General features: G+C 35.9%; 1 protein-coding gene across 1 annotated transcript; it reads left to right on the top strand.

The window, feature by feature from the left end:
• The first annotated feature begins 58,677 nt into the window (after positions 1–58,677).
• LOC141693144 (beta-hexosaminidase 2-like) lies at positions 58,678–60,763 on the top strand. The gene is made up of 2 exons (XM_074498159.1): positions 58,678–59,570; positions 59,772–60,763. The coding sequence occupies exons 1-2, from the start codon at positions 58,778–58,780 to the stop codon at positions 60,716–60,718; spliced, it is 1,740 nt and encodes a 579-aa protein (XP_074354260.1). The 5' UTR covers positions 58,678–58,777; the 3' UTR covers positions 60,719–60,763.
• Positions 60,764–69,160: the final 8,397 nt, after the last annotated feature.

The following is a 69,160-nucleotide window of genomic DNA, read 5'->3' as shown; positions in this document are numbered from 1 at the left end:
GTAAATCTTCAAATGTATAAAAGTTGTAATTTTGTCAATTTGTATGTTTTAATCTAAACTTCCATCAAAACTTGGGGCTAGTCTTGTTAACAGGCATGAATTTGTGTAAAGCAATCTTCTCATAAATTGGGGGAGATTGTTGTGCAAGACATGCCTGTACTTTAACAAGACTAAGTCAAATTGACAACCCTAAGTAAGTTATATTGCAATCTTAGTTTGCATTTTGTATTTGTAACATTAAAGTCTGTAAAAATATTAAAAAGCGGACTGGAGTCTTTTTCCTTTAAACAGTGTCAAGCCTAAGAATTCTATATTGAAGAAGATCAAGAAGATCATGTCTCAAAAGAATTATGAAGAAGCTTGGAGTTGAATAAATCTGTTTTGGGAAAAATGTTCTAAGTTAAGATCTCTACAAGTCATAGATTTAGTATTATAGAGAAGTCACTTGAGAACTCCAAATGACTTATCGAGTAGTCAGGAAAGCTATTAGAGAACTCATAGATATCGACAAACCAAATTGAAGACATAGAGATTGGAGGTATCGACAAGTCAATTTTTCACTAGAGAACTCAGAGTTATCGACAAGTCAACATTCATTAGAGAACTCTGAGTTATCGATAAGCCAAATTCCACTAGAGAACTTAGAGATATCGATAAGCCAAAATTCACTAGAGAACTCTGAGTTATCGACAAGTCAACATTCATTAGAGAACTCTAAGTTATTGATAAGCCAAATTCCACAAGAGAACGTAGGGATATTGATAAGCCAAAATTCACTAGAGAACTCTGAGTTATCGACAAGTCAAATTTGACTAGATAACTCTGAGTTATCGATAAGTCAATAAGCCTCTAGAGAACTCAGAGATATCGATAAGTCAAAGTGAAGATATGAAGACTAGAGATCTCGACAAGCCAAATTCTCTTATAGAGAACTCAGAGACTTCTACAAGTCAAATTTACAATGGAGTATTAGAGATCTCGATAAGCCAATATACTTATCGAGATGTCAAGTTCTCCATATACCAAAATGGAGATCTCGAAGTAAAATCTCAGAGTAAAAATTTGCAGACCAGTTCAATATCCAAGATTTACAATCAACAAACAATCCAACAACTGGATTGAAAAGTCTACAAAAAGCAGCTTGAAGAGTGTGTAAGATCAAGGGTGAAGATTAACTGACAAAGGAAGATCAAAGTTAACACAGTATGCAAAGATATGCTAAGTCAGAAATGGAAGATATACTTTTCCTTAAATGGAAATGACAAGTGACTGTTTACTAAAGCTAATAGCATGTATTATTATACACTGTGTAAACCAGCAGTTAACTAAATTATAAAGTTAACACTGGTCCTTTGTTAGTTGTAACAATTTAGATAAGGAACTCTTGTATTCTCTTAAGAGAGACGCTAAGCTCTTTATCAACAAAGAGCCTAGAAATTTTTGTAGCAAAACATTCTTAATTTTAATATAAAATTAAGTAAGTTTTGAAAGATCTGTGTTTTTATTATTGCATGTTTAATTTCTGCATGAACACATTTCACTACAACCATTGATTTACTTTGTTCACAACTAAAATAGTTCAAGAAAAGCATAAAAACACATGTTAGGAATATATGTGCATTAGTTTGATGATATGTTTAACAAAACACTTAAGTAGAAATTTAGTGTCTGTAGCCTCAACGGATAAGACCACTTTGGCTATCCGTTGATGGTGTAGCTTTACTTAGAAATAAGTCTAGTATTGTAGCATATTTCAGTCTCTGTATTTAAAATTGTAATTCTTAGAAGTTGAGAGAAACTATGAGTCATGTTGACTACTAGATGATATGCAGATAGGAAGGCCAATTGTAAATATTTCATGCCTTGTAATTTTGTATAAATGAAGTGGTATCAACGGATGACTTAAAAGACCTTCAACGGATGAGAAGCTAAGCTTCAACGGATGTCTCTAAAGCTTCAACGGATAACATCCTTCAACGGATGAGAGCATCAACGGATGAAAGCTTCAACGGATAACATCCTTCAACGGATGAAGTCATCAACGGATGAAAGCTTCAACGGATGTTCTGCTAATCAGCCGTTGATAAGTGGTAGTTGTACCTACAAGCAGAGGCACGTGGGTTGACAGAGAAAACTGAGATGTGGTAGCCGAATTTCAGGATCAACAGAAAAAGCAGCCGTTCTTCTTTTGTACAAAGTTGCAATAGTCAACAAAGTACTTGAGTGAACAGGAAAAGAAGCAAGTGAAGAACTTATTTTACTATTGTAATTTTATATTGTTTTTCACTTGTACACTTGGTAATATATATGAACCAAGAAGAAGCTAGTAATTAGAGAGATTTTTCCAGAGCTGTTAAGAAATATCTTGAGAGAAAATTCATCTAGTTTGTACTAGGATGCAGCTGTGATCAACATTGTTGAACACAGATTTTCTAATATACCATCTCTGGTGGAACAACAAATCCACCAGAAAAGTTTTTAAGGTCTGTTGTGTTCTTTACATTTGTGCTTGAATATATATCTGTCTGTATTAGCTTAAAGCAATTCACACACTTGTTCTTCTTGAACACACAACTTTATAAACTGCTCAAAACTTGAAAAAGTTTTGAGATTTACATTCAACCCCCCTTCTGTAAATCTCATTGTTAGTCTTCTAGGAATAACAATTGGTATCAGAGCAGGCTCTTGACACACAAAGAGTTTAAAGATCTTGGAATCTAACAAAGATGAGTAAGAAGGATATTGGAGTAAAGATCCCAGTTCTTGACAAAGACAGTTATCACCACTGGAAGGTGAAAATGCACCTTCATCTACTCTCCCAAGATGAAGGTTATGTAAACTGCATTGAGAATGGTCCTCACATTCCCCACAAAGTAGCCACAGTTGCTACGGCCACAATTGCTGTTGGTCAATCCATTCCAAAACCCAGAGCAGAATGGACAATGGAAGACACAGAAGAAGTCCACAAGGATAAGAAGGCTATGAACATTTTGTTTAATGGTCTTGACAAGGATATGTTTGATAATGTGATAAATTGTTCAACTGCCAAAGAGGTTTGGGACACAGTTCAGCTGCTGTGTGAAGGTACAGAACAAGTAAGAGAGAACAAAATGCAGCTTCTCATTCAACAGTATGAGCACTTTCATTTTGAAGAAAATGAATCTTTAAATGACACATTCAATAGATTCCAAAAACTGTTGAATGGACTGAAGCTGTATGGTAGAGTGTACCAGGTGAAGGATTCAAATCTTAAATTTTTGAGATCCTTACCAAAGGAATGGAAACCCATGACTGTTTCCTTAAGAAACTCTCAAGATTATAAGGACTTTACTCTTGAAAGATTATATGGAATCTTGAAGACTTATGAACTAGAGTTGGAACAGGATGAGGTATTGGAGAGGGGGAGAAAGAAAGGAGGTTCAGTTGCATTGGTAGCTGAAAATGAGAAAGAATGCAGAAAAGAAACTGTGAGATCTACATCAAGCTCCAAAGATGGTGTAAGAAATCCAGAATCAGACAAGGGTAAAGGGCAAGTTGCTGAAAATGAAGACAACTCCAGTCAAGATGACTCTGATGGTATTGATGAGCATCTTGCATTTCTGTCCAGGAGATTTGCAAAGATGAAGTTCAGGAAAAACACTAGAGCCACTAAACCCCATAAGAACATGGTGGACAAATCCAAGTTCAAGTGTTTTAATTGTGGTATGAGTGGACACTTTGCAAGTGAGTGCAGAAAGCCAACCTCTGAAAAGAAGAAATTTGAACAAGTAGATTACAAAAAGAAATATTTTGATCTGCTCAAACAGAAGGAAAGGGCTTTCATTACTCAAGAAAGAGACTGGGCAGCTGATGGAGAAGAAGAGGATGAAGACATGGAATATGTTAACTTGGCTCTCATGGCTGATTCTGAGGAGAATGAAGTTAGTTCATCAAGCAACCAGGTAATTACTACTGATATAACACAGCTTACTAAAGAAGAGTGCAATGATGCTTTTAATGACATGTCTACTGAACTGTATCATTTGCGTGTATCTCTTAAATCTCTTGCTAAAGAAAATAGTAGGATTAAAGAGAACAATCTGTTTTTAAGTAATAGAAATGCTGTGTTAGAAGATAAGTTAATTGACCTAGAAAAGACTAAGCTGCATTGTGTATCTGTTGAAAATGAACTAGCTGAATCTATTAAGAAAGTAGAAATACTTTCCAATCAATTAGAGAAAGAGCAAGAGGTGATTAAAGCCTGGAAAACATCTAGGGATGTAAGTGCTCAAATTGCCAAAGTCCAAGGAATTGAATCATTCTGTGAAACTGCCTGGGATAAAAATAAAAAGAAACTGGAATTAATTGATGGACTGTCAACGGATGTGGAATCAACGGATGATGAAAGTTATCCGTTGAAGGAAGAAAAGGAACATCCGTTGAAGGTTCCTCAATTAAAACAGGCAGATGTTTCTAAAAGAGAAAATCTAAAGAAACTCAACAAAAAGTTTGGTTCAACTTCAAAGAACTTTGTCAAAGAAGGAGCAAGCACATCCAAAGATGTCAGAAAGGTGAATGTAGGGCACATGACCTTAGAACAGTTAAACAATAGGCTCAAGATGGTTGAGGATAAAAAGGAATCCAAAAGGAAATCCAACAGAAATGGGAAGGTAGGAGTTAACAAACATAACAATTACACACCTGACAAGTATGCTCCTAGAAAAAGCTGTGTGCATTGTAGTAGTGTTAATCATCTATCTGCTAACTGTAAATCTATTAAGAAATCTCCCATAACTGTACCCTCTTCCATGCCTAACATGTCTGTATCACCTCTACATGCTCTGCCTGTTATGTCTCAACAAAATCCTTATGCACATTTTGCAAACATGCCATATTTTAACAATTCTTATCTTGCTGCATTCAGTATGCCTCAATTTCCATACAATATGCCAATGTGGAATAACATGTATGCACAATCCATGCCTAATAATACTATAAATGTGCTGGATAATGTTGTGACTAACCCTACACCTCAACCAACCACATCTAAGACCAAGGTTGACTCAAACTCACCTAAGTCTAAAGATGCAGGAGGAATGAAGTCTAGGAGAAAGGCTAACAAGAATGGACCCAAGGAAACTTGGGTACCAAAATCAAATTGATTGATTTTGTGGTGTGCAGGAAAATAGAAGAAATCTATGGTACTTGGACAGTGGCTGTTCAAGACACATGACTGGAGATTTCTCCCTGCTCACAGAGTTTAAAGAGAGAGCTGGCCCCAGCATAACCTTTGGAGATGACAGCAAAGGGTTTACTATGGGATATGGCTTGATTTCAACAAGGAATGTCATCATTGAAGAAGTTGCATTAGTTGATGGTCTCAAACACAACTTACTGAGTATCAGTCAACTATGTGATAGAGGGAATACAGTTTCCTTCAATTCTGAAGCCTGTGTTGTCACTAGTAAGAAAGACAACAAAGTGGTTCTAACTGGAGTTAGAAAAGGAAATGTGTACTTAGCTGACTTCAACTCTACAGATGCAGAATCTATTACTTGTCTTTTCAGCAAAGCAAGTTCAGTTGAGAGTTGGCTATGGCACAAGAAGCTATCCCATTTGAATTTCAAGACAATGAATGATCTAGTCAAAAAGGACTTAGTAAGAGGAATTCCTCTTGTTGAATTCTCAAGGGATGGTCTGTGTGATGCTTGTCAGAAAGGCAAACAAAGGAAAGCATCATTTCAGAAGAAGCTTGAAACAACAATTGATGAACCATTACAGCTGTTACATATGGATTTGTTTGGACCAGTCAATGTATTGTCAATAGCAAGAAAAAGATATTGTTTAGTGATTGTAGATGATTTCTCAAAGTTCACATGGGTCTATTTTCTTGGATCAAAGGATGAAGCAAGTGAAATCATTATCAATCACATCAGGCAAGTCAATAATCATCCTGACTTAAAAGTAAGAAACATCAGGAGTGACAATGGAACTGAATTCAAGAATTTGACATTAAGGCTGTTCTGTGAAGAAAATGGAATCATGCATGAGTTCTCAGCTCCAAGAACACCTCAGCAAAATGGGGTAGTTGAAAGAAAGAACAGATCTTTAATTGAGGCTGCCAGAACAATGCTTGAAGAATCAAAGTTACCAACATATTTTTGGGCTGAAGCTGTTAATTGTGCCTGTTTCACTCAAAATATTTCTCTGATCAATCAAGCTAAAGGCATGACTCCTTATCAGTTGTTCAAGAAAAGAAAACCAACTCTAAACTTTCTTCATGTCTTTGGATGTAAATGTTTTATACTAAGGAATCAATCTGACCATAAAGGGAAGTTTGATGCAAAGGCTGATGAAGGAATATTTGTTGGTTATTCAGCTGGAAAATCTTATAGGGTCTACAATCTAAGAACCAACATTGTTATGGAATCTGTGCATGTTGTGTTTGATGATAAAAAGATTGATGGACTAACAGATGAGGAACATTATGAGAGACTCAAATTTGACAATATTGAAATATATTGTGATGATAGTGAAGAAGAGATTGATGGAGACGACACTTCAAAAGGAATACAAAATTTGCTCCTGGATAATGCACAAAATTCAGCATCCGTTGAAAGACATTGTGCATCATCCGTTGAAGTACTTAATGAAACATCCGTTGATCATAGCTCATCAACTGATAATCAATTTACATCATTAATTGATGGAACTCCAAGTTCCCTGCAAAGGACCAACAACTCAGGGGGAGTTTCAACTAATCAAAACTCTATCTCACATCATGACAATACTGAGATCACCTCATCTAGAGCTCATCTTCCACCTCAAAGGAAATGGACCAAGAATCATCCCTTTGAACTGATCATTGGTGATGCATCATCTAAAGTGCAAACAAGAAGAGCTACTCAAGATGAATGTCTGTATAGTAGTTTTCTATCTCAGGAGGAACCTAAGAAAGTGGAAGAAGCCTTATTGGATCCAGATTGGATATTAGCTATGCAGGAAGAGCTAAACCAATTTGAGAGAAACCAAGTTTGGAAGCTGGTACCCAAACCAAAGAACAAGAGTCCTATTGATACAAAATGGGTATTCAGAAATAAGATGGATGAAAATGGCATTATCATAAGGAATAAAGCCAGATTGGTTGCTAAAGGCTATTCTCAGCAAGAGGGAATAGATTTTGATGAGACATATGCTCCTGTTGCAAGACTTGAAGCTATCAGAATCTTTCTAGCCTATGCAGCCCATGCCAATTTCAAAGTCTATCAAATGGATGTCAAGAGTGCATTTCTAAATGGGAAATTAGAGGAAGAAGTCTATGTAAGTCAACCTCCAGGATTTGAAGATCCAAATTTTCCAGACTATGTGTATTATCTGTTGAAAGCACTCTATGGACTGAAGCAAGCACCTAGAGCCTGGTATGAAACATTATCAAAATTTCTTTTGGAGAATCACTTCACTAGAGGTACTGTTGATAAAACTCTCTTCTTTAGAAATGTTAATGGCTCTAGTATACTTGTTCAAATTTATGTAGATGACATAATATTTGGTTCTAAAGATAATAATCTTTGTAAGAAGTTTGCTAAGCTAATGCAAAGCAATTATGAAATGAGCCTAATGGGAGAACTAACCTATTTTCTTGGTTTACAAATTAAACAAGTTAGTAATGGAATTTTCATTAGTCAAACTAAATATATTCATGATCTTTTAAAGAAGTTTGACTTAATGGAATGTTCATCTGCAAAAACTCCCATGGCCACTGCCACCAAACTTGAATTAAATAAGACTGAAAGGTCTGTGGACATTACAAGTTATAGAGGCATGGTTGGTTCACTTTTATATTTAACTGCTAGCAGACCAGATATAATGTTTGCTACATGTCTGTGTGCGAGATTTCAAGCTGATCCTAGGGAGTCTCACTTAATTGCTATCAAGAGAATTTTCAGATATCTCAAGGGTACACCAAATTTAGGAATTTGGTATCCTAGAGAATCTGGCTTTGATCTAATTGGTTATTCAGATGCAGACTATGCAGGTTGCAAAATAGACAGGAAAAGTACAACAGGCTCCTGTCAATTCCTGGGAAACAAGCTTGTATCATGGTTTAGCAAAAAAGCAAAATTCAGTCTCTACTTCTACAGCTGAGGCTGAATACATTGCTGCTGGAAGTTGCTGTTCTCAAATGTTATGGATGAGGAATCAACTCCTTGATTATGGACTTCATGTTGATAGAGTACCTATCTTTTGTGACAACACAAGTGCCATAGCCATAACAGAGAATCCTGTGCAGCACTCAAGGACCAAGCACATTGATATTAAGTACCACTTCATCAGGGAGCATGTCATGAATGGTACAGTAGAACTACATTTTGTTCCAAGTGAACAACAAATTGCTGACATATTTACCAAGCCACTTGATGAATCAACATTCACAAGATTGGTAAGTGAGCTAGGTATGCTTAATTACTCTTAAAATTCATGTCTTCTTTGCAATTTGATGTGGAGCCTGAAATATATTAGTTGCTAGAACAAATTTGACTTTTAACAAAGTTTATTCCATCAACGGATGTTCCCTATCCGTTGAAAGTCAAAATTGCTCTATCAACGGATATTCATTATCCGTTGAAAGACAAGTATATCTCTGGAACTTTTATCCGTCAACGGATAAAGCTGAAGTACCTTTCAACGGATGACAATTTACATTATCCGTTGAAATGTCACATCAGACGTTTGAGGTGTTTCACAGCCGTTGATTCTATTTTCTTAACCGTTGATACCATACATACATCTGTATGTATTGGTTTTAAAGGTAGTTATTAGAATACTTACAGTTTATTCTTAAACGGCTGAAATTCACTAACACCTATTTATTGATTAATCCTTTATTTATTTTTTTTTTTTGAAAGCATATAAGCCCTTCTGATTGTTCATTATTACTTTACGCTTTCTTAGAATTTCAAGCATTTACCATTTTCTCTCTGCAAAACCCTCAAGTTATTCTCTGCAATTTCTACTCACAACAATGGCACCAGTCGTGAAGATTATGTCTCAATCTGGGTTCATCTACGAGAAGAATAATTTCATAGCTCTGGTAGAGAAGAATGAAGCCCACTCAGATTATCACAAAATGATGGACTTCATCAAAAACTGTAAACTTAGCTATGCAATGCTGGAAGCCCCAACGATTTTCTGTGAAGTAGTTGAGGAGATTTGGACAACTGCTGAGTTCAACTCCATGGATATGACTATCTCCTTCACTCTCAAAGGTAAAAATCACTGTATAAACTGTGATGACTTACAAGCATGTTTTAAATTACCTGAGAACAATGCCATGACACCACACACTGATAGTGATGTATCCAGCATGTTAGATTCCATAGGTTACTCTCTTAACTCTGCTAATTTAGGGGGTATTAGACGAAAAGGCCTTAGGAAAGAATGGAGTTTTCTTGGGGATGCCTTCATAAAGGTTTTCTCTGGGAAAATTAGTAATTTTGATGCCATAACTTCATCTCTTGTTAACATGTTCTATATGCTTGTTTCTGATAGGTACTTTAACTTTAGCAACTATGTGATGCTAGAATTAGGTACTAGATTAGGTAACAAAGCTAATAGACCTAATAACATCTATTATGCTAGATTCTTTATGTTATTGGCTAACCATGTTGCTGAAGGTTTAGTCATAATCAATGAGAATAATAAACTCAAGTGCTGGGCACAAGAGAAAAGAGTTCTTGCAGACTTGAAGAGAATGGATCTTAACAGCAGTGTGCAATTGGTATATTTACCAATCATGAATGCACCCCAGGTAGGTGAGGTAATTGCTTCTACAACTCCTACTTCTTCCAACCCCTCTATTTCTTTATCTTCTAGTGTGGCCATGAAATCTGTGTCAATGCCCCAACAGATTTCTACCAAAGTCACCAAATCCAAACTTTCAAAATCCAAGACAAAGAAAACCACCTCTGTTGTTTCTCAAAAGACAACAGTTGTAACAACAACCATTAACCCTGAGGGAAGTGATCAGGGTGTGAGTGGTGAGGGGAGGGGTGAACATCAAAGAAACCCCCAGGATAAGGAAGGAGAGTTGAGTGCTTCCCAAGCTAGCCAAGCCCCAGTTTCTCAAAAAGCTGTGGTGGTTGAAAAGGTCTCTAGCACATCCCTAGTAGCATCCTCCCAAAAGGATGTTACTATTGAAAAGAGTTCCCATCCAGGAACACAGAACAAAAGAGGGAGGGACACTAAAGCCAAACACTCACCTACAAAAGCCTTTATTAGAAGAAAGAAGGCTAGAACCCAATCTTCTACACAGGGTGCACACACTGCACAGAAACATCCATCTGTCTCTGTGCCTTCTCAAACTCAGTTTGATGTGACTCCAATAAATGTGGAGTCACAGCCCCATTCTCTCACAATAACTACACATCAATCACCAAATGCTTCTTCACCATCTCTGGATGTGGATATGCTATTCCCATCAATTCCTGATTCTCCCTCTTTACAACTCAGGGAGGAGCCCCACTCAAATACAGGTGATCATCATCTTTTAGATGATTTGTTGGATCACCCGCAAATTCTTTCAGATATAATTGAAGGATCTGTATCAACACATATCAAATCAATCTATACAGATTCAACAGTTATATCACTTTCAATTTCATCTTCTTTTCCTTCTTCAATGGATATCACTCATCCGTTGACAAGTGGTTGCTCTTCAACGGATAAGCTTAACAGCAGTTATCCGTTGATAACAACAGTTTCAACTTCAACGGATATTCCACATCCGTTGATAGTCTCTACACAAACAACTGAAATGATTCCAAGTGTAGAAGACATGAATACTGTGCAATCACTTTTAGGATTGAGGGCAGGGAGTGAAAATTTGAGTGAGAGGCTGGGTTGCTCCCAGGCAAAAGGAGAGATTGAGAGCACAAAAATGCATGCTATTTCTTCCAGCATGGCAAAAGTCAGTGAGTGGAGTACCACCTTAGAAGGTGAAGGTGAGGGAGTGAGATGTGTGAGCCAGGGGGAGCCCCTGATGCAAGAACATAGAGAAAAAGAGAGAAAAGCAGGTACAGTTGATACAAGGGTGGAACCAGCCATTGCTCATGAGTCAATGATTGTGGATGATGCTGAAAAGGAAAGACAATTTCAGCAACATTACAAAGCTGTAATTGATAACATTTCCTTGGATGCTGACACTTTTACTCATCCTGTGACAGCCTATCAACTGTTGGCTGCTCAGGGCAATGAGGAGGCAGAGAGGACACTACATCTAGTGCACTCAACAGAATCTCTTCAAAGGGATAAAGCTGCTATTAACAGGATGCCTTCTACAGCTGGTGAGCCATCTGAGGAATTTGGAGTAAATTCTGATGATGATGACTCTATTTCTTCTGATGGAAGCATGAACATAGGGGGAGATGAAGACCCTAGTTCCATTTCTAATCTACCTGAATGGGCCCTGACTAAGGAGCATAGAACAGGTGAATTCAATGTCCACCTGGTCAAACAAATCATCACTATTCAACAGGCCATTCAGAACACTTCAAATGCAAATATCAAGGCTATCCTCCAAGCTCACCTGGACTCACTGCATCTCATGAAGTTGCAGAAAGTAAAGCAAGATATGAGTCTAAATGATCTCAGGAAAGATATTGCTGACTTGAAATCCTTCACTTCAGAAAAATTGGATTCAGTCATGCCCTATGGTACTTTGCAGGACTTGGTTTCGAGATTGAAAAAGGAATCAGTTACTGAACAAAGGCTGGCCAAGTTGGAAGACAGAGTTCAAGGAATTGAAGATTCTGTGGCCACCCTTCTTCTCAACCAACAATCTCAAACCAATCTCCTAATGCAGCTGGCAAAAGCACAAGGCTTGACCCCTCTCCTTGATGATAACAAAAAGGGGGAGAATAACAGGGAAGGGGAAGGAGAGCCCTCTACAAAGATTCAGATATCTAAAGTGCTAGTTCCTGCCATCACTACCTCTCCAATCATTCAAATCAAGGGAAAATCTGATGGAATTGATTTGATTCAGCTAGCAGCAGCTGAAATACAAATGAAAGAACAATGGAGGAGAATTGATGAAAGGTTGCAATTGGTGTTTGGTTCTACACAAAACAAATCAACATCTGTGAAATTTAGCACAAAGATTGAACCAATCAACATGGAGCTCATGCCAGTAGGGAGTCTTAAGGATGGAGAAGCTTCTTCCAAAGAGCTACAAGCTATAATCCTCAAGCCCAATGAAAGATCCAATAAGGACTCAACAAAGAATCCTTTAAAAGAAGTGGACTTTCCTCCTTCAAAAGATGATGAGAACAAGATCTTAGGCAGGAGTATTGCCTATCTCAAAAAGTCCATGGATGAGGCTGTAAGGAGAAATAGAGCTATTATCATTAGAGAGGGAAAGAGCATATGTGTGATGCAAGGACATCCCAAATTCTCAATAGCTAAGAAAGAAGAAGCCAAGCAATTAAAGGCTGACAAAAGAGCACAAGCAAAGCTTGAAAAACAGCTAAAGTCAAGCCAAGTTGAAGAAATGAAAGGAATTGAAGTCAGGGGTGAAGAAAAGATTGCTAACTTAGATGAGGTTCTTGGGAGCATATTTGGTGAAAATATGGAGGAAAGAGAGGAATGGCAGAAGGGAAACAGAAGAAAGGCCAAGGCACACAGAAGGAGTGAAGATAACCCTGAAGATACCAAATCTACATCTAAACCACTACCTTCCATACCTGAACCTTTTGTTACTGATCCCTCTATAAATATCCATGGTGAACCAATCATTCCAAAAGAGGAACCTATTGATTGGGACAACATCACATTGCCTACCTTTCTAACCACTCTTCCACCACCAAAGAAACAGAAAAGAAAACCAAAATCTACACCTCCCACAACCTCTAAGAAATTCACTCAAAAACAAAAACCTAAACCTAAGTCACCCATTTCTAAAGATGATTATGTTCACATCTGTGACATAAAAGAAATTTCAGACATTGAACTCTATCTGGATGAGCTGGAGGATGTAAGGGGAATAGCTGCCTACAGACAGTTACCAGAAAGATTAGTGTTCAGATATAAAGGAGCTGGGGAAAGAACATGGCCTCTCCACAGGATTCTAAATGAAGGCTACTCTACCTTGATCAGAGTCTTTTCAGCCATCAAAAAGGATTCTGGCTTTACCAGAACAGCCAAGACTGAAATTCTCAACAAGATTGCCAACATAAGGAAGACTTGGAGGGAACCAAATGCTTTGCCCAGAACCTTACTCATACAAGAAAGGGGAACTAAAATTCACAAATCACCTCATTGGTTGATGGAATTTAGAGATGACAGAGGAGTCAGAAGATTTTTCAGACTTGAAGACCAACTCAAGATTGCCAGCAATGAAACTCTCAAGGAAATGCAATCTAAGTTGGATATCAGTGATGAAGATGAAGCTGAATTCTTCAGAAAACTCCAACTCCAAATTGAGGGAAATGACAAAGGGCTAGGAAAGAAAACCAGGGAACAAAGAAGAAAATGATGTTTTGCTCAGGCTAGAGGAGCACCCTTGGAAATACTGTAAATCTTCAATTACCTCCTAGTACATACACTTTTGCAGCACTTTTTATATTTCTACTTAGTTTCAATTCAAATATTTGTTAAGTGTTTTGTTATCATCAAGTTAACTCTGAATTTATGCCTACAGTTCTTATAGACATAAATAGGGGGAGATTGTTAGGAATATATGTGCATTAGTTTGATGATATGTTTAACAAAACACTTAAGTAGAAATTTAGTGTCTGTAGCCTCAACGGATAAGACCACTTTGGCTATCCGTTGATGGTGTAGCTTTACTTAGAAATAAGTCTAGTATTGTAGCATATTTCAGTCTCTGTATTTAAAATTGTAATTCTTAGAAGTTGAGAGAAACTATGAGTCATGTTGACTACTAGATGATATGCAGATAGGAAGGCCAATTGTAAATATTTCATGCCTTGTAATTTTGTATAAATGAAGTGGTATCAACGGATGACTTAAAAGACCTTCAACGGATGAGAAGCTAAGCTTCAACGGATGTCTCTAAAGCTTCAACGGATAACATCCTTCAACGGATGAGAGCATCAACGGATGAAAGCTTCAACGGATAACATCCTTCAACGGATGAAGTCATCAACGGATGAAAGCTTCAACGGATGTTCTGCTAATCAGCCGTTGATAAGTGGTAGTTGTACCTACAAGCAGAGGCACGTGGGTTGACAGAGAAAACTGAGATGTGGTAGCCGAATTTCAGGATCAACAGAAAAAGCAGCCGTTCTTCTTTTGTACAAAGTTGCAATAGTCAACAAAGTACTTGAGTGAACAGGAAAAGAAGCAAGTGAAGAACTTATTTTACTATTGTAATTTTATATTGTTTTTCACTTGTACACTTGGTAATATATATGAACCAAGAAGAAGCTAGTAATTAGAGAGATTTTTCCAGAGCTGTTAAGAAATATCTTGAGAGAAAATTCATCTAGTTTGTACTAGGATGCAGCTGTGATCAACATTGTTGAACACAGATTTTCTAATATACCATCTCTGGTGGAACAACAAATCCACCAGAAAAGTTTTTAAGGTCTGTTGTGTTCTTTACATTTGTGCTTGAATATATATCTGTCTGTATTAGCTTAAAGCAATTCACACACTTGTTCTTCTTGAACACACAACTTTATAAACTGCTCAAAACTTGAAAAAGTTTTGAGATTTACATTCAACCCCCCTTCTGTAAATCTCATTGTTAGTCTTCTAGGAATAACAACACAAAAACACAAAAACACATTCACCCCATGTGTGTAATTCATTACCTAACAAAAATGGAGGTTGAATCAAACTATACCATATTTCGGTTATTATAATTTAGTATAAAAGCAAACATAAATATTTAGTGTCTTCATAAGCAAGTACTATCGAATACGTTATTACGGGTGTCGCTTACTATGTCACCGGGCTCACTAACTATCACAGAGTATCGCTAACTATGTTTTCATGAGTGCCGCTGACTATATTATTGATATACTAATCACACTATTTAGAGTAAACTAAATAATCATCATTGACTATGTCCACGATTGTCGACTATGTCAATGATCGCCGATATTTAATTTTCAATCTTCAATATCTAATGTAGTTATTGACAAATATAATAAACAAGTCCCCGGTATTTATTATAATATTAATTTTAATAAATACTTAAGTTAAGAGATAACAATCATTAACTATTCAGAGTATAGTTGCAATGACTTCGGAAAAATGATTATTGATAATTTTCAATTCTCCCTTTTACAGTTGGCTGTTTTTTTCTTACACAAGATTGTTGATGGTAATGTTGTTGTCGTACTCCACTCTGAGAGTGGTGTAACTATTTAGACTACTAACACCCACCGGTGACCATCTATTAAGCATCCATATCGTTTTATGAAGTATCGACAATACTTAATTATTTAAAATCCAAGAGTTATACACTTAACATATTTGATATTTAAACCATACCTATTTTAAGTGATAAACCATCAAAAACAATCAGCATCTAAAAGTTATGAGGGTCAGTGACAATATTTTTAAAATCACACGCTATTAGTTCCAATTATATTCTATGTCTTTAACCTCATTCCAAATAAATTAAACAACATCATCGTTGATCTAATATTGTTACTGAGACCTACCTTGAAGATTTTGCATTTGACATCAAATGTATGTCCCCCAAAATTACTAGGCAGTAAGTGATTAGCGATCGTTAATTGCTTCCTCTTTAGAACTCTAAGCGTGGATCGGCACATACTAATATTCCCAGCATAATAAAAAGAAAGATATGTAACTAAAATCTTTGCTGAGTAATCGTAAGTATGGTCTTGATTCTTTTTATGTTAAGACCACAAGCACACAATCGATAATGTATTTGCTTTTTTATTTAAAAATTAAGTCGTGGTCCCTTTTCGAGTGACTCTCCACTGAATAACTTTGATGTTTAATTGTGTAAAAGGTATTTACCTCTTAAAACATAATTACTAAATCAAAACTACTTAATTATGCATGATTCATAACTAGTCATGCCAATATCATCAATTTTTGATTAACGATTAATGATTATTTCTCATATCAAAAATTTTAATCAAATAAATCTTGTTCTAATGATCATCAATGACTTTGATTTAGAATTTCAAATAGCTCATTTGGGACATCGACACTGGTTTTATGCATCATTAGAACATGGATCCTCGTGTGGAGAATTCAGACATTGCTTCTTTCTCTATATCAAGTCCCCATCTAATGATGATAATAAAGTAAAATGTCTGGTACAAGGTGTTAGGTAATGAATTACACATAGAGGGGGGGGGGGTGAATGTGTTTTTGTGTTTTTATGCTTTTCTTAAAGTGTTAATGGTTGTGAACAAAGTAAGTTAAATCTTGCAGAAGGATATGTTAAAACTGAAATTAAACAAGCAATAAGACTGAACACAAATCTTTCAAAACTCACTTAATTTTATATTAAAATTAAGAATGTTTTTCTACAAAACTTCTAGGCTCCTTGTTGATAAAGAGCTTAGCTTCTACCTTGAGAGAATACAAGATTTTTCATGTCTAAATTGTTACATCTAACAAAGGACCAGTGTTAACTTTATATAATAGTTAACTACTAGTTTACACAGTGTGTAATAAGAGATGCTATTCACTTTATTAAACTGTCAATATTCATTTCATTTTAGGAAAAGTATATCTTCCATTTCTGGCTTAGCATATCTTTGCATAATGTGTTAACTTTGATCTTCATTTGTCAGTTAATCTTCATCCTTAATCTTGCACACTCTTCAAGTTGCTTTTTGTAGACTTGTCAATCAAACTAGTTGGATTGTTTGTTGATTGTTAATCTTGGATATTGAACTGGTCTACAATTTGTACTTTGAGATTTTACCTCGAGATCTCCAGTTAGGTATATAGAGAACTTGACATCTTGATAAGTATATTGGCTTATCGAGATCTCTAATACTCCATAGTTGATTTGACTTGTAGAGGTCTCTGAGTTCTCTATAAGAGAATTTAGCTTGTCGAGATCTCTCCACTTCATGTCTTCACTTTGGCTTATCGATATCTCTGAGTTCTCTAGTAACTTGTTGACTTGTCAATAAATCAGAGTTCTCTAGTGATATTTGACTTGTCGATAACTCAGAGTTTTCTAGTGAATTTTGACTTGTTGATATCTCTGAGTTCTCTAGTGAATTTTAACTTGTCGATAACTCAGAGTTCTCTAGTGATATTTGACTTGTCGATAACTCTGAGTTCTCTAGTGAAGAAATGACTTGTCGATATCTCCAATCTTCATGTCTTAAGTTTGGCTTGTCGATATCTCTGAGTTCTCTAGTAGCTTTCCTGAGTTCTCTATAAGTCATTCTGAAGTTCTGGAATGACTTCTCTATAACACTAAGTTTGTGACTTGTAGAGATCTTGACTTAGAACATTGTTCTCAAAATAGATTTATTTAACTCCACGCTTCTTCATAATTCTTCTGACGCATGATCTTCTTGATCTTCTTCCAGATAGAATTCTTAGGCATGATACTGTTTAAAGAAAAAGGCTTTAGTATGCTCTTTGACATTTTTACAAACTTTAAATATTATAATATAAAATGCAAACTAAGATTACAATATAACTTACTTAGGGTTGTCAAATTGACTTAGTCTTGTTATTGTACAGGCATGTCTTGCACAACAATCTCCCCCAATTTGTGAGAAGTTTGCTTAAAATAAATTCATGCTTGTTAACAAGTCTAACCCCAAGTTATAATGGAAACTTAGATTAATACAAAAAAAAGTTAACACAATTACAACTTTTATACATTAGGAGATTTACAGAGTTTAAATAGTTACAAGCATCAGGTAAAGACTATTTTTTCTTCAGCTTCTTTTCTAATGAGATCCTTTAAGTAATCAAGAATTTCAAGTTCTTCTATAATAGGTGTCTCACTTAGAGCTTCTACAAGTTCGAGTCTTTCTTCCTTTGGATAACCACTGTCTAGTAAATCAATCCTAAATCTTGAGAATTTTCCAGCTTTAATAGTTAAAAACTTTCCATCCTTAGAGATTTTGCTCATTCCTTTTGCCTTGAGTTCTTCTGATCTTCTTATGAACATCTCAATCTCCTCATCATACTTCCTGATCCTCTCCTCATATTCAGCTTTATTCCTTGTTCTTATTTCCTCTCTTTCAATCAACCATTCAGCCAAAACAGATCTCCATGCTCTTGGAGCAGTATCCTTATCCTTTAACAAACTTATCAATCTCTTGATTTTTGTAGGAAAAAGAGAGTCAATTAAACTACAATCAAGAAAAGTGAAGGACCCATCTTCATAGTAAATTCTCACTTCCCTTAGAGTTACAACCCAGAATCTAACTATTTCCTCAGCTAGTTGTTGAAAATAATCTTCATATAAGATGCACCAATTTAAAGGTACAAAATCATTTTGCTTGAAACAATTTTGGATGGCCCTTTCAGTGACTTCTACTTTTTCTGTAGGCTTGGCTTTCTTAGGTTTCCTCCCAACAGATTCATAGTGAATTTTGAGTGAAGGCTTGTCTAAAGGTAAGTTTGTGATTTTCTTGAGAGATGTTTGGTTTGAGGTGATTGGTGTTTTTAGGAAGGTGTTTGCAGTTTGTTTGTATAGAAACTTTGGCTTAGAGGTTAGAGGTGGTTTGATGATTGAGGTTGTTGGCTTTGAAGGTTGAGCTAGATTTGTTTGGATTTTTAGGATTTGTTGTGGTTCTGAGCCATCATGTCTTTGTTTGCTCCTTCTTTCACCTCTCCTTTTACTTTCACCATCCTTCTTCTATCCTTGACTCTTATCCTTGCTGCCATTTGCTTTAGAAGCTTGACTTGGATTTGAGCCAGAAGTCTTTTGTTTGTCATCCTTCTGCTCATCATCATCCTTGTCTTTTCTTAGATTGTATTGAGTGTTTGGCAACATGGTGTCAGCATTTACAAGATATATGTTCAAGATCTTTATCATTTCAACATCCTCATGCTTCTTGTTCCTTTTGTACTTTAGATCAGACTGCAAGGTCATGATCAACCTCATGTTTGATCTGACATAATGTTTAGGAACAAGGAGATGTCTGGCTTGTTTGGTTGTTGGACAGACATAAATTACTCATTGGTTTGGATATAGATAGGCTTCTGGAAAAGCTGCTATTTGTGTCTTTTTGAGCTCTTGGAGAAGTTGAGTGTCTTCTGGAATAACTGGATTCACTTTGTCAATCATTACATCCAGTTCAGATGCTCTTAAAGTTTGAATTTTTGTGAGAGACACCTGAAGACACCTGTCCACACCACCATCATTGATGTTCATGATAATTCTTTCCTCCAAAAAATTATCAAGTTTCTGTGGCGCCCTCCAAACCCGGGTCAGAAGTTTTGGATCCACACTCACACCTTATTTATAACCTGCTTATAACAATAATAAAGATAATAATAATATATGCAGTGACCCTACTTACCAACCACCTCGGACCGCAACAGGTTAAAGTATGCACACAAGCCAAACACACTAATATATTACAAACCGTTCAAATACCAACTATTCCAAACTCAAACAGAGTATTAAACATTATTACAACCTTTTACAGACTTAAATTATTCCAAAAGAAGCCTACTAGCTCAGCTTCCTCAACCTGAATCCCTAACTCTCGCGCTGGACTGGGGATCCTCGGTACCAACCGGTTGCTTCTTAACTGGAAAAGAACAGAAACAATATCGCACAAATGAGCTAACTAGCTCAGCAAGTCACAATGATAAAACTGAGAATAATGATCATCAGGTGAACATGATTATGATTTAGAATTGGATATTATACTTTTAATTTAGGAACCAAGGTTAGGCTGCTGATCAGTCACGCACTAACCCCGAGCAAGGCACACAACATTGCTCTAACTACTGGATCCAAGGCACACATTGGCATAACTTGACCATTATATGGTCTGACCACGAATCTAGTCCACAATTTTATAAAAACAATCCAATTCTAACATAATAACAGAATAAGAAATAATAAACAATAACTAAAATCATTAAAAACAATAAGTGTTTAACAATGAAAGGGTTTCAATCCTTGTAAGGATCAATAAGGTAATTTAAAAGCTTGGATGCTGGGTAATGAAAGAATTGGATAACAAAGGAATCAATATTTCAGGGTTTCAAAGATTTGGGCTTTCAAAGCATATGATACAATGGTTGAGTATACAAGTAATTCAGTTCAGTGTTTGGGATTTTGTTTGCATATATTTGTAGAGTAGTATCGTATACTTGAGATTCGTGTTTGGGTACACAACAATCCATGGTCTAGAAAGAATAAGGTTCATGGCTCAAGAACAATAACTGGAATCGGGGTTTGGGTTTCAGTGCTTCAAAGCATTTGCAATATCAACAAGACTATCAAGTACTACAATATCTCGAGAAAGTTCAGAACACTTTCCTGGTATTAGCTTACTACACTGCACTCGCTTCCAATCACAACCGTCTCACTCCTCAACTATCTATTTCCCTTTCCTACGTCTTGCCTCTTCTACTCACATATCATAAGCATCTATCAATAATTGACTCTTAGAATTCTATTCAACACATACTTCTATCTACCCTTCGTTTTATCCAAATCCGATTAACGGATTAAAAGTTACGCAATAAACAGTAAACATCGAATATATAAACCGACAGTCAACCAACATATCACATATAACACCTAATACGTCACATAATCAATGACATATCATTTGTAAAGATATTTCGGGTCATAAATAGGCTTTCTGGTATTTAAAATGATTTTTAAAACATTTTTCGGAATTAAAACGGGTCGTTGGATCAATTTCGGATTAATAAACAGGGTTCGGTTGGCCAATTCTGGCTCCGAAATAATTTTAGAATAATTATCGAGCCTTGGAAATAATTTAGAATAATATTTTAAAGCTCGAAACTATTTTTCGGAATTTTTAAATCATTTTTAAATAATTAAATATAATTAAATAATTAACTAAAATCAATTAATAATTAATTAAATCAATTAATCAATTAATTTTCGAATTAATTGACCAATTAATCAATTAAAAATTAACTGAAATTAATTAACTAATTAATTCAGATTTATTTGTGAATTAAAAATAATTTTCGGAATTAAAATAATAATTTTTAGAATTTTCCGAAATTAAAAATGAATTTTTATAATAAAAATAAATAGGAAATATGATTTTTAAACATTTTATAAACAGGAATTCTATTTTTGAAAACTTTGCAAACTACAGGGACTAAACTTCACCATCTTCAAAAATATAGGGAATAAACTTCAATTTTGCAGTTCCAGTCGCCGGAAAATCGGGGGTGGCCAGAGAACTCACCTCCGGCATCCTCCCACCACTATCACCTCCAGAATTAAACTACACAACACCAGGAACCTATATCTGCAATCAAAATTCATCAATAACCCCAGACTTGGCCGAAATTTGATCAAGAAACTCGCCGGTTTCCGGCGGGTTCGACGTAAACTTCAAAACACAACTCCCTTCTCTACAGACCTCGTTGATTCATGAAACTTGTACGACTAGATTGCAAATTTCACAGAGAATACAATACACTATACCACAACATCAATCTAGTTCAGAATAAGAAACCCCTAAATTTCAATTAAGAACATTCATACGGGTTATAAACCCTAATTTTAAAATTCGAAAATCAAACTCAAATTTGAACATGTTATTGAACTACAAATCAGACGTATAATATATCAAAATCATCAGAAAAACAAGCTCTACAACATGCAATCATCAAATCATACAAACAATCATCCGAACAAAAATTCATATTTTTAATAAATTTAATTCGAAAATAAATAAATTTCCAGAAAATAAACCTTTGATTCTGCAGTAAAACAGGTTATGGAATCTGATAGAGCACTTCAAGACCTTCAAATCTAGTACTCGATCTTTTCAAACAAAGATCACTAACACCTTCAAAAGTTGGTTTGATTCTTGGAACAGTTTATGAATATATGATTTTTCTATGTAAAATTATATAATTATCTGTCTGCAAATGATTTTGATACAAAATAAAATACGGTAAAAGGCTATTTATATTTACGGAAAACTAGTATCCTGTTGGATCATTCCGGATATAAAACGGTACGTTTATTTATAAAAACTGATCCAAACGGTATCGGTTTTCGGGATAATTATCCAAATCAGTACAATTTGTACTGCGGTCTTGGTCTCAGCGCCTGGTTACACGTACTACGAAGTGATAATTGAGATAGTTTAATAAAAAGCTCCCGTTTATCGAAAATACGGGTTTTATTGATTTACCGAAATGAATATTGTATCGAAAATGTTGCACCGGGACCCGCGCAGAACAAACCGTACGCCGGATCGAAAAAGTCGAAACATGAAATATGCTCGGAATATTACAATTAGGTTAGGAAGGAGTTCTCGGAAGAGTTTCGGGTTCCAAAAACGTAACAACGGGTGACGTCGGTTGGTTCTCGTTTTTATAAAATAGATTTTAATTACCCGGAAAAAGATTTTAAAAATTTCATATGATTCTTATAAATCCATAAATCAACATAAAAATAATTAGGAAGATATGACAATTGTTTATATTTTAATTTGGACATATAAAAATTAAAATACTCAATTAATATTATTTTTGAATATCCAAGTACAGATAACACTTAACAATTAACTCACAGAATAGATACTGAACACACATAATAATTATTTAATATCTAAAATAATTACACGATATATCCCGGATATTACATCCTTCCCCCCTTAAAAGGATTCTGTCCTCAGAATCTTCTAAGAAAACAAATGAGGGTACTTTTCTCTCATATCACTTTCTAATTCCCAGGTTGAGTCTTCAACTTTTGGGTTTCTCCACAATAGTCTTACTAACTTTACCACTTTATTTCTTAATACTTTCTCTCTTTCCTCTAGAATCTCTATCGGACTCTCTACATATGATAAATCTGCCTGAAGCTCTATTGGCTCATATTCTATTACATGCCTGGAGTCTGGATTATATTTCTTGAGCATAGATACATGAAAAACATTATGAATGTGCTCCATGTGCGAAGGTAACGCCAATTCGTAAGCTACTTTGCCAACGCGCTTTAGGATTTCAAAAGGTCCTACATATCTTGGGCTTAGCTTCCCTTTCTTTCCAAACCTCGTTAGTCCTTTCCACGGTGATACTTTCAATAATACCAAACTTCCTTCTTCAAATTCCATGTCTTTCCTTGACTGGTCTGCATATTTCCTCTGACGATCTTGTGCGACTATTAATCTTTTCTGGATCAGTTCAACAACTTCCTTTGTCTGCTGTACCAGTTCAGGTCCAAGTATCTTGCATTCTCCTACTTCATCCCAATATACTGGAGATCTACATTTACGTCTATAAAGGGCTTCATAGGGTGGCATTCCAATGCTGGCATGATAACTGTTGTTGTAAGCAAACTCTACCAGAGGTAAATGTTCGTCCCAACTTCCTTTGAAATCAATAGCACAAACACGTAACATGTCCTCGATTGTCTGGATCGTTCTTTCACTTTGGCCATCCGTCTGGGGTGATAGGCCGTACTCATATTCAGTCTTGTTCCCAAACATTCTTGAAAACTCTTCCAAAATCTTGAATTAAACCTTGGATCTCGATCAGATACAATAGACACAGGAACTCCATGATGAACTACGATCTCTTTCAAGTACATATGGACTAACTTGTCGAGCAAAAATCTTTCATTTATAGGCAGAAAATGAGCTGACTTGGTAAGTCTATCCACTATAACCCAAATGGCATCATGATTAGCCCTTGTCCTTGGTAATCCAACTATGAAATCCATGGTAATATGTTCCCACTTCCACTCTGGAATCTCCAATGGCTGTAGCAATCCGCTTGGTCTCTGATGCTCTGCTTTAACTCTCTGACAGGTATAACATTTGCTAACCCATTCCGCAATTTCCCTCTTCATATCTGGCCACCAATAATTTTTCTTTAAATCTCTGTACATTTTGGTACTCCCTGGATGGATGGAATATCTTGAACTATGTGCTTCTTGTAAAATTTCATTCTTTAACTCCGTCACCGGTGGAATCCAGATTCTAGATGAAAATCTGAAAATGCCTTAATCATCCTTCTGCGTGTATAATTCTTCACCTACCAAACGATTTATATCTTGATCCATTACATCTTCCTGATATTTCTTTATTTTCTCCAACAACTCCGGCTGGAAAGTCATACTATACACTTTCGCTTCCTCAGGTTTGCAAACTCTAATTTCCAATTCCAATTTCTGAAATTCCTTATATATATCTTCAGGTATTGATAACTCATTTAACCTTTCCTTCCGACTTAACGCGTCTGCCACCACGTTCGCCTTACCGGGATGATAATTAATCGAGCAATCATAGTCTTTGATCAACTCTAACCATCTCCTTTGCCTCATATTAAGTTCCTTTTGTGTGAATATGTACCTTAAGCTTTTGTGATCCGTGAAAATCTCGCACTTTTCTCCATACAAATAATGTCTCCAAATCTTCAAAGCGAAAACTATGGCTGCTAGCTCCAAATCATGAGTAGGATACTTCTGTTCGTGTGGTTTCAATTGCCTTGACGCATACGCAATCACCTTTTCGTGCTGCATTAAAACACATCCTAGTCCTTTGTAAGAAGCATCGCTATAAATTACGAAATTCCCTTGATCGTCTGGAAGTGACTAAACAGGTGCTGTGATTAATCTCCGCTTCAACTCCTGAAAACTTTCTTCGCACTTGTCGTTCCATATAAACTTTTCATTCTTTCGTGTAAGCTTTGTCAATGGTGTTGCAATCCTTGAGAAATTCTGAACGAATCGTCGATAATATCCTGCCAATCCCAAAAAACTTCTTACCTCAGTGGGTGTTCTCGGTCTCTCCCAATTCATAATTGCCTCGATATTTGCCGGGTCCACTTTGATCCCTTCGTTATTGACTATGTGTCCTAAGAACTGAACTTCCTGTAGCCAAAACTCACACTTCGAGAATTTAGCATATAACTTCTTTTTCCTTAAAATCTCCAAAGTCGTTCTCACATGTTCCGCATGATCCTCTTCCGTCTTTGAATAGATTAAAATATCGTCTATAAACACAATAACAAACTTATCCAAATACTCCTTGAAAATTCTGTTCATCAGGTCTATAAACGCTGCCGGGGCATTGGTCAATCCAAAAGACATCACTAAAAACTCGTAATGTCCATACCTTGTTCTGAAAACTGTCTTTGGTATATCTTCTGGCTTGATCTTTAGTTGATGATATCCCGATTTTAAATCAAATTTGGAGAAGTACTTGGCTCCCCTCAACTGGTCAAACAGATCATCGATTCTGGGTAACGGATACTTGTTCTTGATTGTCAGCTTGTTGAGCTCCCTATAGTCGATGCACAGTCTCATGCTTCCATCTTTCTTCTTGAAAAATAATACCGGGGCTCCCCACGGGGATACGCTGGGTCTGATTACTCCTTTTTCTAACAATTCCTGCAATTGCTTGACTAGCTCTTTCATCTCAACAGGCGCCATTCTGTACGGGGCCTTAAATACTGGTTCTGTTCCCGGTGCTAAGTCGATCGCAAATTCAATTTCTCTATCTGGAGGAAGTCCTGGTAATTCGTCGGGAAATACGTCTGGAAATTCATTCACAACTGGAATATCTTCAAATTTTGCTGGCTCTTGACTTCTGTCGATCACATATGCTACGAAATGCTCGCATCCTTGCCGTAATAACTTCTTGGCTTGAATCATCGTTAAGAACTTCTTTAATTGTTTCTGACCTTTGAATGTTACTATTCTTTCATCTGGCATTTTCACCATTACTTTCTTATTTCGACAATCTATCTGAGCATCATGCTTAGATAACCAATCCATCCCTAATATAACATCAAATTCTCCTAACTTAAATGGTATCAAATCTACACAAAATTTACTACCAGAGATCTCAATCTCACAATTCCCACAAACTTGGTTAACAGTTACTCATTCTTGATTTGCTAATTCCACAGTCATTATTTCATTTAAACACTCAACTGGACAATTTAACTTACTAACAAAATCTTGTGAAACAAACGATCGAGTTGCTCCCGAATCTATTAACATTTTGGCACATAAAGAATTCATATTAAGCGTACCTGCCACGGCATCCGTATCCTGGATCGCATCCTTCACCGACATGTCAAAAACTCTAGCCCTTGGAGTCTCATTCACTGTTAGGGTAGATCCCATAATCCTCAATGCATTACTGACTGGGGCTGGTGTCTTGCAATCCCTGGCCATATGTCCTGGCTTCCCACATTTAAAGCATGTAAATCCAATGGCTGGAACCTTCACTGCTGGATTCCGGATAGGCTGATCCTTATTTGCTGGCTGATTTCGGCACTCCCTCGAATAGTGCCCTTTCTGGTTGCATTTAAAACATACCACATTCAACTTGTTACAAACTCCTCCATGCTTCTTTCCACATACTTGACAATCTAGAAAAGTTAGTCTCAACTGACTTGGCTGATTTGTATTAACTGGACGGTTGCTCTGGCCTCCGTCTCCTGCATTCTGTTTCCCGAAATTAAAATTTCTCCCTGACTGAAACTTGCCCTTCTTAAAATTTGGAAACTTCCCTGTTTGTGACTGACCCTCACTTCCCTCAACTTTCCTTTTCTTGCTTTCCTTTTCCTTCTGGAACATCTCACTCTCTGTCTCTGCGATCATAGCCTTCTGTACTACTCCTGCATGGGTATCCAATTCAAAAATGGCTACCTTCCCTCTGATCCATCGTTTCAAACCTTGCTGAAATCTTTTAGCTTTCTTCCTATCAGTATCCACATACGACGGTACATACCTTGACGATTCCTCAAACTTACCCTCATAATCTGTTACCGACATGTTCCCTTGCTTTAATTCTAAAAACTTCAGCACCATTTGATCCTGAACAAACTGAGGAAAATACTTTTCTAAAAACAATTCCTTAAACCTTTTCCAAGTAATAGCATATGTTCCTTCCAATGTCTTCACCATTTCCCACCAATAGGTGGCTTCATTCTTCAGATAGTAACTTGCAAACTCAACCTTCTGTTCTTCCTTTACTTTCACTAAGGCAAATGCCTTCTCTATTTCCTTTAACCAAACATTTGCTTCAATTGGCTCTAAGGAACCCTTGAATTCTGGTGGGTTTTCTGCCTGAAAAGTTTTAAAAGTTACCTGGGGGTTGGTCTGTCTTTGTTGTTGTTGTGCCAGGTGAACTGTTTGTTGGGCCAAGATTTAAAGAATCTGGGCTATTGCTGGGTCCATGGGTCCTGAGTTCACATTCGGGTTTGTATCATCTTGGTTGTTATTGTTGTTGGTTTCTTCATTCTGGGTGTTGGTGCGGGTATTTCTTCTGGGAGGCATTTTCTGTAAAGAATCAATCAACTTTTTTAGCTTTTGAATCAATCTTTTGCATAAAAGAATAGTTTTGCAAAACAGAAATATCTCTTTTTGAAAATAGTTGTAACTAAGTAAATTGCATGCTTCTTTACAGAATATAAACAGTTATGGGAAACAGGGTACATGGTATCACAGGGGTATAACTGGTGCAATAAATAAGGTAAGGTAAAACAGGTGCAATAAAGTAAATGACAGTAATGGAAAGGAAAAACGTACTGATATATATAGATCAAAAGTTTTAGGTAGTACAAGCGTAAAGACGCTTCAGAAGTAAAAGCAAAAAGGGTACAACAACCTACTCGCTAGTCAGCATAGCTAGTCTATAAATACAACTCAAAAGTCTACTAATACACACTACACACTACTGTACATACTACATAATCATAACAACACTGCTCAACATCTCCATCTCTGAATCTCTGACTTATGGCAAATCTGGACCTCCTATCTCCTCAAGCTCCTCTAGAACCCACTTAGCCCACTCCACTAGGAAATCAGGGGTGATGTCCTCATGTGTAGCCTCAGCAATCCTCACAGCAGTTGCTCTACGAAATGCCTGGAGCCTCTCTCTAAGTCGCCTCTCACCACCCCCACCTCTCTGGTACGCATAATATGTAGTAACTCCTGAATCTGACCCTGAAGGAATCGCTGCTCCATAAGGCAAGCCTCAAACTGATGATATGGGACAGGATAGGAAGAGAATTGGAAAGGTACTCCTGTGACTGAATGACCGGTAAAACCTGAATCAGTAGGTGGGGGTCTTCTGACAGGTGGCCTCATGCCTGGAGGTGGAATAGCCTGCAATGGTACGGGCTGCAACACAGGTGGAGGTAGTATAACCAACACTGGTGGAACAACAGGACGTGGATCCGAAGACGGCACTCCAACTGAAGGCTCTGAGTGATCAGCTGATACGGGAATAAAAGAGTCGGCCATCACTGCTATCTGAAATCATATCGCAATATAAGAATCTCGTACCATAACGCGAATTACCCTAATACCTGATATACCGAAGCACTCAACCTCTCAACGTTCTATCATTCTATTCCTTACTTCTAATCTTAACCCTCTACCCATTCCCGTTAACCTAGGCTTGTGTCAGTGACTTATAACCTGTAGCTCTGATACCAAACCTGTGGCGCCCTCCAAACCCGGGTCAGAAGTTTGGGGTCCACACTCAAACCTTATTTATAACCTGTTTATAATAATAATAAAGATAATAATAATATATGCAGTGACCCTACTTACCAACCACCTCGGACCGCAACAGGTTAAAGTATACACACAAGCCAAGCACACTAATATATTACAAACCGTTCAAATCCCAACTATTCCAAACTCAAACTGAGTATTAAATATTATTACAACCTTTTACAGACTTAAATTATTCCAAAAGAAGCCTACTAGCTCAGCTTCCTCAACCTAAACCCCTAGCTCTCGCGCTGGACTGGGGATCCTCGGTACCAACCGGTTCCTTCTTAACTGGAAAAGAATAGAAATAATATCGCACAAATGAGCTAACTAGCTCAGCAAGTCACAATGACAAAACTGAGAATAATGATCATCAGGTCAACATGATTATGATTTAGAATTGGATATTATACTTTTAATTTAAAAACCAAGGTTAGGCTGCTGATCAGTCACGCACTAACCCCGAGCAAGGTACACAGCATTGCTCTAACTACTGGATCCAAGGCACACATTGGCCTAACTTGACCATTATATGGTCTGACCACGAATCTAGTCTACAATTTTATAAAAACAATCCAATTCTAACATAATAACAGAATAAGAAATAATAAACAATAACCAGAATCATTAAAAACAATAAGTGTTTAACAATGAAAGGGTTTCAATCCTTGTAAGGATCAATAAGGTAATTTAAAAGCTTGGATGTTGGGTAATAAAAGAATTGGATAACAAAGGAATCAACATTTCAGGGTTTCAAAGATTTGGGCTTTCAAAGAATAGGATACAATGGTTGAGTATACAAGTAATTCAGTTCAGTGTTTGGGATTTTGTTTGCATGTATTTGTAGAGTAGTATCGTATACTTGAGATTCGTGTTTGGGTACACAACAATCCATGGTCTAGAAAGAATAAGGTTCATGGCTCAAGAACAATAACTGGAATCAGGGTTTGGGTTTCAGTGCTTCAAAGCACTTGCAATATCAACAAGACTATCAAGTACTACAATATCTCGAGAAAGTTCAGAACACTTGCCTGGTATTAGCTTACTACACTGCACTCGCTTCCAATCACAACCGTCTTACTCCTCAACTATCTGTTTCCCGTATTGCCTCTTCTGCTCACATATCATAAGCATCTATCAATAATCGACTCATAGAATTCTATTCAACACATACTTCTATCTACCCTTCGTTTTACCCAAATCCGATTAACGGATTAAAAGTTACGCAATAAACAGTAAACATCGAATATATAAACCGACAGTCAACCAACATATCACATATAACACCTAATACATCACATAATCAATGACATATCATTTATAAAGACATTCTGGGTCATAAATAGACTTTCTGGTATTTAAAATGATTTTTAAAACATTTTTCGGAATTAAAACGGGTCGTTGGATCAATTTCGGATTAATAAACAGGGTTCGGTTGGCCAATTCTGGCTCCGAAATAATTTTAGAATAATTATCGAGCCTTGAAAATAATTTAGAATAATATTTTAAAGCTCGAAACTATTTTTCAGAATTTTTAAATCATTTTTAAATAATTAAATCTAATTAAATAATTAACTAAAATCAATTAATAATTAATTAAATCAATTAATCAATTAATTTTCGAATTAATTGACCAATTAATCAATTAAAAATTAACTGAAATTAATTAACTAATTAATTCAGATTTATTTGTGAATTAAAAACAATTTTCGGAATTAAAATAATAATTTTTAGAATTTTCAGAAATTAAAAATGAATTTTTATAATAAAAATAAATAGGAAATATGATTTTTAAACATTTTATAAACAGTAATCCTATTTTTGAAAATTTTGCAAACTACAGGGACTAAACTTCACCATCTTCAAAAATATAGGGACTAAACTGCAATTTTGCAGTTCCAGTCGCGGGAAAATCGGGGGTGGCCGGAGAACTCACCTCCGGCATCCTCCCACCACCATTACCTCCAGAATTAAACTACACAACACCAGGAACCTATATCTAAAATCAAAATTCATCAATAACCCCAGACTTGGCCGAAATTTGATCAAGAAACTCGCTGGTTTCCGGCGGGTTCGACGTAAACTTCAAAACATAACTCCCTTCTCTACAGACCTCGTTGATTCATGAAACTTGTACGACTAGATTGCAAATTTCACAGAGAATACAATACACTATACCACAACATCAATCTATTTCAGAATAAGAAACCCCTAAATTTCAATTAAGAACATTCATACGGGTTATAAACCCTAATTTTAAAATTCGAAAATCAAACTCAAATTTGAACATGTTATTGAACTCCAAATCAGACGTATAATATATCAAAATCATCAGAAAAACAAGTTCTACAACATGCAATCATCAAATCATACAAACAATCATCCGAACAAAAATTCATATTTTTAATAAATTTAATTCGAAAATAAATAAATTTCCAGAAAATAAACCTTTTGATTCTGCAGTAAAACAGGTTATGGAATCTGATAGAGCTCTTCAAGACCTTCAAATCTAGTACTCGAGCTTTTCAAACAAAGATCACTAACACCTTCAAAAGTTGGTTTGATTCTTGGAACAATTTATGAATATATGATTTTTCTCTGTAAAATTATATAATTATCTGTCTGCAAATGATTTTGATACAAAATAAAATACGGTAAAAGGCTATTTATATTTACGGAAAATTAGTATCCCGTTGGATCATTCCGGATATAAAACGGTACGTTTATTTATAAAAACTGATCCAAACGGTATCGGTTTTCGGGATAATTATCCAAATCAGTATAATTTGTACTGCGGTCTTGGTCTCAGCGCCTGGTTACACGTACTACGAAGTGATAATTGAGATAGTTTAATAAAAAGCTCCCATTTATCGAAAATACGGGTTTTATTGATTTACCGAAACGAATATTGTATCGAAAATGTTGCGCCGGGACCCGCGCAGAACAAACCGTACGCTGGATCGAAAAAGTCGAAACATGAAATATGCTCGAAATATTACAATTAGGTTAGGAAGGAGTTCTCGGAAGAGTTTCGGGTTCCAAAAACGTAACAACGGGTGACGTCGGTTGGTTCCCGTTTTTATAAAATTGATTTTAATTACCCGGAAAAAGATTTTAGAAATTTCATATGATTCTTATAAATCCATAAATCAACATAAAAATAATTAGGAAGATATGACAATTATTTATATTTTATTTTGGACATATAAAAATTAAAATACTCAATTAATATTATTTTTGAATATCCAAGTACAGATAACACTTAACAATTAACTCACAGAATAGATACTGAACACACATAATAATTATTTAATATCAAAAATAATTACACGATATATCCTGGATATTACAGTTTCACCACCACTGCCCTTATGAAGTTGATGTTCTTGGCCAAAGCTTTCTTGCAGGTCACATAGTTATTTTGAAGAGACACTCCTAGTGATGCAAGAAGGTCATTGAATTCCTGATCTTGATTGGGTCCTTCTGCAGCCTTTTGAAGTCTTTCTTTTTCAACACCAATTTGAGAACTTGAGCTTTGACAAACCTGAATAGGCTCTTTAGATTTTGCATTAGCATCTCTAGATTGTTGAAGCCTAGCCTCAATCTCCCCCTTAGTCTTGGTGACAGGCATGAGTAGGGGAGTTGGAATTTCTGGCCTTATTTGTTCAGGTAGTGAGGGGAGTAGTATGTTGAGTTTCCCCATAATGGCTCCCAAAGCAATAAAATTTTGTATTTGGAGATGTTTGTGATAGTCCACTAGGGTTTTGATGTCTGATTGTTGACTCTTGACTAGAGAAGTCAAATCTTGAACTTGAGCATTGAGAGATGCATTGGAGGTCTGCAAGTCTGAGGCTTGTTGTTGAAGAGATTGGATTTGAAGATTTGTAGAGATTGAGCCAGGCTGATGAGAGCTTGTAGATGTTGAGGAGCCAAAAGTTGCTTCCACAGCCTGTTTGATGCCATCCATAAGCAATTCAGAAGGCTCATATCTGCTCTGGTGAACCTGTTCTAGTTTGAGCTTTGTGTCATTGGCATTGGTGATTTGCTGTTGGACTACTTCATGGAGAGCAATGAATGATTGTTTGAGATTTTTGACCTCCTTTTCAATAGTAGTCAAATTCATCCTTGCCATTTGATCAGCAAAATGTTAAAATTAGAAGTGATCTTGACCTGTGATGGTATGATCTCATTCATCTTTTCTTTCACTAGTTTCCTAATTTTGTCTTCATGGTCAACCATCTTGAGTTCTAGTGCTCTTCCAAAGAGATGGAAAGCTTTGAGTTGATCCTTGGAAACCTCATTAATGGCATCATAAACTTCACCAGGAGTTAGTGCTTTAGCATGACTTCCCAAAATTGTCAAGTAATCTTCCCTAAACTTGGCTAAAACACCTTCCATCTCCAGATTGTAGTCCTTGTTCAGCCAAGCGTCACAGTTGCCATCCTATTCAGATTCATTAACAATTTTGTCTTGTTGTGCTTGAACATCTGTTTGATAGGAGAGCATAATTTCTTGATAGTCCTAGTTAGACATATCAGATGTGAGCAACTATTGAGAAATTTGGGCAAGTCCTGCAAGCTGATCCACCCTGAACTCTTCAAGATTTGATTGAGGTGCAACTTCTGGGAGCTAGTTGGAGACAAGATGTGGTTGTTGATGTTGTAGTGAGGGATCAGAACCACCTGTGACAAAAGTCACAGTTTGACTCATAGTAGGTACTGTGGTTATGACAAGTTGTTGTTCCACACTAGTTATTGTTCCACTTGAATGTGCTATACGTGCCTCCTCCATGACAGGATCATTGGAAATTATACTCCTAGCATCAACTGCTAATGCAATTTATGCTAGGGTTTTGAGGGGAGTTGTTCCTACATGAGGAACCTCCAATTGAATTGGAGAGGATTTTGATAGCTCCCCATCAGGAGTACTACCCTCAAACCTAACAGCCTATGAAGGCTGATTTGCACATGAAGGTGCATTTGTGACATTCATAGGGTCTTCAGTAAAAACTGATGAATCCCCTATGTTTATATTGGTGTCAAGGTCTATCCCAGCATGTAGCCTCTCACCAACTAAATGTGGTTTCTGGGTGGTGAGCAAGGTTTCATGAACCAAGTCACTTGATTGAGCTTGCACCTGAAAAATGGATTGAAGTGCATTATGTGAGGAAGAAATTTGAGAGATTAAGATTGGTTGCTCAGAAGTGAGTGTTGGCAGCTCCCCCTGAATGGATGAGTGAGCTTCAATAGATGTGTTATCACTATGTGTGTCATCCTTATTTCTTCTACCATACACTTGAATTTGTTCAAGTGTTGGCTGTGCAGACTCTGTACAAGGTGCATTGGGGAGAATGCTCTTTTCAATAGACACACCCTATTGAGAGGATGTTTCTAGAGTCTGTTTAGTCCCTATTTTTACAACTACATCCTTTTGGGAGGATACATAGGTGGTTTGAGTGGTCAGCTCAGTTTTTTTAGCCTTCTTTGTCTTTCTAACCAAGGATGACTCGACTTGTGTTTGATCCTCACCACTCTCATCTATTACTGTGAGGGTTATCTCCTTTCTCTTCTTTTTACTCACTTCACCTTTTTGAGAGGATGAAGTGGTTGGTTTCCTAGCTGCTAGTTGGGAAGGTCCCTGTGGGTGTTCCTGTGTTTGTACTTCCACAGGTTTAGGAACCATATCTGTGCTAGACTATGCATTTGATCTCATATCAGGCATTGGGTAAGGGTAAGTCCTAAAACTCACCATCATGAATGGAGTGATTTTTAGACTCACATTTACCTTGTTCTTTGTAGTAAGTGAACAAAATATTATTTTGGACACTTACTTACAATTGCCTATTTTAGTGCTATCTACACCATTCAACAGATGTATGTCTGTTACTTTATGGTTTAAAGTAGACATAATGAATCTAGGAAAGAAAATTTCCATACCTCTAGCAGATTGGGACATGGTCAGCCTGGTTGTAAGTTCTTCCAGGATCAATAAACCAATATTCAAGTGTCTGTTGTGGGCTATTGAGTACACCAGCTTCTGCACCACACTTGAAATGTTGTCATATCCTGTCTTCCTGCAAGTGAAGGCCCTCACTACAGTGTCAAACACTAAGGACCATTCCTTCCTTAAGTTGGTTCTATTCAAGCTTGACAAGTTGATTTCCCCACCATAGTTGATGAAGTCCATAAACTCTGTCAGTTCATCCTGGGTTGGCACTTCCACTAAGTTTGCAGTTGGAAGCCCCAAAGCTATATTCACATCTTCCTCATTGAACTCTATCGGTTGGCCTCCAAGTGTGAAAGTTACCACCAGAGATACAGAGTTGTCATTCATAACAGTCCTTACCACAGCTGTTGTCCCAAACTCATGCAGAACATCCAAGTACAAGACTGGGTTAGCAGTTAAAGCTCCTGCAAGGTATGATTCAGACAAAAATTTCACAAACCCCTTGAAACTATCAGGGGCATGGTTAGCATCATTAAAAGCTAGGTAATTTGTTCCTTTCTCTGGGATAGTAGCTCTAACAATATTGAGTGCTATTGTTGTTTAGTGAGAGTGAATGGGTAAGAAAAATTAGTGAGAAATGAGTAAAAATGAGAGAGAAATCGGTTTTAGATTGAAAAGCTAGGTCACTTGAGTTCTCGAAAGATGTAAGTATGTATATGTATCGAGATGTATGGGTATTTATAGTAAAAGCAAATGACTTGTCGAGAAGTCAAAAATAGACGTTTGGAGTATACTTATCGAGAAGTCAATTTGAAAAAAATGAAAAATATATCGATAAGTCATTTTATTTATTCTTGTAGAGAACTAAAAAATAAACTTATCGAGATGTCAAATAAATATCCAGTTTGTCCAAAATGGATTGAATTTGATTCCAATTTTTTTTTGAATAAATCAAAATAAAATCAGAATAGTTTTGCCAAAAATTATTTTACCAAAATAATTTCTTGAATTAAATTATTTCAGTTCTGAGTTATTGATAAGTCTAAAAGTTATACATTTAGAGAACTCTGTGAGTTAACACTACTAGAGAACTCTACAATGACTTATCGATAAGTCATAATAAAGCTTATCGAGAAGTCACTCGAGAAGTCAGTAAACTGACTTATCAAGAACTCACTCGAGAAGTCTTAGAATGACTTGTCGATAAGTCAATTAGACTTATCGAGAACTCAGTTCTCTAAATACTTTCGATCATTTTGATTCTGCCTTGTGTTAATTTTACATATTGAAGATGTAAATTAACATTTAGATAGTTTACTTAAAATTTGAAAAATTCAAAGTTGAATTTGTTTTTGAAAAACAAATATGCAGAGATTTCTGAAATATTTATAATTCATATTTCAGTTAATTTCCAATTAAACCGAATTAATTTTGATTTACTAGAAATTAATCTGCTACAAAACATTAGCTGAGTTCTTGCCTTAGGATGAAGAATTAAGTATTCTAATTTCACCTACAAGTCTGGTGACAGATGCTTCATCCAAAGGTTTAGTAAAAATGTCAGCTAATTATTTTTCTGCTGGAACAAAAATGAGCTCATTGGTACAAATTGTAGCATGTTCTCTAATAAAATGATACCTTACATCAATGTGCTTTGTTCTAGAATGATTAAATGGATTAACCACTATAGATATAACACTAGTATTGTCACACATGATAGAAATTTTGTGTAACACTAGGTCATAATCCATTAGCTGATTTCTAATCCAAAGCACTTGAGCACAACGACTTTCTGCAGCTATGTATCAGCCTCTGTTGTGGAAGTTGATATAGATTGTTGTTTCTTGCTATACCAGGACACAAGTCTTTGTCCAAGAAATTGACAGCTTCCACTAGTACTCTTTCTGTCAACCCTGCATCCAGCAAAATCTGCATGTGTGTAACCAACAGCTTCAAAACTAGTTCCCTTAGGATACCGTAATCCCAAGTTTGGAGTCCCCTTCAAGTATCTGAAAATCCTATTTGCAGCCATCAAATGTGATTCTTTTGGATTGGCTTGAAATCTTGCACACAAATATGTAGCAAACATGATGTCTAGTCTACTTGCAGTTAAGTAAAGCAATGATCCAATCATCCCTCTATAGCTTGAAATATCTATATTTTTGCCCTTTTTATCTCCATCCAACTTTGTTGCTGTAGACATAGGTGTAGATTCAGGTGAAGAATCAACCATGCCAAACTTTTTTAATAAATCTTTAACATATCTGGCTTGGCTGATGAAGATTCCATCACTTCTTTGACTGACTTAAAGTCCAAGAAAGTAACTTAATTCCCCCATCATACTCATTTCATATTCACTCTACATAATCCTGGAGAATCTTTGGCAAAGCTTTTCATTTGTAGAATCAAAGATGATAATATCCACGTAAATCTGAACTAGGATCATATCATCACCATGTTTCTTGTAGAAGATAGTCTTGTCTATAGTACCTCTGGTAAAACCATGTTTAAGTAGGAATTCTGGAAATGTATCATACCAAGCTCTAGGTGCCTGCTTTAGTCCATATAGAGCCTTGAGTAACTTGTACACAAAATCTGGAAATTATGGATCTTCAAAGCCAGGTGGCTATTGCACATAAACCTCTTTTTCTAGCTCACCATTTAGGAAGGCACTCTTGACATCCATTTGATACACTTTAAAATTTGAATGTGCAGCAAATGCTAGAAAAATGCTTATTGCTTCAAGTCTTGTAACTGGAGCAAAAGTTTCATCATAATCAATTCCTTCCTCCTATGAGTATCCTTTTGCAACCAACCTTGCCTTGTTTTCGGTAACTATACCATTTTCATCCATCTTGTTGAATACCCATTTTGTTCCAATTATACTTCTGTTCTTTGGTGCAGGAACTAACTCCCAAACTTTGTTCCTTTCAAACTGATTCAGCTCCTCCTGCATGGAAGATATCCAATCAAGATCCATTAGAGCTTCTTCAGTTTTCTTATGTTCTACTTGAGACAGGAAGCATGCATGTAGGCACTCATTAGCAGTTGCACTTCTAGTTCACAGACCAGTAGTAGGATCACCAATAATTGCTTCTCTAATGTGACTTTTATCCCATTTCCTTGCGTGAGTTAGTTTACTTGTGCCTTCATCATTTTCTTCATTATTGGTATGACTGGTAGATCCTTCTTCTCTTTCTCCCCCTGAGTTTGTGCTATCAAATTTAGGTGTTTTAGATGAGCTTCCATTCCTATGATTTTATTGTTCATTAGTCTCTTCTTTCATTATCTGTTGTGCATTGACTTCATCATCTTCATCAAAATTACTATTAATGTTGAGGTTTTCAAATGCAAGGGCTTCATCTTCATTATCATCAAGACATTCCAAGCCTGGACACTTGTCATCATCAAAATTCACAGCTGTGATTTCCATAATCTTCTTTTGATCAATTATATAGGCCTTATAGGCAGTTCTCTCTAATGAATATCCCAGAAAAATTGCTTCAAAAACCTTTGAGTCAAATTTTCCCACATATTCAGAGTTGTCTTTTAAAATATAACACTTTCTTTCAAACACATGAAGATGCTTTACAGTAGGTTTTCTTTTAGACATGATTGAGTAAGGTGATTTTCCATGAGCCTTGTTAATGAGATATTTGTTTTGAGTGTAGCATGTAGTGTTAACAGCTTCTTCCCAAAAACTTGTTGGCAACTTAGCATCTTGCAGCATTGTTCTAACATCCTCTACCAATGTTCTATTCTTTCTTTCAACTACCCCATTTTGTTGAGGTGTTCTAGCAGAGAACTCTTGAACAATGCCTTTGTTTTTGCAGAATTCACTTAATGTTGCATTTATGAATTCTGTTCCATTATCACTTCTCAATCTCTTTACACAGTTTTGATCTTCAGCCTGTTTTTCTATCTTCTTTATGTACTCAATTATGATGTATGGAGTCTCATTTTTAGAGTGCATGAACTCTACCCAAGTGTATCTTGAGAAATCATCCACCATCACAAGTGCATATTTGTTCCTTGAAATTGATAAGACATATACTGGCCCAAACAAGTCCATGTGAATAAGTTGCAATGGTGCACTTATAGAATTCACAGTTTTTGACTTGTGACTTGATCTTTTCATTTTTCCTTTCTGACAAGCTTCACAAACTTCAACTTGAGCAAACTCCAGATTAGGCATATCTCTTACTAACTCCTTTTTGACCAAGGTGTTAATTTCCTTGAAATTCAAGTGAGACAACTTTTTATGCCATAGATTGCTTTATTATTCTGATGCCTTGGTGTAGAAGCAACAAATACCATCCTCATTTGTTGAGTCCAAGTCTGTAACAAACAAGCTTCCTTTCCTTTCTTCTTTCAGAGCAACTTCATTGGTTTTCTTGCTGATGAAAAGACATTCTTCTTTGTCAAATAGAACTTTAAAACCTTTGTCTGTAAATTGACTGACACTAAGAAGATTTACTTCAAGACCAGCTACCAATGCTACATCATCAATGACAATATTTCCAGAAACAATCTTGATATATCCCATTGTGAATCCTTTGTTGTTGTCTCCAAAGGTCACCAAAGGGTCAGCCTTCTCCTGAAACTGTGATAGGAGGGCCTTATCACCTGTCATGTGTCTGGAACATCAACTGTCTATGATCCATATGTCCTTCTTCATTTTACCCTGCACACAATGAGTTTTAAGTGTGTTTAGCAACCCAAGCAGTGTTGGGTACTTTCTTCTTATTAACTGATTTAGCAGAAGTAGAATGAGTTATTTCAGACAAAATAGAATTCATTGACTGTTGTGCATTTTCCATATCTGTTGAAGACCCTATTTTTGTTTCTTTGAGGTCTACTCTCAGCTTGTGGCAACTTTTCATCTTTTTCAAGTTGCAAGGGATGCAATCAAACTTGTCACAAAATGAGTATGAATCATTTACATCTGCTTCATTGTATTTACAGGCTCCTTCAACTGGCTTGCTAACAACCTTTTTGTAAAGGTGAGTTAGGTGATTCATGGAGCCACATTTCTCAAATTTCTTTCTTGGAGCATCTGCAACATAAACAAAATTGTTGCTTTTGTTTATCCTAATCTTCCCATTTCTATTTTCCTTCTTCTTTCTTGCATCTTCAGTTCTTGTTTCCTTAACATGTGTCTTGGAATTTTGGTTGTCCATGAGCTTCTATTCAGCTTTGAAAGATTGAGTTGCTTCTGCATTTTTCTTCTCATTATCTTCATTAGCAATTTCTTGCTTTATAATCAACTCTTCTTCATTGAAGTTAATTTCACATGCCTTGAACATAAGTGAAACAACCTTTTTCAGCATAGCTAGAACATTTTTATTTTCTGTTGCTTTTCCTTTGTCACCTATATCTTTTTTCTTGTTGTTTAAGGCATCATAATCAAGACCAATAGCAATATTTGCACATGGCTTATTCTTCTCATGATATTGTCCAACCAACTCAGATGCATTCTTGAAGGACTTTAACTTGACTTCATTCTTTTCCAGCTTCTCCCTTAAAACTGCTTCAATTTCATTTGCACACTTGAGCTTTTTTAACAGCTTCAAGCTCTACCAGCAACAACTCGGTTTCTTGTTTCTCATTTTTAAGCTTCTTATTTATCTTTTTCAGTCTGCTAACTTCTTCATTAGCAGCAACCATACTTGTATGAATGTGAAACATTTATGTGCTCATCTTCTCTACAGTTTCCTTATATTGACTCACATTTAAATCAATGGTGGTAAGAGTTGGTACGTGTGATTTTGATGAGGATGACTCTCCTTGCTCCAAGGCCATTAGTGCATAATTACCAACTTCTTCATCTTCATCATTATCTGAGTCATCCCAACTCTTTCCCTTTACAATATAAGCTTTGTTTTGCTATTTCTTCAGAAGAGCTTCATACTTTGCTTCCAGTTCAAGATAAACTTTATCTCTTTTGCTTTCTTGGATTTCCTGCATTCTGTAGAAAAATGGCCTAGTTCATCACAGTTATAGCAACTTATCTTTGATCTGTCAACAGATCCAGTTTTGTAATCATTTTTTCTATCAGATGTGTAATTCCATTTTCCTTTCCAGCTGTTGTCTTTGTTGAATGATTGTCCTTTACCCTTGAAGAACCTTGGCTTCTTTACTCTAATGTTAGAAATTTCTTTCCAGATAGGCCATTGACTGATCAAGCTCATCAAGTTCATCTAGGGTGTAGAACTCATCTTCTTCCAATTCCAGTATGACTTGCTCTTGTGAATCATTGTTCCTTTGCTCACTGACTGAGGCAGCTGGAGTCTGGGATCTTGGCTCATCATTAGAGATCTGGCTTTCATTACAATTAGAGTGCCTGAACCATCTACCACATGCATTTGACCAGCTTTTAATGATTTCCTTTGAATCATCTCTAATTCATATGTCTTTAAGATTCCATTTAGAACTTCCAGTGTTAATCTGCTCAAGTCTCTTCCTTCTCTAATTACTGAAATTTTCTGTTCCAAATGATCAGGGAGTGTAAGCAAAAACTTCAAGTTCACTTCTTCAGCTTCGTAGTATTTATCAAGCAGCTTCAAGTCATTTATCAGCTTATTAAACCATTCAAACACATGAGTGATACTTTCTTTTAGCTTTTCCATGAAACCCTCATACTGTGAAATCGGTATCCTTCTTTGATTAGATCTAACTTCCTCAGTTCCTTCACATAGTATTTCAATCTTTTCCCAGATCTGCTTAGCAGTGTCACAATTGACAATGTTATTATACATTACATTGTCAAGTGACTCTATCAATATTAGCTGGAAGCCACTATCTAGGGCAAGTTTTTCTTTCTGAGGCTCAGTGTACTCAAAAAGGTCTTTTGGAGCATAATGAACTGAAATGACCATATCACCTCTGTAGATTGTGACGGTCTCAACCCTGGGGTCAGGAGTTGACGTCAACCACAACAAGAAAAATAAACACAAAAAAAACCAAATTATTAATAATATATAACTACGACCCCTTCTCCAAGACCTTTTCCAGGTTTAAGTATGATTCAGGTTAAAGCTATTACAAACCAACCTACTACAAACAATATGAACCACACTATCTTAATACAATAACTCAACAGACCATCCTTGGTCCAACACAACTACCTCAGAGGAGCCTGACACGGAAGGCACTGGAACTCTGCCCTGACTACCGCGGAAGAATCTCCTAGGCATCTGCAATACATATATAAAACATTCTGCAAGGGTGAGCAATCAATTGCTCAGCAGTACCCCTATATGAATAGAAATTAAAGCAATTTATGATAGGACAGTGACAGGAACAGAGATTATAGCTCATTTGCAATATTTGGTAAACATTCATAAACTGAATATTTAAAACTAGCATGCTCCGTAAAACAATAACATCAGTTGTGTGTTGTGTGTAAATACCAGATTTTATCTTAGCATGTTATTTCATTTCCAAATTATTTATTTCAACAAGTTGATTTATTTCAAAACTGAATCAATCAAATATATTGGACGTTTAACGGGTGAAGATAGCTGATCAGTCTACCCTCACCGGACAGCGACTAACGGCCATCCAGAATAAAGAATGTGTTCCGGAACTTGGGAAGAGACTAGCTAGGTCTTTCCCCCAACGATGGACTAATCGGTTAAATAGAATGCCCAACCCAATTAGCCACTTATGTAACACCCCCAAATCCGGGGTCGGGGATCCGGGTTGTCACGAGTTCCATTTCCCTTAATAACACCCAATCTTAATAAACAATCAACTACTCTGTACTGTGACCCCACAATAAACACACACACCACAAGTTATAGTCTCAGAGATGAATACTCAAAAAATAACACAAGTCCTTATATTCCACAATTATAAACCGTTACACCTTAAAAGGGTTCTGAATAAATTTACATATTTCTTGCCATTATTACAATTCATATTATACATAAGTCTGGTTCATCAATAGTTGAAACCTAGCCTATTGGTAGCTCCTACCTCAGCTACGACGACATCAATGCTTCCAGAAGACTGCAGAACATTTTCTAACCGCTTGCGAATCGGGAGCTTGGTCCTGTTCATCTTTTCTATCTGTTGTTGTGTGATGAAAGAAGAAAGCAAGGGTGAGCAGCAAGCCCACCAAAATAATATGTATAATGATTAACAATATATGAGCCTTCTCATAGTACTCATGAAAGTCTTGGTCAAAAGAAATGAACCATGTTTGATATCTTAATGCGATGAAGTCGCAAAATATTCAGTATATATACATATATACTTTTCAAAATCTTGGAAGTCCTCTTCCATGCATAATATACACAGAGTTCCAGTTCATAACTGTATAAAACTATCATTGCAAGGTGATCTCATATATCTAACCTTGTCTCAACGTTTTTCTGAAAATTTTTGATATGCATAAGATAATCATTTCCTAGATATAAGTTTAAAAGATGAAGTTACAAGATACTCCAATATACTTATATCTTTTCCAAATACTACTTGAACTACCACCGTTCAAGTTATAATAGTTTCAAAAGTTCATCACATAGATGAGACTACAAGAGAAGATTTGAATAGATTCAATCTTTGAATATCTTTATAAATAATGAAGTTACGAGATACTTCATTAAGTCCCGATATATATATACACCTATATATATACATTTTATACACTCCTTGAAAACCTCTGTTATGAAAATTATAAACAGAGTTGCAATATCCAATGAATTTGGAAAGGAGAAACCTTGGCATAAACCTGATATCTTGCTGATCAGGCAAAGATACCAATAAGTAACCTTTTCTACTAGTAGATGGATGAATCCCCCACCGGTCATCACCCTGGCCACATAAGGACCTTGTACTGGACTGCCACCCGGCCTCTTACGCGTTGATGGACTGCCACCCAGCCACTTACACTTAGATAGACCGTAACCCGACCTGTCGCTTATGCCGACTCAATTAGATGGGCTTACTTCCCGAACGTTGGGTAAGTAATCAATTCATTTGTCAAAATAACAACCTCGTTGTGAATATAATATACACCACAGAGCCGGATCCCTCAGGTTTTGAGCGAGTATTTAAATCCCCTTTGAAAGGAGGATCTTAAATATAAAAGAATGAGTTTTGGGATCCGCCCTAACTTTTAGAAATCATTTTGAAGACTCGAAAACATTTTTAAGAATGTTTGGAGTACTGCTGATTTATTAAAATAAATCAGTCCCGATATATTAGAGATATCTGAATATTATTATTTAAATAATATTCTCATGAAGATAATCCTTATAAAAATATTCGAAGTACAAGTTTTAAAACTCATACTTGAAATGGATATTAAATAACCAAAGATATACTTATATGAAAGTACTATCTTTATTTGAATAATCGAAAAGAAGTTTGATTATCGAACATTATTCTTTAATAAAATAAAGAATATTATTAAATAATAAGCGGAGTCATAATACCTCGAATGAATATTATAAATAATATTCATTAAATAAATAAAGTGAGTCATACATCCTCAAATCAATATCCAATTAATAATCATTAAATATAATAAACAGAGTCATAAGTCCTCGAATGAATATTCAAATAATATTCATTAAATAATATAAAGTTATCGAATAAACCTTATTCGATTAGTAGTTTTGAAAACTATTCATATATATATATATATATATATATATATATATATATATATATATATATATTATACTCGGGAGCCTCGCCTCCCGGTTTTAGAAAAAGTTCACCTTTTGATCCCCTGTACTAAGGGTAAACTCAAATACCGCTTATCTCTAGCATAGGTATTATGCAACTATAAGCATTTGAACCAACAGATATATAAATCAAGAATATGAAACAGACATGCATATATACCATATCACATGCTACAATATATCGCAAGAATTTGCTAATTATCCAACATGCATTTATCACAAGATAATGCATATACATATATACATCACAACAACAGTATAGTGGGTAGAAAACTTGCCTGAGCGACTGGGGGTTATTAATGGCTTGGGACGAGTCTGGTAACCTATAAACAACATATAAGTTGGAATTAAACCAAAGTCACTTGTAAATCTATACTTTAACCAATTTAGACTCTAACGCTCGCTTTGCGCTTAATGATTCTCTTAAGTCGCTCGAGTACCCTCGGCTCCACCATTTTTAATAAATTGACCATTACGAGTTTTAAGGAGATTCTTTCGCGAGTGTCTTAACAACTGCCTAACACACTTAACATAATTGTTTCATACACTAATTAACCCTTTTAGATCTTTAACATAGGTTTCAAAGTAAGGCGAGGGGTAACAATTCGTTCACGAAACGTCGTTACTTAAAACGACCGTTTCTCCTAAACCATGCATCGGAATCAAACGAACCACATATCAAAATGAAGCTTGTAACATGAACTATCTAAACATGGCAATGGTCAAAACCTAGCAGGGAGTTCTCGGGTCCTAATTTTATGAACAAAAGCAGTCTAAAGTAAATCGGACATTACGACGGCTATGTTTACGCGATTTCCCAATTTTATACCATTCCAATTCAACCACCAATCAATCCCAATTCATTCATACAACCAACATCCATCCTCACTAAAACATAACAGCCCCAATCAACTCAACATTAACAATTTATACTTATTCTTAAACTTGAATTTAAACTATACTTAAGTCCTTTAACCAAACCATAAGATTTCAACATTCAATTCACTACCATTCCAATTCAAACTCTAAACAAACTAGCTTCATGCTTCACATATACTATATCAATCATAACCATTCCTAAATACTTAAAACTTAAAGCTAGGGTTTGGAGTTTATACCTTCTTGAAGCTTCTTAACACAACACAAGAGCTTTGAATGCCTAAAGAACCTTGATCCTTGCTTGTATAACCTTAAACTTTCATAAAATTCAAGAAAACTAAAGTTATTTTTTTGAAAGTTACTATTCACCATCTTCTTCCTTGAATTATTGGAAGAGATTGTGAAGTAATTTGAAGCTTAAACTCATGGAATAGCTATATCTATGCATAAGGAGTACTAGATAATTATCTTACCAATTAAGGAAGCTTGGAACTTGAATTTTGAAATTCTTCTTCTTGAAAATGGGGAAAAGCCGAGAGCAAGCTTCTTGGTGAAGAGAAATAAAATTTTTGTTTTGATGAAATGATTTGTTTTGGCTTGGTGGATGTAGTTTTGTTTGGATTTTTTGGTTAATTACCTTATTAACCTTGTCTTTATGTGGTTATAAACCAACCACACCTCCTCCCTCTCTATGTCATGCTTACATCACCTTATTGTGTCATCGTCCCTTACTTGTCCTCTCCTTATTGGTTGGATGACCTCATCATCCCTAACCTCCTTGATTAACTTCCTAATTGTTTGCCTAATGACCGCTGATCTGTTATACGGTTCGCTTAACTTTCGTTTTCGTTTATCGTTTGAGGGATCATACCCGGGATCTTATTACTTGGGTTTCCTTAACCTTTCTCAATACATTCTAATCCTTTTATGATCCTCTCTTATAATCCTTTTATTTAAATCCTTTTTATCATGTTACCTTATACTCAATTCTTTCCGTATCTAGTGGATTTCCGGGAAAAAACAAAGTGTTCGGAATTGGATTCTGACGATCTTTACATACACTTATATACCATATAGAGTACTAATAAAATCTCAGAATATCAATAACAGAACCCCTACATAGTGTGGCATGATAAGTTTTTCTTATTCAGCATAATCTGCAAAATCACTATTCATAAGGGTTTCAAAAATTTCCAAAAAATTGGGGTTATTACAACTTACGCCTTCTCAATTCCAATAGATCAACTGAATTCCCTTTTTCCACTTTCCAAAGTTCCACGACATAGGTGGATCAAAACATTCCACGACATAGGTGGATTAAAACATTCCACGACATAGGTGGATTAAAATAGTCTCTTTATCCAGTTTTCAAAATCACTGTCACCTATCCCTTTTTAAAACCATTCTGTCATAACACACTATTGAAAACTTCTTTTCATTTTAATCACGTTTAGAGATAGGTGCTTTCAGAAGTTACTTTTCCCTAAAACAGATTGAAAACAGTGATTTATAATTACAGGGGATACGTAACTTAAAACATTTCTGTTCCATTACGAGAATAAAACATTTAGGTATTCATACGTACTGAACTATAAAAGAATGGTCAGAGTACTTGCCTTGCAGAGTTTACGACTATCTCTGATTGACCTTGGGCTGACTTGGACGCTCGGCTTTATCGCCTTACTATCAGACTATTCTAGATCCGACTTTAATGTTCGGGTCCTTCGCTTGGAACCTCGCTACGCTTGACAAATGATCACTAGGTTATCTTTAGTTCAATATCACTTCTGGAGTCCTTCAACTAGAACCTACAAAGTCGAAATACCCTATGTTAGACGACCAGGTATGTTTGACATATCCTCAATACCAATTCTACCCAAAAGATAACAATCCCGACTCGTACTTATATACATTACTATAGTACACGTAACATACATGATTCATATACTCAAATCTCGATTCAATATTTGTTTTCGGAAAACACATATACTCATCGTTTTAGGAAACAAGTTTTCCATTATATTTTATAAAATATTTATTTATGACTATATAACTATTTACATTTGAGTGGTAGTTCCGATATTTCACAGGATACGCTCCCGAAAATCGGGCAGCGTCTCCTTTGTTTATCGGACTACCCGTCGAATACAATCGACGTCCACAATCACAATCCACAACAACAGATCATCATTCGCCATCTCAATTCAACAATTAATTCCACTAATATCACAACCGAAATCCATTTCCTAAATCCCAACCATCGATCCAAACTAAATTATTATTATTCACGTTTTTATATTTATTTATTTTAAAATATTAGGACTCAGATAAACATCATCATCGTCCACCGTCCGCTCGTCGAAATTCATCGCGGACGGCGGTAAAATCCGCGGGTACCCGATTAATTCGGGTCTCCGACACGAATTCTACCAATTATTTATTAATTTCTCGCACACATTTCAATTAATATCACCAAAATATTCTATAAAATTTCTGCAGAGAATTTTTAAAATCCAACACAATACACGCACAGCCAAAACCAGAAAAGTAATACAGTAATAGCTACACCACGGGAAAGCACGCATGTGGATCACACGCACGCCGGCCACCTCGCTGGAGAAAACATGGCGGCGACCAGGAATAATAATAATAAAAAAAGAACAGTAGCACAGTAGCACCAAGTAACTGCACACATATATCATACATATTCAACACATATACGCTTATGTATATATAGCAAATAAGCAAGAACACATCCGATAATCAATCGGAAAATGAATCGGGAAACAAAGCGGCAGCGGGGTAATTACCCGAAAGCAATCGAAGCACAGGGGACAACAGGAAGTCAGAGAAGGGAAAAGGGGGAATCGAGAGGAAGAATGAGACTGGAGAGATTGAACCCCCACCACAATTGATACCATCGAGAACATGAAGGCGGTGCTGTGGTGGTGGTTGTTCTGTTTTTTTATTCTATTTCATTTTACAAGTGAAACAATGACACGTGTCTCGGAATGCATAAAACCCAAACACGTGTCCTTACTACTGGCTGCTAGCATAAATTCATTTCGAAATTCCCAAGTTACGAATCGAGTTGCGAGTAAAATAAACTCGGAAAATTATGAAAATAGTTTTAAAAGATTACCAATATCCCGAAATTTATAAAAACATAAATTTTGTAATTTTAAAATAATTTATAATTGGCAATTTATACTCGCTTTTATCAATTAAACGAATCAACGCGCGAGTGAGATTAATCCCAAAAATTTCCGAAATAATTTTAAAATTCTCGGAATATTCCAAACTTAAATAAATATGGGTTTCATAATTTTTAAAGAATTCTGGAATTAAATACAGATTTGACAAATAAATGCAATCAGAAAATCATATAAGGTTAAATAATTAATGAAATATTGATTTCTAAATTTTGTAAAATCCCAAAAATATTTATTATAATTATAAAACCATAAAATAAATTTAAAGACATTCCAAACATTTATGCAAATAAATTTTCATTAAATTCACTTTTAAAAGTGAAACCATTCAATACAACTCCATAATTAATTATGTGGACAATACGGTACACCATAAATCACACATAGATAATAATCAAACAACACATAATGGTTAAAACCAATACACATATTTTATTTATTTAATAATTTCCATAATTACACATTTAAATAATACAAAAATACACGAGTCATTATATAGATTCCTCAACTCTAACCATAGGAGTGAAGGGCCCATTTTTGAAAATCTGAATAAAGAGTGGATTGGTCATCCTGATAAACAACAACATTTTCTTCTTCCATAGAATGTAGTTAGTTTTATCAAAAGTAGGGATTTTGATGCTATTCATTTTCTGTGTATTCATTCTTCCAAGTTCTTAAATCTGTTTACTTTTAGATTTTGCTCTGATACCACTTGTTAGGTAATGAATTACACATAGGGTGGGGGTGAATGTGTTTTTGTGTTTTTATGCTTTTCTTGAATTGTTAATGGTTGTGAACAAAGTAAGTTAAATCTTGCAGTAAGATGTGTTAAAACTGAAATTAAACAAGCAATAACGGTGAACACAAATCTTTCAAAACTCACTTAATTTTATATTAAAATTAAGAATGTTTTGCTACAAAATTTCTAGGCTCTTTGTTGATAGAGAGCTTAGCTTCTGCCTTGAGAGAATACAAGATTTTTCTTGTCTAAATTGTTACATCTAACAAAGGACCAGTGTTAACTTTATATGATAGTTAACTACTGGTTTACACAGTGTGTAATAAGAGATGCTATTCACTTTAGTAAACTATCACTAATCATTCCATTTTAGGAAATATATATCTTCCATTTTTAGCTTAGCATATCTTTGCATACTGTGTTAACTTTGATCTTCCTTTGTTAGTTAATCTTCACCCTTGATCTTGCACAATCTTCAAGCTGCTTTTTGTAGACTTGCCAATCCAACTGGTTGGATTGTTTATTGATTGTTAATCTTGGATATTAAACTGGTCTGCAATTTATACTTTGAGATTTTACCTCGAGATCTCCAGTTAGGCATATAGAGAACTTGACATCTCGATAAGTATATTGGCTTATCGAGATCTCTAATACTCAATAGTTGATTTGACTTGTAGAGGTCTCTGAGTTCTCTATAAGAGAATTTAGCTTGTCGAGATCTCTCCACTTCATGTCTTTACTTTGGCTTATTGACATTTCTGAGTTCTCTAGTGACTTGTTGACTTGTCGATAACTCAGAGTTCTCTAGTAATATTTAACTTGTCGATAACTCAGAGTTTTCTAGTGAATTTTGACTTATCGATATCTCTGAGTTCTCTAGTGAATTTTGACTTGTCGATAATTCAGAGTTCTCTAGTGATATTTGACATGTCGATAACTATGAGTTCTCTAGTGAAGAAATGACTTGTCGATATCTCCAATCTTTATGTCTTCAATTTAGCTTGTCGATATCTCTGAGTTCTCTAGTAGCTTTCCCGAGTTCTCTATAACACTAAATCTGTGACTTGTAGAGATCTTGACTTAGAACATTTTTCTCAAAACAGATTTATTCAACTCCAAGATTATTCATTATTCTTCTGAGGCATGATCTTCTTGATCTTCTTCTAGATAGAATTCTTAGGCTTGATATTGTTTAAAGAAAAAGACTCCAGTCTGCACTTTGACATTTTTACAGACTTTAAATATTACAATACAAAATGCAAACTAATATTACAATACAACTTACTTAGGGTTGTCAATTTGACTTAGTCTTGTTATTGTACAGGCATGTCTTGCACAACACAAGGAGATAATCGTCAAGAACAGTCATCAAGATTAGTTAGCTTAAAACTTATTTTTGTTGTATTTAATCACTATATCTTATTGAACCCTTTGACTATTATACGTTCAAACCTCTCCGACCATTAAGCTTTCTTTCAAGTTTATTGATATCTCCTCAATATTGTCCATGTTATAATGTACTTAATACAGGAAATCTCTCAAATTTAATATAAGTCGGAAACATAAATATTATAATATTAGTGTTATGTAGATTAAAATTTCAATAATCGTGGACTATGAATGAATTCTTGATCATAATATATGAAACAAGAAATGTTTTTGATTACTCTAAGATATAGACATATAAATGAGAGATTTCAAGAATTTTAATTACTCTAAATCATAAGAACTCATTAAAATTTTGCTTTTTAATTTAAAGAACATGAGTATGTGAAAGTAAATTATGTCCCGTAGTTTTTTGGCATGTAACCGTGATTAATACAAAGAGTAGTGTTCAGGATTGCTTATACTTCCAAATTAAAATAACTTTGTACTGTAATGAGGTTAAGCATATGCTTCCGGTCAAAAGTAACGTCGTAATTGTCTATGCCGTGCATTTAATCGATAACGTCATATTAACTCTGTAAGCTATAAAAATGTCTTAAGACCTTACCCTACATCTTTTTTAAGTCTACAAAGAAAAGAATGAAATTACCATTCCTTCGTATTAGTACATCGATATATGTCTTGCACCCTAATGCTCTATCTTTCTTTAAAAGAAATATTGATAACTTGTTCGAGACAAGTATGTTATAGATCTACATATCAATAGGTCTCTGGCTTAAAATTTAATATTATATACAATAATAATATGATATAACTTAATAAATGAAAGATTTACTCTATGATACACAATTTTCCATCAAAATTTATCAATCACCCACTAATAAGACTATTGTAGCATATAAAAACTTATTCACAGTGACGCCCTCCAAATCCGGGGTCTAGATTTGGGAGTCACTAGCCAATCAAAATCACAAACCAACCTGGATAATATATATATATAACATGCATCTGACCCCATCTAACTATTTGGATCAATCTCAGGTTATGATATGAAATAAGAATCCAAAACATAACTATCATTACAACCGAACTTAAATTCTCAACACAACACTGATGAAAAACACACTACAAACCAAAAATCTAGTTAAATTTTACAACTAGTTCAATTTTAATACACACATTACATAATTTACACCTAAGTGGGTAACTCAAAGCTCTCCTCCTGAATATGTACCAACAACGTGGGTGTTAGAAGGTCCCACTTTCTCACACGCTTCCTTGCCTTTCAGGTGGGGATAGGCTTCTTCTTCGAACTTAACTGAAAGATAAAGGGAGAAACAATAAGCATGAGCTATAGTTGCTCAACAAGTCCACAGTATGTACATATACAAGTATCAACAAACGTAAACAAGGTGAATCTGATAAAGAATCAATAAAGCAATCTCAACTGATAGTTGTTTACTTTAATAATTAAAAATAAATAACGATAATGACGACCAATAATAAATTAGATTGGACATATGTACTATAACCCGCTGCTCAGTCGGGATACAGTACGGATCTATACCCATCTGCATAGACCTGTTATCATATAGGGTACCCAGGCCCATTCTAGCTTAATAAAATATAGGGTCTAGTCCATCCCTGGCCCTTTCTTGTAACCATCTGATCCATAAGGTAAGCATCCGGAATAATCAGTATGATTAGATGTTATCCCAACATCATAATCTTTTTCCTAGTTACGAGAAATGCGTATGGAAAATAGCATATGAGAGGGTGCGTTCAATTTATCTAGAATATTAGGGAATCTTGTAAGAAATGCTATCAAAAGAAAGATAACTGAATTATAGTTAACCCCGAACAAAGGTCATATGCTCAAGATATCAATAAACTATCATAATGAAAGATCAAGGGATATGCATACTAGCATAATCAGGATTTGATGCAATAATAAGTAAAGTATTTTACTATTCTGAAATTAGAATAAGGGAGAAAACTTCCTAGGTATGTGAAAAGAACAAACTTTATTATTGCTAGTTAACCCTGACTCGTATCAACTCGTCCGACTCCTATTTATAATTAAATGATACTATTTAATCGTATTTAAAGAGTAGTGTTCAGGATTGGCTAAACTTTCAAATCAAAATAACTTTGTACTGTAATGAGGTTAAGCATATGCTTCCGGTCAAAAGTAACGTCGTACTTGTTTATGCCGTGCATTTAATCGATAATGTCACATTGACTCTGTAAGCTATAAAAATGTCTAAAGACCTTAGCATACATCTTTTTTAAGACTACAAAGAAAAGAAATAAATTGTCATTCCTTCTCATTAGTACGTCGATATATGTCTTGCTCTCTAGTGCACTATCTTTCTTTAAAAGAAATACTGATTACTTGTTCGAGATAAATATGTTGTAGATCTACATATCAATATGTCTCTAACTTATAATTCAATATCATATACACTAATAATATGATATAACTTAACAAACCAAAGATTTACTAAATGATAGACAATTTTCCATCAAAATTTATCAATCATCCATTAACAATACTATTTTAGCATATAAAAACTTATTCACGGCGACGCCCTCCAAATATCGGGTCTAGATTTGGGAGTCACTAAACAATCATAATCACAAACCAACATGATATATATATATATAAACATGCATTTGACCGCATCTAACTATTATGGATCGATATCAGGTTCTGGTAGAAACAAGAATCTAAAACATAACTATCATTACAACCCAACTTAATTTCTCAACACAACTCTGATGAAAAGCACACAACAAACCAAAAATCTAGTTTATAAAATTTTGGTTTTTCATATTTTTAATTACAGTTTCCGTTGCATTTTATACCTTGAAACCCTAAGTAAATACTGCATAAAGCAGTGTTTGGATAGGGTATGATGTACGCAACCTTACCCTCACTCAAAAGAATGAAGAGATTATTTCGACAAAGACCCCCGACTTTCGTGTGTAATTGAATGTACAATTTTATAAATGAAATACAATACACTATACCAATAGTGAATGTCGTAAGTCACTTCCATTCCTCATATTGCACTCCTTTTGATACTTCGAACTCAATCTTTTTCTTGAATGACTCGCTTAAAACTAGATATTTTGAATTCACCACATACCTGTCCAAAAAACTCAAACAAACACAACCTAACTATTATACAATAAAAATTGTTGTATGAATATAAAGAAGTGAAAATTTAGCACATAGATGAGCAAATAAAAGACTAACATTGAGGTTTGAAATAAACTACCTAAATTATTTACCATAAGTATTAAAAGAAATAAATAAAGAAAACTATTAAATTAGAAGTATAAAAATAAAAAAACTATAAACACAAATGGATATTACATTCTATTCACAATCTCAAACTACAAAAGTCAACGATCTCGAAAACTAAACCACCACTCTAATCCTACGACGCCAAGATCTCCTATTTGAGGTCATGTCATCTTTAAGGTTTAAGACCCTCAAATCCAGTGCGAGCAGGTCAACCTAAATCCTTCATTGACCTCCCTTTCCTTCTTGGTCTTGATATCACTAAATTCTCCACCCTACACATTGGAGCGGATACCCGTTTTCTCCTAACATGGCCAAACCAACGCAATCGACCTTCTATCACTATTTCAAAAATAGACGCTAACTCGTAATTTATTCCGGAAAAACCAGTTAACAATCTATCTAACATGGTACGTCCAAAAATCCACTTCAACATTTGCATTTTTGCTACCTCTAATCTATACGCTTGGTCCTTTTTCAATGCCCAGTACTCCGACCCGTATAACAAAACTGGTCTAATCAATACCCTATAAAATTTTCCTTTTAATTTTAAAGAAATTTCCTATCGCACTATAATCTTGTAGCTGCCCTTTACTTTAGCCATCGTGATCTGATACGATGATTGACATCCACATATATCCCACCTTCTTTGTGCATAACTGAACCCAAATACCTAAAATTAGATTGGGGAAGTAGTTACTGGTCACTAATTCGAATATTCATCCCCTCTTCATTGGATTCATTATTAAATTTACACCAAATATATTCAGTCTTAAAAAGACTAACACACAATTCATTCAACTCCAATGTACTTCTCCAATGCTCTAATGTCGTAGTGATTATAACCCTTATCTCATTAATTATGACTATATCATCTGCAAATAACATACAACATGGTACATTAATCTAAATAACATTTATCCCCTCCTCATGGGATTCATTACTAATCACAATATTCAGAGTAAACTAAATAACAATCATTCACTATGTTCACGGTCATCGAATATGTCAACGATCGCCGACATTTAATTTATAATATTCAACATTTGATGTAATTATCGACATGTATAATCAACACACGGGTTTTACGTTACTAATTCATGATTTTAAATTTTAATTTGTAACGTCCTTTAGTGTTTTATAGCTTTAATTTATATGATTTTATTTGTTTAGTCAGAGAATATTTATTTTATTCTTTATATAAATTTTATGTTTTTTCTATTTTCGAGTGTTTTGAAAATATTTGAAATGTTTTAATTTTTATATTTTGTGTTTTATGTAAATTCATAACATTTAATTGTTATCCTCAATATTTTAATTGTCTTTCATAAAATGTGAAAATAAGGTAGACTTGAGAATACACAGTTTTAAATATTACTATTCATGTTAGTACATTAAATTCATAAAAATTTTAAATATAGGTTTGTAAAAAAGAATGGAGTAGAGATGTATAGAAAACACCAAAATATTGCATAATACATAAAAAAAATAAAAATGAGAATTTTTAAGAATTTTTTTTTGTGTATAATCAAATGATATAGAAAAGTGGTAATCAAAAGTTAAATATATTACACAATTAGAGGTATGATTTTAAGCTAAAATATCTATTAGTCATGCTCCTCTCTCTTGTCACTTGCTTTTTCTTGTTTCTTGTTTGTTTTTGTACAAATCTATTAGAATTAATAAATCTTCTAGATCATTTTTTGTTATCACGTATGCTAGATTATAATAATCGAAATAAGGTATAATTTGATATGCATTTTTTTAGTTGGTTTGATAATCTTGATTGTCTGATCTTTTTAATAATATCAGATCCAAACACTAAAATACACTGCTCAAGTTGGTGGTTTCGAATCCCCCAATAACAAATATTTCTGTTGTTATTTATATAGTATCCAATTTCCTTGATTCGAATTACGCCAACAACCAACATTTATATTATTATTTATAAATATACTAATAGATTAATAATTTAAATAAGAGCTTTTAACACTTTGCACCCCTTACGTTTGAGTGTTTGTTCGTTTGGTCTCATACTTTAATTATTTACACTTTGCACCCAATAATTTTAAAATTTGTTGCAGTGTGCACCCTTCGAGGGGTGCAAAGTGTAAAAATTCTGGAAAAATATAATTTATTTATATAAAATAGTTTCAATTAAAAAAATAAAAGGTAAAATATTTCAGGTAAAATGATAATTAATTAATTATACTATTAAATATAATGTTATTGCTTATTATTTTTTAAATAGAATGACCAAAAATCATGTACGATGCACGGTTCACTTTCAATATTTGCTATTTTATAATTTATATTTTTGACAGTTTAATAATTTTATTGGTTAAAATAGTAAATAAGTAATAATTAGGGTATATATTTAAATTTTAAATAATTATATATATATATATATATTAACAGTAAACATGTTGAGCAAAGTTGAAGTTAACATGTGCAAAAAATACCTATAAACACATTTAATGTAATATTCAAAACACGGTCCAGTAAATAAAATTCGTCTGGCCCCAATGCAGCCAACTTGCGTAGTTCACAGACCCAAATAAACTCCTAAATCTGAATAGACATCTAAAATCTATTCGATGTGTGACTGAGCTGTTACAAACTCCCCACATAAACTTATAACGTCTTTTTCAGGCTGAACAGAGAGCCCGTAGGTCTGAATCGTATCGTTTTAATAACAGCTAACTTTGTGTCCCCACCTCTGAATCTCTGCCTATGAAAACATGGAGAATCAAGCTTTTAAGAGTCGACTTTAATAACATAAGTAACAACCCAATCAAATGCCGAATCTTTTCTGAAAATCGGGTCAAGTATCATTTTCGAGTTCAAAATAAGTCGAACAATACTAGTCTAGCATCCAACCCGGGTAGTTCACATCCACACCTTATGCCCAATCAAGGGCCTTGAGCCCAATATTAATTATGAAATTGTAAGTTTTTATCCTGCGAAATATACAACTATTTAAGCTACATCAATTAAAGAGTAGCCTTCGGGTAACCAAAACTTATAAGATATAAGATTGTTACATTATAGGGTTTTAAAGCCTAATTAAAGATCGACAATTGCGTACAAAATCTCCAAATTATAACACAAAACCTAGACTCTCAAAGTCTATATAAATGACATGACCCTTCGTTCTCATAATTCTATTTTTGAATTGACTCTCCAAACACTAGAGATACGTACGCATCTTATGAAGGTAGAGTTAAAAATCGAAAAACCGAACTGAACCGTGCTAATTCGATTCGGTTCGTTCCTGATTTTTCAGAAATTCGGTCTGGACCGAATAGACCGATAAAAAATTCGGTGCGGTCCAGTTCTTGTAAAAAATATTTCGATTCGGACCGAGCAGACCGAATTAATCAAATCATAAATACTATAATTTTACATATATTTTTAAAATTACAATCATAAATTTTAAAATATACAATCATAAATTTTAATTTATGCACTCTTAGAACTATACATATCACCTTACTTTAATTATATTTTAGATTTCATAATTTTGGTTTAAAATTTTAATACAATTTTAGTTTTATAAAAAAATCGGTCCGTTTGGTCCAAAACCGGACCGAACCGAACCGAATTATTTCGGTTTGGTCTGATCCATAGTATAATTTCTTCGATCCGGTATATAATACAATTTCGGTCCGGTTCGGTCCAAGAAAATATGAAATTTTGGTTTTTCGGTCTATTTGGTTCGACCCAGTTTTGAACCAACTGAATGAATGCTCGGCTGTAGAAATTTCCGTTATCTTAATACGTGAGGATGATAATTCAACAATAGAAAGAGAGTTGCGACTATTATTATAATCCACGAAAATATGTTTAGGAAAAATATTTTCAATTATCTGTTTAACATGAGATAATCAGAGGTGGACAATGAAAATATTTTTTATTATTAATTTATTTTATCCGAAGTTTCTTACCTCTTATTTTTTTTAAAATTAAAGCTATTTTGTATAAATATTTTTTTTTCGAATTTTTGGTCTTTGTAGTTTGCACCACTCTAGGGGTGCAAAGTAAAAAAACTTGATTTTAACGGTTTTCCAACCCTTTTAACAAATTTCCGTTAAACCGGTGCAAACTGCAACGACTTTTAAATTTATTGGGTGCAAAGTGTAAATAATTAAAGTATAAGACCAAAACGAAAAAAGACTCAAACGTAAGAGGTGTAAAGTGTTAAAAGCTCTTTAAATAAATATAAAATAAAAATATAAAATATATAAAAAAAAAACCAAAAAAAAATGAATGTGTCGCACTAGTTATAAAACTAGTTTAGATAAAAATCATTTATTGGTGTATTTTGGGCATTGTATTCTTAGAAACTACTAAACTATTGGAACAAGTATTTCTGCAATCTTGCATGTAAGAGAAAAAACGTGTCCACAATCTTCACATAAATCCCGCAATGTCAGTCCAGTTCTTGAAAAGGTCCATTAGCAAATCATATTGATATCCACACTTGTCAATTTATCAACCAGTTCGTGTCATTTCAAAAGAATTTATATTCGAATTGACAGATGTATACATTTTAACTGTATTGGTCACAATTATGTTCTTATAAATTGACAATTGGAAAGTCTGTAGATTATATTCGTTTAAGAGCATGCACGTTACCATTCTTTTACCAAAATTTAAAATTATCCTATTAATTCAAAGATAAATGGAGAAAGTATTAACAACTGAGTCCTGTCTGGTGTTTTCTAATTATTGTATTGATTTTATATATGCAGCCAACACATGGCATATGAAACATTCATAAAACTCCAATGAAATGAAAACAAACCTGCAAACAAAGATCTTTAAAAAATGCAAAGGCAGTAAGGCACATAGACCAGATCAATATCATTCTTGCATCTCCATTCATATAAATATCTCACTTCTTGATCAGCAAGAACTCAGAATTACCCCTACAACAAGATGGCTAGTTACATCAACTATCTCTCTTGTTCCCTTCTCATTTTTCAGATATTATGTCAGTTTATGCACTTGGCTTCATGTACTGATCATGACTATCCCGTTAACGTGTGGCCTAAGCCAAGAAAATTTTCTTGGCCTAGTCCTCAAGCAATACCTCTTTCTCCAATCTTTGCCATCACTTCTCCGTATCATCAGTACCTAACTCCGGCAGTTAAACGTTATCTTAACCAAGTCCTGACAGAGCATCATCGTCCTCTTGTCACTCCTGCCATCAATTTAACCTCAGCATTACCTCTGCTAACCTTAAGCATATCCGTAAATGACCTCGTTGCACCGTTACATCATGGTGTCAATGAGTCTTACGTTCTGAGCATTCCTGCATCTGGCCCTGTGGCCTACTTGTCTGCGGAGACTGCATGGGGTGCTATGAGAGGATTGGAGAGCTTCTCACAACTCGTGTGGGGATATCCGTCCAGAGTAGCATCGGATGTTTACATCTGGGATGAACCATTGTATCAACATAGGGGACTAATGTTGGATACATCAAGAAACTATTTTGGAGTTGATGATTTGTTGAGAACAATTGGTGCTATGAGTATGAATAAGTTAAATGTGTTTCATTGGCATATTACTGATTCACACTCTTTTCCATTGGTATTGCCTTCGTTGCCAAGTCTTTCGGAGAAGGGAGCTTATGGACCTGAAATGGTGTACACACCAGAGGATATTAAGATGGTGGTGCAGTTTGGAATGGAATATGGAGTTAGGGTCGTGCCAGAAGTCGACATGCCAGGTTAATCTTGCAACTCACAATAGATTTTTTCTTTTGTTTAACTATTAATTGATCATTACTTCGAACTTTAGTAAGATTTTTTTTTTAAAACATATTATGGCCTTTGATGACAACTCATATAGGCTAAAGATGATAAGTATCAGAGGTTACTTGTTATAGGTTGTGGATCAATAACACAATTTACATTTTTTATGTTTACAGCACATACAGCAACACTGGCCGACGTATACCCAGAGATCGTAACATGTGCAAACATGTTCTGGTTACCTGCAGGAGCCGACTGGCCTGATCGCTTGGCAGCAGAGCCAGGAACCGGTCATCTCAACCCCTTAATTCCCAAAACATATGAAGTTGTCGAAAGTCTTATTCAGGATGTTATATCAATGTTTCCAGAACCATTTTATCATGGAGGGGCTGATGAAGTGGTCCCAAATTGTTGGAAACAGGATGCGACAATTCAAGAGTTTTTAGCTAACAATGGTACACTTAGTCAAATACTCGAGATTTTCATCAACAAAACTTACCCTTACATTGCATCCGAGAATCGTACAGTAGTCTACTGGGAAGATGTTTTACTGGACGCGGAAATTCATGTGGATGCCTCATTTCTCCCTAAAGAAAATACCATTTTACAGATATGGACTAGTCCGGGTAACGTTAAACGGGTTGTAGCAGCTGGATACAGAGCAATTGTGTCGACAGCTGATTTATATTATTTGGATTGTGGACATGGTGATTTTGTTGGAAACAACAGTCTATATGACAAACCACCAGGTACTATCAAAGCCAATGAGTCCGGGTCGTGGTGTGGACCATTTAAAACATGGCAAACTATATATAATTACGATATAACTTATGGATTAACCGCGGAAGAAGCTAAGCTTGTTATAGGAGGAGAAGTGGCATTGTGGACAGAGCAAGCAGATCCAACAGTTTTGGATCCTCGGATTTGGCCAAGATCCTCAGCAATGGCCGAGTCCTTGTGGTCAGGAAATACGGATGATAATGGGATGAAGCGGTATGGATTCGCCACGGATAGGTTGAATGAATGGAGGTTCAGGATGGTGAACAGGGGTATTGGTGCTGAACCAATTCAGCCACTTTGGTGTGTTAGGCATCCAGGCATGTGTAATGCTCTTCAAGGTTGAGTGTAACTTGCTTTGTTTGTGAGTTTTGTTTGGGTTTTTATTTAAAGATACTAATTTATTTATTGTCTTACTACTTTGTCAACAAATTGTATCGACATTCTTCTTTTAAAATGCTGCCGTAAATCTATCAAGTACGTAGTTTTACTCACCGTTTTAAGAATTGATTATCGTGGAAATTTATTCTATCCGGCATATATAACCCGTAAAATATGTAGTAGACACTTAAGAACTCGCTTTTGGGGAAGATGAAAATATATATGAATGTAAGGTGGTTGTGTGTGTATACGAGCATGAGAGAGTGATTAACCCCAAAACCTTAGCTTCTTGGGCTATTTATAGCCCAAGGATAGGGTTTTGGGGTTGGTACCTTCCAATCATAGCCATTGGTTCTAGGAGCGGAGGATACCTGGTTGTGGTGGATGCTTTACACGTGTCAGTGCGGACTGGCTGAGGAATGTTCTGAGGAACCTCTGACACGCGCCCTGATTATTCCCATGATTGATGGGTGACAGCTATCTCTATCATGTGCTTAGGCAAGTGTCTCACGTGCTGGGATTTCCCAAGATTGGGCTTGCGGGACTGGGCCAGTTAGGACTAGTGGTATGCGGGACTGGATTGGGGTAGGAGTCCAAACCCTGGTCCTTGCAGGAGCTGCATGTACTATCATGTGCCCCTACTCCCTTATGTAGATTTTCTGGATGGGGGAGTAAGGTTGGTTTTGCTTGAAGAACATGAGCTTTTGGTTGCCCCTAGTCTGGATTGCGTCGAGTTCAGCCAATCAGGACCGATGTAGTTGTCCTTAGAAAAATTTGAGCTTTGGTTGCCCCCAGTCGGAATTGCGTCGAGTTCAGCCAATAAGGACTAAGGTAGTTGTCCTTAGAAGAATTTGAGTTTTGGTTGCCCCCAGTCCGAATTGGATTGAGTTAAGTCAATCAAGACTATGACGGTTGTCCTTAGAAGAATTTGAGCTTTGCTTGCCCCCAGTCCGGATTGTGTTGAGTTTAGCCAATCAGGACTAAGGTAGTTGTCCTTAGGAGAATTTGAACTTTGGTTGCCCACCGGTCCGGATTGGGTTGAGTTCATCCAACCAGGACTAAGGTAGTTGTCCTTAGAAGAATTTGCGCTTTGGTTTCCCCCCAGTCCGAATTGGATTGAGTTAAGCCAATCAGGACTAAGACAGTTTTCCTTAAAAGAATTTTAGATTTGCATGCCCCCCAGTCCGAATTGCGTTGAATTTAGCCAATTAGGACTAAGGTAGTTGTCCTTACAAGAATTTGATCTTTGGTCGCCCACCAGTCCGGATTGGTTTGAGTTCAGCCAATCAGGATTAATGTAGTTGTCCTTAGAAGATTTTGAGCTTTGGTTGCCCACCAGTCCGGATTGGGTTGAGTTCAACCAATCAGGACTAAGGTAGTTGTCCTAAGAAGAATTTGAACTTTGGTTGCCCCCCAGTCCGGATTGGATTGAGTTAAGCCAATCAGGACTAAGATAGTTGTCCTTAGAAGAATTTTAGTTTTGCTTGCACCGAGTCCGGATTGCGTTGAGTTTAGCCAATCAGGACTAAGGTAGTTGTCCCTAGAAGAATTTGATCTTTGGTTGCCCGCCAGTCCGGATTGGTTTGAGTTTAGCAAATCAGGACTAATATAGTTGTCCTTAGAAGATTTTGAGATTTGGTTGCCCACCAGTCCGGATTGGGTTGAGTTCAGCCAATCAGGACTAAGGTAATTTTCCTTAGAAGATTTTGAGCTTTGGTTGCCCCACAGTCCGGTTTGGGATGAGTTCGGGGGTCCGGACTTGGAAGGTGAAACGTTTTTGAGATATTCCCCCCCCAGTATTTGAATTTTTACATTTGTAGGTGTTATGAACAACCATGCCGTAATAATTTCCATCATTGATTGTTATTCTGATGTGCGGCTTGGATGGTGCCACGTGGCATGGCTGATGGGATTCACCGTGCCTATTAAAAGGCACTCCTCCCCCTCCTTTTCCTTTTTTTTACCTTTGTTCTAAATCTCTTTCATTTTCTTCTTTTTCTCTAAAGCTTTTCCGGCGTTTGTTGATAACTGGCATTTTATACCACTTAGAGCGTCTCATAACAGCTTGAATTGGTGTCTTGGACTCAAGTATTTTGTGTATTTGACACATTTTCTAGTGTTTTTACATTTCAGGATATAACTTGCTTAGATAGGTGGTTTTCATCAAATAAAGCTTAAGGAAGTGTTTGGAATCAGTCTAGGGGTGATGAGCGAAGAAATCAGCAAAAACAGGAGCAAAATAAGGAATTTTCCAGAAAGGTAGCACGCGACCGCGCGCCAGGAGCAGGCGACCGCGTGCGTGCGGAATTTCAGAATCTGGATTTTATTAATTCAAGTACAATTGGGCTTCTGTTGGCGTGGTGACTCCTGGACGCTTATATAAACCTTATGGGAAGACGTTTTCATCATCAAGAGCGAAGGCAAGAAGATTGAAAATACCGTTTTAGCACGCAACAACGAAGAAGAGGAAGCATTCGTTTATCTTGTGATTCTTTTAATTCGTTGTAACAGTGGATGCTAGTTTTCTTTATGCTTTGAACCTTAATACTCTTGTGACGTACTTTATTATTTATAAGTATTTTTATTAGCCTTATATCGTTGTGTTATTATCATGCTTTCATATGAACCCTTGGTGACGATGACTTCTATTATGGGCTAATCGTGATCATGGGATCCTAGCGGATTTACTATGGATTTTTTGGTTAATTGTTTAATACCTTTGTATGTGGTGATTGTATGATATCTAGTATAGGTTGTGCTTATTCGTCTTATATGCGTCACGAACATGTAAGATAGTATGTTAATCTCTTGTGAAGCGACAGTGGATCTTGAGATTTAGAACTTGCCATGCTAGCATAGGTTCATGTATTGTATGCATGATTAGTGGGTAACTCTAACCGTTTTACTTGCCTTGTGTAATCATCATGAATAACTTGCGCTTAAATCGTTATGTTGTCAAATTCTGTAGACATATAGGGTATCAACATAATTGATGCCTATGCAACTTCTATCTAATATGTGGATGCTTGGTAGAATGGTATTCGCACATAAAGTTGGCATTTATCAGTTTCGTGTTGTTCGATTAATATCATCACCATTACATGCTAAGGTTAATAACAATAACTATTGAATGAAGTAGTAATGAAGTTAGGATCTCATGTGTGTTTAATATTGTTAATTCAATTGTTTAATTCTCGTAGTTAATATTAGTTAACCAATCTTAATTGTTATTGTCTTGGCATTGAAGAATAATCATACATTGGTGAGTAATTGTTAATTAAATATAATTAATCAGAGTCTCTGTGGGAACGAACCAGAAATCATTCTATATTACTTGCGAACGCGTATACTTGCATGAAATATTTAGCGCATGCTTTGTGCCTAACATTTGTCCACGGGAGAATTCGAGGTTGTATAGTCGTTGCTCGGTCGTCCCCAAACTCTCCATATTCTTTATACTAGTAAGCTTCTCTATTCTTTTCGGCGCTTTTTCTTTTGTATTTGATTTTCGGCATGATTCTTATTGCTCTTGGTTATTTTGTTGTTTCTCTGTTTACTGGGTTGAATATGTGTGTATATATTATTGTGTATATGTGCTTTTGGTGTTTTTTGTTGTTTTGATTTTGGATAATCGTGTTTTTGGGATTACGTTTTTTAGGCTAGTCCTGACTGATATTGTTTTATCTGTGGCTTTATATCGTTGTTTTGGTGGGATCTGGTGTTTGGTTTTGTCATGCCATTAATCTGTGACTAGGGTTTTTAGGTTGCTCCGGACTTGAGGAGACCAGACTCGTGGGTTTGGGGTTTTCTGTTTGTGATTTGTGGGTTAGTATTGGTTCTTGTAGTCCGGATCTCCGGACTAATTGCTTGTAACTTTAATAAAACTGAAGATAGGGTAGTCCGGACCATAATAGGATGACAGATAAATATATTGTAGGGATATAAACTAACCTTTATAATTTGATTTAGGTCTATGGTCCGGAATAAAGTTCGGGCAAAGGCTTACATCTCTTGTTATCCGGGGTCGTCGAATTCGGAGTCATCTTCTGATTTTAAGCGCATTGAGATGGGGAAGAAGGCTAGCGCTTCGGACTCCGGAGCGGTCACCAAGCTGACTGTTAGTAGGATCTCCTCGTGGAAGGTGCCCTGCACACCGGAAGGGTTGTGAGTTGATATCCCTAATTATTTTATCACGAGGTGCGAGGATATATAAAATAAATGGTACTTTAGGAGTATTAGGTCTGGGTATGCGAGGCAGCCTAATGCTAGTCCGGGGCCTAATGACCGTGAAGAGTTTGGTAGGAGATTTGCCGATAGTATTGTGGCCAAGGAGCCTTATGAGCTGAAAGATGAGTACGCTGCATTGGATCATGCAGCGCAAGACCCATCAATCTGGGCTGCCTTCCAGTTGGATCCCCGGATTGAGTGGAGGTGGCCTGAGCCCGGAGAGGGGATCTACTATAGGCCGGCTGATGGCTTCGTTCCTGTGTGGTTGGAGCATCTGCGCTTCGGGTGGAATCCGCACTCGCACCTCTTTTTGAAGCATCTTTGTAAATATAAGTACCAGTTATCTCCGATGCAGATAACCCCAAATGGGATAAAGTGGATGGCTTGGTTCATTGCATGCTGCCACCAGTTCAAGGTTCAGCCAACTTTTAAGTTGTGGCATCACATTTTTAGTTTAGTCCGGTCTAGCAAAATGCCCTTGTATGAGATCTGATTCCAGGCTGCGCAGTGTGGCTACGGCTCTTGTTATAGGCCAGTAATTCAGCAGTCCTCCCTGAAGCACTGGAATGGGGAGTTGATAATGCTGAGGGGTCTGGATTTATAGTATCTCCCGCATATTGCTCATGAGGGAGTCCGAACCAAGTTCCCTCGAGAAACTCTTCGGGGAGATGCAATCCGGTTGGTTTTTACTATTTGTGAATGTTTGGGTATTTAGCTGACCCGAGATACCTTCATGATCCATAGGACTATGCATCACTTAAGATGTGAGTTTTTTTTTTTATTTTCATCCGGACTAATTGTTTTTACTTTCTTTTAGTTTTTTGTGGTCGTCTATATGTGCTTATAATTTTGTTTATTGCTTCTTTGGCAGGTTTGCCTTACTTCAACCCGGACATGTTAGCTTTTGCTTACATCGATGCATTGTAAGGGCTGGGAACTGCCTTCAAAGTTTCTAAGAAGCCTTTTGTTTCTAGTTCTGGATCTAATCCTCCCCCGGAGGAGGGGTCTTAGAGCAACGCTGTATCGATGCCGGAGTCTGTGGAGCGTGAAAGGGCTCCGGAGCGAAATGCTGAAGTTGATATTGGTGACGAATTTGTAAATTTGGAAGAGTTTGAGCCTCTTGGGGAGGTTCCTGAAGTAGATGTTGTCCGGAAGAGGAAGCGTCTTCGGAATGTTGGTGCAAAACCTCCCCGGGCTAAGAATGCTGCTTGTGGTGTTGGGTCCGGAGTGGACAAAGGTAAGAGTGTGGCCGACGAGCGTCCAGAAAGGAGTAGCCCGGAGCTAGAGGTTAAAATTGCTCATTTCATGGCTGGGATCCCAACTGAGGACGATTGGAAGAGAATGAATTACTCCAGTTTTGATGCCACTATGAAAGAGTGTGCCCGGCTCTGGGGTCAGGTATATTATGTTTTCGTTCTTGTTCTGCTTCTATTCTTTTGCCTTGGAATATTTTGTAAGACATATATTTATTTTTCTCCAGCTTGGTGGCTATATGGCCGGATCTGCTTCCCTTGCGTAAAATGAGTTGAAGGATGCCCGGACTTCTATTGCTGATAAGGATACTGAGATTGGGGAGCTGAGGGACCAGATCATCATTAAGGATACTTCTCTGTCCGGTCTGAACAAACATCTCAGCGAGGTTACAACCAGTGCTGAGAATGTTGAGAAGGAAGCTGAAGATATGAAGTCTGATTTAGCTGAGCTCTGGAAGCAGCTTTCTTTAGTGAGGCCGGAGGTTGAAGTTATTGCGGCCTACAAGAATTTTGAGGAGTATGACAGGGCTATTGTTAACGCCGGTGCTCCGGAGATTGGTCGCTGCTGGTTAATTGCTGAGAGGCATATAAAAATGAATCCGAAGGCGAACTGGGAAAGCTTTGTGGAAGAATTCATCAAGGTGATGCAGAATATCGAGGCTGAACTCGGGGATTCAGAGCCTTTCGATGGTCCATGCCCCAGTTTCCTTCCTCCAAATGCTCCAGACTCTTAACTTTTATTCTGCATTGTGAACTTGTTACGGTTTTAAGACTTTTTATTGATTTGTGTTTATAATATTTGTACTTAGCTCCGGGCTATTTTAGTCCGATTAACTTTTAATTGTTTGCTTTTGTTTGCTGTTATTCTGCTTTGCTGTTGTAGTTTATTATTGTCTTAGAAATTTTTCTAATTTTATGTGGTTTCTCTAGTCTAGATTAATATTTATCCCGGACTAGTAGATGCTCCCTTAGAAAATTGATTCTAAGTAGATTTGATTGCTCTAGTCCAGACTCTAAACTGGTCCGGACTTGTGATTGCTTATTTTTACTTAGAAAATTAATTATAAGTAAATATGTTTGATATAGTCCAGACTAAGATTTGGTTCGGACTAGTGGTTGCTTATTTTTACTTAGAAAATTAATTCTATGTAAATATGTTTGCCCTAGTCCGGACTCATAGTTGGTCTGGACTAGTGGTTGCTTATTTTTACTTTGAAAATTAATTTTAAGTAAATATGGGTGCTCTAGTCTAGACTAATCTTTGGTCCAGACTAGTGGTAGCTTATATTTACTTATAAAATTAATTTTAAGTAAATATGGTTGCTCTAGTCCTGACTTATAGTTGGTCCGGACTAGTGGAGGCTTCTTGCTTAGAAAATTAATTCTAAGTAAATATGGTTGCTCTAGTCCTGACTAATCTTTAGTCCGTACTAGTGATGGCTTCTTTACTTAGGAACTAATTCTAAGTAAATATGGTTGCTCTAGTCAAGACTAATCTTTGGTCCGGACTAGTGATGGCTTCTTTATTTAGAAAATTAAATCTAAGTAAATATGATTGCTCTAGTCCTGAATAATCTTTTGTCCGGACTAGTGATGGCTTCTTTACATAGAAAATTAAATCTAATTAAATATGGTTACTCTAGTCCTGACTAGTCTTTGGTCCGGACTAGTGATGGCTTCTTTACTTAAAAAATTAAATCTAAGTAAATATGGTTGCTCTAGTCCTGACTAATCTTTTGTCCGGACTAGTGATGGCTTCTTTACTTAGAAAATTAAATCTAAGTAAATATGGTTGCTCTAGTCCTGACTAATCTTTGGTCCGGACTAGTGATGGCTTCTTTACTTAAAAAATTAAATCTAAGTAAATATGGTTGCTCTAGTCCAAACTCGTAGTTGGTTCGGACTAGTGGTTGCTTTTTTGATAATTTTAATAAATGTAAAGAGAGAAATGCTTTTCATTAATCTGAAATTCCAGTCATATAATATGTAAGGAAGAACAGACTGGTTGCTTGCCATATTGGCTACAGGATTTTGGTTGCTTTATTTGCTTTTTCCTATTGGTAGAACTTTCTTAGCCTGAGTCCATCCATATTCAGGAGTTTACAGGTTTCTGGTCTCAGGACTTCTTTGACCTTATATGGCCCTTCCCATTTGGGCATTAGCTTTCCAGTGTTTGTAGGATATGATGCTTCGGTGTCTCGAAAAACTAAGTCTCCTACTGGAAGTTTTTGACTCTGGACTTCTTACTGAAGTGCTCCCTTGTCTTCTCCTTGTATCTTTCCTTTTTTTGTACAGCTTGGTCCCGGACCTCATCAATTAACTCCATATTTGTTCGGAGTCCTTCTTCGTTGGCTTCTTCATCAAAGTTTATTACTCTGTGGGAAGGAGATCCCACCTCAATAGGAAGCATTGCTTCTGTGCCATAAGCTAGTTTGAATGGAGTCTCTCCGGTGCTTATCCTAGGGCTTGTCCTGTAGGACCATAGTACGCTTGGCAGTTCTTCTAGCCATTTTCTCTTGCTTTCTTTAAGTCTCTTTTCAATACCCCAGAGCAGGATTCTGTTGGTGACTTCTACTTGCCCATTTCCTTGGGGATATGCTACAGATAATTTTTTGTGTTCGATCCCGTGCTCCTGAAGGTAGGACTCGAATTCTGATCCGATGAACTGTGGTCCGTTATCTGATACTAGGACTCGTGGAATCCCGAACCTCATCATAATATTTTCCATAAACTTGATGAAGTCTTGCTGGTTTATGGTCTTCATTGCTTTGGCTTCAACCCATTTGGTCATATAATCAATTGAAACTAACAAGTACATGAGATCTCCTTTAGCCCGGGGAAAGGGTCCCATTGTGTTAATACCCCAGACATCAAAGGGGATTGGTGATAGGACTGAGGAAGGTAGGACTGGGCTAATCCGGGACATA

The sequence above is a fragment of the Apium graveolens genome, chromosome 10 (genome assembly GCF_009905375.1).
Source record: "Apium graveolens cultivar Ventura chromosome 10, ASM990537v1, whole genome shotgun sequence".
NCBI lineage: Eukaryota > Viridiplantae > Streptophyta > Magnoliopsida > Apiales > Apiaceae > Apium > Apium graveolens.
This window is presented reverse-complemented; position numbering and strand designations above follow the sequence as displayed.

Excerpts from the sequence above, each read along its gene's own strand:
- LOC141693144 (XM_074498159.1), top strand. The coding sequence starts at position 58,778 with ATGGCTAGTTACATCAACTATCTCTCTTGTTCCCTTCTCATTTTTCAG. Across the intron at positions 59,571-59,771 it reads GCCAGAAGTCGACATGCCAG|CACATACAGCAACACTGGCC; the intron begins GTTAATCTTGCA and ends TTATGTTTACAG.